The 70303-nt window shown below is 43.0% G+C and overlaps 6 protein-coding genes and 1 long non-coding RNA gene across 11 annotated transcripts in view; 3 read left to right on the forward strand and 4 right to left on the reverse strand.

The window, feature by feature from the left end:
• Positions 1 to 683: 683 nt before the first annotated feature.
• Positions 684 to 8059, forward strand: LOC106587414 (adhesion G protein-coupled receptor G3). 2 transcript variants are annotated; one of them, XM_082969515.1, is made up of 9 exons: positions 684 to 955; positions 1353 to 1508; positions 1746 to 2089; positions 4837 to 5559; positions 5850 to 5971; positions 6364 to 6644; positions 6757 to 6826; positions 6907 to 7187; positions 7495 to 8059. In XM_082969515.1, the coding sequence occupies exons 4-9, from the start codon at positions 5557 to 5559 to the stop codon at positions 7680 to 7682; spliced, it is 945 nt and encodes a 314-aa protein (XP_082825641.1). In that variant the 5' UTR covers positions 684 to 955; positions 1353 to 1508; positions 1746 to 2089; positions 4837 to 5556; the 3' UTR covers positions 7683 to 8059. The 2 variants fall into 2 exon arrangements, with proteins under 2 accessions (XP_082825641.1, XP_082825642.1); XM_082969516.1 differs by lacking the exons at positions 684 to 955; positions 1353 to 1508 and having other exon boundaries at positions 1712 to 2089.
• A 3170-nt stretch (positions 8060 to 11229) lies between these two features.
• On the reverse strand, positions 11230 to 20977 carry LOC106587410 (uncharacterized). The gene is made up of 3 exons (XM_014175769.3): positions 20632 to 20977; positions 12051 to 12515; positions 11230 to 11859 (listed from the first exon to the last, which is right to left on the reverse strand). The coding sequence occupies exons 1-3, from the start codon at positions 20873 to 20875 to the stop codon at positions 11426 to 11428; spliced, it is 1143 nt and encodes a 380-aa protein (XP_014031244.1). The 5' UTR covers positions 20876 to 20977; the 3' UTR covers positions 11230 to 11425.
• Positions 20978 to 20984: 7 nt separating this feature from the next.
• On the forward strand, positions 20985 to 31450 carry LOC145864232 (uncharacterized). Its single transcript, XR_014382828.1, has 3 exons — positions 20985 to 21391; positions 22924 to 28311; positions 29022 to 31450. It is a non-coding gene; the product is annotated as an uncharacterized LOC145864232 (long non-coding RNA).
• Positions 21862 to 25015, reverse strand: LOC106587411 (glucose-fructose oxidoreductase domain-containing protein 2). Its single transcript, XM_014175773.3, has 2 exons — positions 24733 to 25015; positions 21862 to 23811 (listed from the first exon to the last, which is right to left on the reverse strand). The coding sequence occupies exons 1-2, from the start codon at positions 24983 to 24985 to the stop codon at positions 22928 to 22930; spliced, it is 1137 nt and encodes a 378-aa protein (XP_014031248.1). The 5' UTR covers positions 24986 to 25015; the 3' UTR covers positions 21862 to 22927.
• Positions 31451 to 42325: 10875 nt separating the features above from the next.
• cenpt (centromere protein T) lies at positions 42326 to 51345 on the reverse strand. 4 transcript variants are annotated; one of them, XM_082969518.1, is made up of 14 exons: positions 51098 to 51345; positions 49598 to 49701; positions 49290 to 49419; positions 48575 to 48731; positions 48318 to 48411; positions 48062 to 48198; positions 47267 to 47333; positions 47018 to 47169; positions 45553 to 46791; positions 44988 to 45338; positions 44814 to 44913; positions 44534 to 44701; positions 42802 to 42906; positions 42326 to 42689 (listed from the first exon to the last, which is right to left on the reverse strand). In XM_082969518.1, the coding sequence occupies exons 2-14, from the start codon at positions 49684 to 49686 to the stop codon at positions 42557 to 42559; spliced, it is 2922 nt and encodes a 973-aa protein (XP_082825644.1). In that variant the 5' UTR covers positions 49687 to 49701; positions 51098 to 51345; the 3' UTR covers positions 42326 to 42556. The 4 variants fall into 4 exon arrangements, with proteins under 4 accessions (XP_082825644.1, XP_082825643.1, XP_045565077.2 ...); XM_082969517.1 differs by lacking the exon at positions 51098 to 51345 and adding an exon at positions 50130 to 50211; XM_045709121.2 differs by lacking the exon at positions 51098 to 51345 and adding an exon at positions 50130 to 50210 and having other exon boundaries at positions 45562 to 46791.
• Positions 50459 to 52190, forward strand: tha11 (THAP domain-containing protein 11). Its single transcript, NM_001140484.1, is given in 1 exon segment — positions 50459 to 52190. A coding segment is annotated over 1 exon segment (828 nt). The 5' UTR covers positions 50459 to 50566; the 3' UTR covers positions 51395 to 52190.
• A 13561-nt stretch (positions 52191 to 65751) lies between these two features.
• LOC106587361 (uncharacterized) overlaps positions 65752 to 70303 on the reverse strand; it is a 6360-nt gene continuing 1808 nt past the window's right edge. The window contains exons 7-10 of the mRNA XM_082969520.1: positions 70155 to 70303; positions 68531 to 70023; positions 68237 to 68302; positions 65752 to 68009 (exon numbers count right to left, since the gene is read on the reverse strand). The exon at positions 70155 to 70303 is cut by the window's right edge and continues 18 nt beyond it. Of these exons, the coding sequence (XP_082825646.1) occupies positions 67710 to 68009; positions 68237 to 68302; positions 68531 to 70023; positions 70155 to 70303 (2008 nt within the window). The 3' untranslated portion in view covers positions 65752 to 67709. The remainder of the gene's footprint in view (positions 68010 to 68236; positions 68303 to 68530; positions 70024 to 70154) is intronic.

Here is a 70303-nt window from a genome sequence, read left to right on the forward strand (position 1 = left end):
TTTCACAAGACACGGTCACTGGTCATATACTGTATAATGGCATAACACAACACATTAGATAAACTGGAATGACACTCAGTCATGTTTGCACAAAAAGAGCTGAGGAAACCACGCCCCAAAATATTCAAATGAGCCGAAGCCCCCCGACAATCTAATTATCACTAAAAGAGCAAAGAACCCTTTTGTGAACTGAAAGAACCATTGTAAAGCTAAAATGGTTCTTGGAGTTATGGTCCAACATAGAACCATCACCCTTCCCAAATAACCCTTGAGGAACCCTCTTTTCTTAGTGTGCAAGTGAATCTATAGTCCACAAGATGCTGCAGGCTACCTGGAGAAACACAACAATTATTGACAAATCTGTTGGCTATAGGCCGTGGCATGTCGGGTATAAAAAACAATCTGCTGTTTTGCCCTTGAGCACATGCTCACCATTCAGGGGCACTGCACAGTGGCTGACCTTGTGCCTCTCAACATGAGCCAAGCTTTTCCAGTGTTCAGGAGTGATTAAGTTCTACTTTATACACATGCAGACAGGCACAGACAAACACACACTAATTTGCATGCATTATTAGAAAACAGAAACCAACCCTCTGCTTCATGAATTTGCATTTGAATTTGCATTTGAAAACATAGATGACAGGTTGAAATAAAGTCCAATGGGTTAGATTTAGGCTACCTAGAAACCTGTGACACAACTGAACAGAAACATCCAGAAGCGAAACATAGCAGATACAAACACCAATGGAAAGACCTGAGGTCGAGGATTAATACCTCACCAGGACAGTTGCTTGAGAGACAATGTGGGTGCGTGTCGGACATGTTTTCCTCCTCACTTGGACTGTGCTGAATGTCAGAGTTCAAAGCTTAATCTGCACCATCAGAATTACAGCTATAAAAAATAATTACAACTGTACAGTCCACATCATAGCATCCACGGTAAACAGTCAAACAGGTGAGACCATCCAGCTCCAATTTAAAAATTATTTAATCATAAATGATTGCGTCCCTTTGAGCTGCGCAATCATTATCAATACTGTATTAATTGCTCTACTACAATACTGTGGAACTGTGCTTATACAGTGTAGTCCTGTTTACACCTGACTACTTTTTAGACAAATAAAATGCCTGTTCAGTGGTGTCGAAACCTTCTCTAAAGGTTTCAAGTCAGCACTTAAAAATATAAAAAAATCGTAGTTTATGCTTTCAGAGAGACAAATAAGCAATAGCTGACACATATACAAGATGGCATATTCCAATTGTCTGAAAAGGATATGATTGTATCAAAACAACATGTTTCTTTTGTTTACATGGTGATTTGTGATTTTTTTTTCTTTGTTTCTTTTTCCTAGTACAAAGGTGCTGTGAGTTCAGTAAAATATGCAACTATATGAAAGACAAAGATAAATGTGAAACGACATGTTCATGTTGCGGGCCATGTCTTTCATGCAACTGCACAATTATATATTTGCAAATACCCTTTTTCAAAGGTAACTACAAATGTACAGGTAGGTGGATCTAGCATTCAAACACTGGTTTGGTGCGTGGATTTAATGTATAAAATGAAGGACGATTACAGCCACGTTTAAAGTTTGGCTAACGTAAATGCAGTTGATACTGTTAAATGTTAAACTCTGACCCTATCAATTCCAACACACCAAGGGAACTTTATGAAGCAACCATGCTGTTTAGAAGGCTCAGTCCGCTACATAAGATAGCATCTTCACTCTTTTTCTATTTTTTAGATGACCGGTGTTCTTCCACTACCAAGACAACAGCCACTACTACTACTACCACCTCTATAAAAACTACCCCTAAAACTACTGCTGCTACTCTTTCTTCAACTATTGAAACAACTCCTGTACCCTTGACCACTCCTTCCTCTCCCCCCATTACCTCACCCCCCTCTACTACACCTTCTCCAATCCCATCCACCAACACCTTTACAACTCCTGTCCTTACCACTACCACAACTCTCACTACTTCAGCCCCTCCTTCAGCTACCTCTCCTGATCAGGGAGTCAGTCTTGCTGTGGAGATTAATCTGACAGCCTACACTGGGATGAAAGTCTATGTATCTGCAACCAAGGTGAGTATAATCAGGTCTGCCCTACACTCTTAGAAAGAAATGTGTGATCTACAACCTAAAGTGTTCTTTGGCTGTCCCCATAGGCAGGGCCGGATTAAGAAATCATAGGCCCCGGCGCTTTATTATTATTATTTTTTTAATAGGGCCCCCACACTTCCCGGCACACCGTCATTTTCTGTAAACAAATCCATGCACCAAGATGGATTTGTCACTGGTACAGTAAATGCACACACTGTACAAAAATATAAATGCAACATGTAGTGTTGGTCCCATGTTTCATGAGCTGAAATATAAGATCCCAGACATTTTCCATACGCACAACAAGCTTATTTCTCTAAAATGTTGTGCACATTTGTTTACATCCCTGTTAGTGTGCATTTCTCCTTTGCCAAGATAATCCATCCACCCGAGGTGTGGCATATGAAGAAGCTGAATAAACAGCATGTTCATTATACAGATGCACCTTGTGCTGGGGACAATATAAGACCACTCTAAGATGTCTCAAGTTGAGGGAGTGTGTAATTGGCATACTGACTGCAAGAATGTCCACCAGAGCTGTTGCCAGAGAATTGAATGTTCCTTTCTCTACTGCCTCAATGTCGTTTTAGAGAATTTGGCAGTAGGTCCAACCGGCCTCACAACTACTTTTTCTTGCCACTGTGTGTGTGTTTGTGTATGTGTGTATGTGTATATATATGTATATATATATATCTATACACATACAGTGAGGGAAAAAAGTATTTGATCCCCTGCTGATTTTGTACGTTTGCCCACTGACAAAGAAATTATCAGACTATAATTTTAATGGTAGGTTTATTTGAACAGTGAGAGACAGAATAACAACAAAAAAAATCCAGAAAAACGCATGTCAAAAATGTTATAAAGTGATTTGCATTTTAAATGAGGGAAATAAGTATTTGACCCCTCTGCAAAACATGACTTAGTACTTGGTGGCAAAACACTTGTTGGCAATCACAGAGGTCAGACCAGGTTTGCACACATCTCAGGAGGGATTTTGTCCCACTCCTCTTTGCAGATCTTCTCCAAGTCATTAAGGTTTCGAGGCTGACGTTTTGCAACTCGAACCTTCAGCTCCCTCCACAGATTTTCTATGGGATTAAGGTCTGGAGACTGGCTAGGCCACTCCAGGACCTTAATGTGCTTCTTCTTGAGCCACTCCTTTGTTGCCTTGGCCGTGTGTTTTGGGTCATTGTCATGCTGGAATACCCATCCACGACCCATTTTCAATGCCCTGGCTGAGGGAAGGAGGTACATGGCCCCGTCCATCGGGGCGGTACATGGCCCCGTCCATCGTCCTTTTGATGCGGTGAAGTTGTCCTGTCCCCTTAGCAGAAAAACATCCCCAAAGCATAATGTTTCCACCTCCATGTTTGACGGTGGGGATGGTGTTCTTGGGGTCATAGGCAGCATTCCTCCTCCTCCAAACACGGCGAGTTGAGTTGATGCCAAAGAGCTCCATTTTGGTCTCATCTGACCACAACACTTTCACCAGTTGTCCTCTGAGTCATTCAGATGTTCATTGGCAAACTTCAGACGGGCATGTATATGTGCTTTCTTGAGCAGGGGGACCTTGCGGGCGCTGCAGGATTTCAGTCCTTCACGGTGTAGTGTGTTACCAATTGTTTTCTTGGTGACTATGGTCCCAGCTGCCTTGAGATCATTGACAAGATCCTCCCGCGTAGTTCTGGGCTGATTCCTCACCGTTCTCATGATCATTGCAACTCCACGAGGTGAGATCTTGCATGGAGCCCCAGGCCGAGGGAGATTGACAGTTCTTTTGTGTTTCTTCCATTTGCGAATAATCGCACCAACTGTTGTCACCTTCTCACCAGCTGCTTGGCGATGGTCTTGTAGTCCATTCCAGCCTTGTGTAGGTCTACAATCTTGTCCCTGACATCCTTGGAGAGCTCTTTGGTCTTGGCCATGGTGGAGAGTTTGGAATCTGATTGATTGATTGCTTCTGTGGACAGGTGTCTTTTATACAGGTAACAAACTGAGATTAGGAACACTCCCTTTAAGAGTGTGCTCCTAATCTCTGCTCGTTACCTGTATAAAAGACACCTGGGAGCCAGAAATCTTTCTGATTGAGAGGGGGTCAAATACTTATTTCCCTCATTAAAATGCAAAACAATTTATAACATTTTTGACATGCGTTTTTCTGGATTTTTTGTTGTTGTTATTCTGTCTCTCACTGTTCAAATAAACCTACCATTAAAATTATAGACTGATCATTTCTTTGTCAGTGGGCAAACGTACAAAATAAGCAGGGGATCAAATACTCTTTTCCCCTCACTGTAAATGTTATTATTTTTGTTGCCTCCGGTCCCCCACGGGCCTGGGCCCTAGCGAAGAACCCTTTTGGAACCCTTTTGAGTGTACATACAGCATATCAGATATACGCAACCTCTACCTTCCAATACATATCAGCACCAAACGACTGTCAACACCAACAAAATCCAACGACCCACGGATATCAATACAAAAATCCTCTCAATTATATACTATAACAAGAACATCTCAACACAGCATTCATCTGTACATCTCAAACAAAGTACATAATACATTTACAACTACTCACTCTTCATGAAGAATTTCTCAATAAATGTGTGTGTAAGTAATATACAGACCTATGTATCTGAGTAGGAGATGGAGTTGTCACTGGTACAGTAAGTGCATTAGTGTACATGTAAGTATCAGTATGAGGGTGTTTATGCATCTCTCCCTAGATCTCATTCAACATTGCAGAGATTTTGAACCCTGAACTCAAGGTGAACCTGCCCCCTGACCTTCTCTCAGGGCTAAAGCGTAGACATGCCCCTGACATGGTTAAGTTCATCTTCTCTGTGTTTAAAACCTCACCACCAAATTGGGTGAGTTACCATGCACTCCCAAGTTGCACATCACATGGCTAAAACATCTCAAACTTTTGTCAGGAATAATATCTGTGTCTGTGTGTAGACTGTAGAGGGACAACTTGGTAAGATTCTCTTTGGTATTGAAGTTGAGAACATAACCATCTCTCACCTGTCAACACCATTCAACATGACCTTCAAACACAAATCTGAACTACAGGTAACTACCGTCAAAATCAACTTACCAGTGGTAAGATTTAAACAAGCTGCTTACACTGTCATTTTCTTTTCTTCAGGAAAAAGAGAATACAACGTGTGTCTACCACAACCAGAGTCGTAAATACGGACTGCATATCTCTGCATAACTAATGAGCAATTGTGTATCAAATCAATAAATATGGGCTAATGCGTCGATTTGATAGAGCATGATATAAAGCAGAATGACTTATTCAAGAATGGCTCGGTTGATCTGTTGTATACGAACGTCTGTTTCTTATTGTTGAAGGAGGTGAATGGGTCATTGATGGCTGCCACACCCTGAGGCTCACTAACCAGACCATCTGTAGCTGTGACCACTTCTCCTTTTTTGCCCTCATGGTGAGATGATCCTACTTTTCATATTACTTTCCAGATTATATCTTACTGTTTTCCATTTCCTTTCCTGACATCTATTCATGGGAAACATTTGCATATTTCCAGATTCAAAAAGTCAGCTCCAGTTACCATAGTGCCATGCTGCCCCTGAGAGGAATAGTCAATGCATTGAGATTGTGTTCCAATATCCATACTCGCTTCTTGTTTAGTACGCACGGCCAAAATAATAGTAGTCTTAGGGTACTCAAATCCTTATAAATGTTATGTGCAGCATGATGTTACTGCTCCCACAGATCCCTGATGTGAAACTGAGTGAGGTCCATGCCAGGACGCTGAGCGTGCTCACCTGTGTGGGCGGAGCCATCTCTGTGTTCTTCTGTACCATCACCTTACTGACACACTGCTTTCAGCATTCGTGAGTGACACCTGTCAAGCAAACACACACTTTTTAAATACTTTAATTGAACCCACAAATCACATTACAGTCGAGAAGGATTCAAACATTTAATAGGTCATGGATACAGTATATGGACACTTATGGGTACAGAAAGCACATTCTTCTCCATACAGCTACGCTGCCCATGACAGCTGACAGAGCAGTACCTCGCTAGCTGCTTTGCCTTTGTCCTACGCAGGTCTGCAATCTGAAGCCCACATACTATCAGCCTATGTACATGGCCGAGGCTCCCAAATATCTGTCTGTCTCACCTCACTAGCTATCAGGTCAATGAGGCGGTCATGTCTAGCTATGTATAAATCCTTGTATGAACGCTAACCAACCACACACACAATCTTTCTCTCTTTCAGACGGAAATCTACTGACCATGCCATGCTGGTTCATCTCCAGTTGGTGGCATCTCTGCTGTTACTCAACCTGCTGCTGTTGGCCAGTGTGGGCTTGGCCTTTGTGGGCCCTGCATATATGGCCCCTGGCCTGTGTCCTGCTGTGGCCGCCCTGCTGCACTACTCACTGCTCTGCTGCTTCACCTGGATGGGCCTGGAGGCTCTGCATCTGTACAGGCTGCTGGTCCTGGTCTACAACACCTACATGAGACACTATCTGCTGAAGCTGAGCCTGCTGGGCTGGGGTAAGAACAGCACTGTCAAAACAGATACCACAGTTAAACAGTAAACAACAGTTAACATGTACAGACCAGCAGTAAACTGAAAAATCAAAAGAATCAATCTGTCTCCTCTCAGGTGTTCCTGCTTTGGTTGTATCCATAGTCGCCGCTGTCAGTACAGATTTCTATGGGCTGAATAACAGAATGTGAGTTTATTAACAAAACACATCATATTGGTGCATTGCCTACCAGCCCTTAGAAGGGACTTTCTCCCTCTGATTCACAGGTGCTGGATCAAAGACTCTGGTGTGCAGTACGGCTCTGTTGTGGCTTACCTGATAGTGGTCCTGCTCTTCAATAGCACCATCTTCGTCATCGTCATCACAACGATGCTCAAGCTGCGCTCTGTCACATCGCCGCAGGGGAAGAGACAGAGCCGCAACATCACCTGCAGCGTTCTGGGGCTGACCTGCATCCTGGGCCTCACCTGGGGGATGGGCTTCTTCTCCATGGGCTACACCAACTACGTCATCCTCTACATCTTCACCATCCTCAACTCACTGCAGGGTAAATTCTCATCCTTATCGGAGGGAGCCAACGACATACTTTATTTTCTATCTTTCCATAAGAGAGAAACAAGCAAGTAACATAGGGGTGAAAGATATCCCGTACATACAATCTAAATAATGCTTATTCAGGAACATCACAATTTTACATTTCTAACACTGCAGATAGCAATAATGTACTGCTGAGCTCCACAGACAAGTATGGCTGTTCTACACAGTATATTTCTTTCTGAACATTCAGCAATGTTGCGCTCTCCGGATACACCTCTGCTCTGCTAGTTTATAACACTGCTTCCTGTTTTCCACAGGGTTCTTCCTGTTCCTATGGCTCTGTGTTAAGAGACTGCGGGGGGCAGAGCAGAGTTCCATGACAACTGGACAGAGCTTAAGCACCCACATTCTCTCCGTTGGAAGCGAGGTCTGGCCCTCTTCTGGAAGAACGAGGCAGTCAGTGCCTCAAGAGGGAGCAATTGCTGACAATACATCTAAGTTCTGACCAAAAGCTCACTTTAGTTTGTGATGCTTTAGCTCACTGAGCTGAAAGTAAATCTACAAATGGAAATGAAGAACCGTGAAGGAATTGTTTTGCTTCGGTCCCATACAGTACATCACATAGTTAAATAAATAAATGTTATAGCAGATAATCCCTAAGAAAGAACGTGTTGTACTCCTATCGTTTAATTTCTTTCTGTTAAAATGAGATTTGCTCTTTTATATGCCATGATGTATGCACCTTTCACCTAAAGCCTTCTATTATTATTATTCTGGGATGGAAAGGGGGGATGGAACTGTTCTCAGAGATGAAACGAAAGTATGAATTGTAATGATTGTACACTTTAATTCTGTAATAAATATACATATACAGAACCAGTCATAAGTTGACACACCTACTTTATTTTTTACTATTTTCTACATTGTAGAATAATAGTGAAGACATCAAAACTATGAAATAACTCATGGAATAATTTAGTAACCCAGAAAGTTAACCTCACTAGGGGAGGTGGGACAAAATCGTCCCACACTATTCAACAGCCAGTGAAAAATCAGAGCGCCAAATTTAAAACCACAAAATGTCATAATTCAAAGTTCTCAAACATAGGACTATTTTACACCATTTTATAGATACACTTCTCCTGAATCGAACCACGTTGTCCGATTTCCAAAAGGCTTTACAGCGAAAGCAAAACATTAGATTATGTTAGGAGAGTACATAGACACAAATAATCACACAGCCATTTTCCAAGCAAGCATATATGTCACATAAACCCAAACCACAGCTAAATGCAGCACTAACCTTTGATGATCTTCATCAGATGACACTCCTAGGACATTGTTATACAATACATGCATGTTTTGTTCAATCAAGTTCATATTTATATCAAAAAACAGCTTTTTACATTAGCATGTGATGTTCAGAACTAGCATACCCACCGAAAACTTCCGGTGAATTTACTCATGATAAACATTGACAAAATACATAACAATTATTTTAAGAATTATAGATACAGAACTCCTTTATGCAATCGCTATGTCCGATTTTAAAATAGCTTTTCGGCGAAAGCACATTTTGCAATATTCTGAGTACATAGCTCGGCCATCACGGCTAGCTATTTTGACATCCGCCAACTTCGGGGTCACCTAAACTCAGAATTACTATTACAAAAATTGGATTACCTTTGCTGTTCTTCGTCAGAATGCACTCCCAGGACTTCAACAACAAATGTTTTGGTTCCAAATAATCCATAGTTATATCCAAATACCCCCGTTTTGTTCATGCGTTCAGGTCACTATCCGAAGGGTAACGCGCGAGCGCATTTCGTGACAAAATTTTTCTAAATATTCCATTACTGTTCTTAGAAGCATGTCAAACGCTGTTTAAAATAAATTTTTATGCTATTTTTCTCGTAAAATAGCGATTATATTCCAACCGGGCAACATTGTATTCATTCAAAGGCTGAAAGAAAAAAAATGGAGAAGTCTCGTGAATGCGCATCTCAGTCTCACTGTCCCCAGGCTGACCACTTACAAACTCTGCTGTTGTACTTTGCCCAGAGACAGCAGACACCCCATTCCACTTTCTGGCGGCTTTAGAGAGCCAATGGAAGCCTTAGAAAGTGTCACGTTACAGCACAGATGCTGTAATGTCGATAGAGATGCAACAGAAGGACAACAAATTGTCAGACAGGGCACTTCCTGCATGGAATCTTCTCAGGTTTTGGCCTGCCATATGAGTTCTGTTATACTCACAGACACCATTCAAACAGTTTTAGAAACGTTACAGTGTTTTCTATCCAAATCTACTAATTATATGCATATTCTAGTTTCTGGGCAGGAGTAGTAACCAGATTAAATCGGGTACGTTTTTTATCTGGCCGTGAAAATACTGCCCCCTATCCCAAAGAAGTTACACAAATCAAAATATATTTTACATTTGAGATTCTTCAAAGTAGCCACCGTTTGCCTTGATGACAGCTTTGCACACTATTGGCATTCTCTCAACCAGCTTCATGAGGTAGTCACCTGGAATGCATTTCAATTAACAGGTGTGCCTTGTTAAGTTAAGAAATTACAGAAGTTAACTTAAAAATACATTTGAGCCAATCAGTTATGTTGTGACAAGGTCGGGGTGGTATAAGGAAGATAGCCCTATTTGGTAAAAGACCAAGCCCATATTATGGCAAGATCAACTCAAATAAGCAAAGAGAAACAACAGTCCATCATTACTTTAAGACATGGTCAGTCAATCCAGAAAATGTTATGAACTTTGAAAGTTTCTTCAAGTGCAGTCGCAAAAACTATGATGAAACTGGCTCTCATGAGGACCACCACAGGAAAGGAAGACCCAGAGTAACCTCTGCTGCATAGGATAAGTTCACTAGAGTTACCAGCCTCAGACTGGTAACTCTTGTGTTGTTTTTGTTGCACTGCTTTGCTTTCTCTTAGCCAGGTCACTGTTGTAAATGAGAACTTGTTCTCAACTGGCCTACCTGGTTAAATAAAGGTTAAATATTTTTTTATTTTTTAAGACATTGCAACCCAAACAAATGCTTCACAGAGTTCAAGTAAAAAAGACACATCTCACCATCAACTGTGTGAATCAGGCCTTCATGGTCAAATTGCTGCAAAGAAAACACTACTAAAAGACACCAATAAGAAGAGAATTGCTTGGGCCAAGACATAGGAGCAATGGACATTAGACCGGTTGAAATCTGTCCTTTGGTCTGAGTCCAAATGAGATTTTTGGTTCCAACTGCCGTGTCTTTGTGAGCTGCAGAGCAGATGATCTCTGCATGTGTAGTCCCCACAGTGAAGCATGGAGGAGGTGGTGTGATGGTGCTTTGCTGTTGACACTGTCAGTGATTTATTTAGAATTCAAGGCACACAACCAGCATGGCTACCACAGCATTCTGCAGCGATACGCTATCCCATCTGGTTTGCGCTTAGTGGGACTATCATTTGTTTTTCAACAGGACAACGTAACAACACACCTCCAGGCTGTGTTAGGGCTATTTGACCAAGAAGGAGAGTGATGGAGTGCTACATCAGATCACCTGACCTCAACCCAATTGAGATGGTTTGGGATGAGTTGGACCGCAGAGTGAAGGAAAAGCAGCCAACAAGTGCACAGCATATGTGGGAACTCTTTCAAGACTGTGGGAAAAGCATTCCAGGTGAAGCTGGTTGTGAGAATGCCAAGAGTGTGCAAAGCTGTCAAAGGCAAAGGGTGGCTACTTCAAAGAATCTCAAATATATTTTAATTTGTTTGACACTTTTTTGGTTACTACATGATTCCATATGTGTTATTTCATAGTTTTCAGGTCTTCACTATTATTCTACAATGTTGAAAATAGTAAGAATAAAGGAAATCACTTGAATGAGTAGGTGTAGCCAAAATTTTGACTGGTACAGTGTAATAATAAACAAACTATGTTATACTCCTAACTCAAATGTGTCACTTTGTTCTAGAGTACAATGATTTAATGGTAGGTGGTCTTCCACATGAGGACTTACTATACTCCTGAACTAAAAACTCCACAACTTAATGACATGGTATAGGTTTATTTTCATTAAGAAAAGTTACAAAAGTATTTACATCACTAAACCCCCTTGTGAGTGCATTCACCCACCATCTCCCTTCTTTTAGAGAGAGGTGTTTGAGTTAGTCAATGCATGGTGATTGGATAGGTGGTCAACTTCTGAACATTACAGTATCGTCCTGTTGGCTTACTGAAACATCCCCTAACCAAGAACCTCTTCCCTCATAGTCACCTCCTGTACCACATCCCCCTGGAACAACCCAGTGGTTCGGTCCACTGTCTGCACCGGACTCCTCTCTTGCCCAGAGTCCCTTCTTAAGCACTCCAGCTCCTCCCTCTCCCTTTGCATCCTTTCCTTCTCCATCTGCAACTCCATTCGCTCTCTCTGCAGGTCTTCCCTCTCCCTCTGCAGGGAGCGGGCCTCCTGCTCCTGGCTTCTCCTCAAGGTCTCCAGGGCCACCTTCTCTGCAGATGCCTCTCTGGTGTTGGCCCGACGTAGTGTCTCCAGGAGCTCCCTCTGCTGCTCCAGCGCCCGTGCCTCCTGCTGCTGAGCCCTCATCAAGGCCTCCGTCAGCTCACGCTCCCGCTCCAACACACGCACCTCCCCCTCACACGCTCCCATCACATCAAATGCATCTACAGAGAGAGAAAGAGAGCGGAGACAGGAAAGACAGCATGAAATCAAGAGCTCAGGTTCTCTAAATTACGTATTTTCATAAATGAACACACGTATGAGCATCAGTTCTTCGAATACAGAATAATACAGTATTTTGGGATCAATTTGAGCAACACCGATACGCACACATATATACAGTCATCAGACCTACCTGGAAATTTCCCTGGGCTTTGTTTCAGTGCAACCCCTCCAATTCTCCTTGACAGGTTGGTGTGTTTGGGGCCTGGGTCGCCGTCTCTACGCAATGTTTTCTGGACGACGCTGGTCTTCTGTTTCTTGATGTGGCCCTCCAGGCGAGCAAAGGCCTCTGGATGTCTCTTGGAGAGGTGGCGCAGCAGGTTGCTGGTGCTGCTCTGGTGCTGGATCTTCTCATTGCAGATCAGACAAAGCGCGCGGTTCTGCTCCTCCAACCGCTCATAGTGCGTCCACACGGAGCTCCACTTCCGGCCAGATGGTGTGGCCCCTGCACTGACCTGGCCCACAATCACAGCCCCGGTGTCTCTGACCACAGCGTGATCCTCTGCTGCCTTCAGGATGCCGTTGATGGCGCTTGCGATGTCTGCGTCACTCACCGAGGCTGCCTGCTCTGGGGGCTGCTCCTCTAGTGCTACCTCCACTGAGACACAAGTGTAAAAAAAAAAAAATCATTAAAAAAAATAAAGTTACTCCACTGAGGACTGTGACTTAACCATTCACCTAAAATGTGTTGCTAGCCAACTTATCTTACAGCTACACTACATGGCCAAAAGTATGTGGATTCATGGCCTTCAAATTAGTGGATTCAGCTATTTGCTGATGGGTATATAAAATCAAGCACACCGCCATGCAATCTCCATAGACAAACACTGGCAGTAGAATGGCTTACTGAAGAGCTCAGTGACTTTCTACGGGGCACCGTCATAAGATGCCACCTTTCCAACAAGTCACCTCGTCAAATTTCTGCCCTGCTAGAGCTGTAAGTGCTGTTATTGTGAAGTGGAAACATTTAGGTGAAACATCAGCTCAGCCACGAAGTGGTAAGCCACACAAGCTCACAGAACGGGACCGCCAACTGCTGAAGCACGTAGTTCGTAAAAATCGTCTGTCCTAGGTTGCAACACTCACTACGAGTTCCAAACTGCCTCTGGAAGCAACGTCAGCACAAGAACTGTTCGTCTGGAGCTTTATGAAATGGGTTTCCATGGCTTAAGATCACCATGTGCAATGCCAAGCGTCAGCTGGAGTGGTGTAAAAGCTCACCGCCATCGAACTCTGGAGCAGTGGAAACGCGTTCTCTAGAGTGATGAACCATACTTAACCTTCTGGCAGTCCGATGGACTAATATAGGTTTGGCGGATGCCAGGAGAACGCTACCTGCCACAACGCATAGTGCCAACTGTACCATTTGGTGGAGAAGGAATAATGGTCTGGGGCTGATTTTTATGGGTCGGGCTAGGCCCCTTAGTTCCATTGAAGGGAAATCTTTACGCAACAGCATACAATGACATTCTAGACGATTCTGTGCTTCCAACTTTGTGGCAACAGTTTGGGTAAGGCCCTTTCCTGTTTCAGCATGACAATGTCCCTGTGCACAAAACGAGGTCCATACAGAAATGGTTTGTTGAGATCAGTGTGGAAGAACTTGACTGGCCTGCACAGAGCCTTGACCTCAATCCCATTGAATTGAAACGCCAACTGCGAGCAAAGCCTAGTGGTCAGTGCCCGACCTCACTAATGCTTGTGGCTGAATGGAAGCAAGTCCCCGCAGCAATGTTCCAACATCTAGTGGAAAGCCTTCCCAGAAGAGTGGAGGCTGTTATAGCAGCAAAGGGGGGGGGGGGGGGGGGAGACCAACTACATATTAATGCCCATGATTTCGGAAGATATGTTCGACAAGTAGGTGTCCATATACTTTTGGTCATGTAGTGTATTTTACATATGGTGCCTTCAGAAAGTTCACACCCATTGACTTTTTCAAAATGTTGTTGAGTTAGTAAATTATAGTAAATGTAGATGTTTTGGTCACTGGCCTACACACAATACCCCATAATGTCAAAGTGGAATTACGTTTTTAAAATGTAAAAAAAAAAAAAAAAATTCATAGCTTGAAATGTATTGAGTGAATAAGTATTCAACCCCTCTGTTATGCCAAGCCTAAATAAGTTGGTGAATGAAAATGTGCTTAACAAGTCACATAATAAAGTTGAAATAATAGTGTTAAACATTATTTTTGAATGACTATCTCACATATACAGACTATTGTAAGGTCCATCAGTCGAGCAGTGAATTTCAAACAGATTCAACCACAAAAGACCAGAGAGGTTGTCCAATGCCTTATAAAGAAGGGCACCTATTGGTAGATGGGTAAACAACGTAAAAGCAGACATTGAACAGCCCTTTGAGCATGATGAAGTTATTAATTTCACTTTGGATGGTGTACCAATACACCCAGTCACTACAATGATACAGGCGTCCTTCCTAACTCATTTGCCGGGGAGGAAGGTAACTATTCTGGGATTTCACCATGAGGCCAAAGGTGACCTTAAAACACTTACAGAGTTTAATGGCTGTGATAGGAGGAAACTGAGGATGGATCAACAACATTGTAGTTTCTCCACAATACTAACCTAATTGACAGAGGGGAAAAGGAAGCCTGTACAGAATAAAACTATTCCAAAACATGCATCCTGTTTGCAACAACGCAGTAAAGTAATACTGCAAAAAATGTGGCATAGCTTTGAACTTTTGTCCTGAATACAAAGTGTTATGTTTGGGGCAAATGCAATACATTACTGAGTACCACTCAATATTTTCAAGCATAGTGGTGGCTGCATCATGTTTTGGGTATGCTTGTAATTGTTAAGGACTGGGGAGTTTAAATAAATAAATATGTAAAAAAACAGAATGGCGCTAAGTATAGGCAAAATGCGAGAGGAAATCCTGGTTCAGTCTGCTTTCAACAAGACACAGAGATGAATTCACATTTCAACAGGACAATAACCTAAAACCCAAGGCCAAATCTAAACTGGAGTTGCTTACCAAGAAGCCAGTGAATGTTCCAGAGTGGCTGAGTTACAGTTGACTTAAATCTACCTGAAACTGTATGGCCTGGTTGTCTAGCAATGATCAACAACCAATTTGACAGACCTTGAAGACATTTGAAAATAATAAAATGGGCAAATATAGCACAACTGAGATATGGAAAGCTCTTAGAGATTTACCCAGAAAAACTCACAGCTGTCATTTCTGCCAAAGGTGCTTCTGCAAAGTCGTGAATCAGGGGTGTGAATACTTATGTAAATTAGATATTGCATTATTATTTAGGTCTGAGTCTCAAGTAGAATGGGTCGAGTCAAGTCCAAATCGTGCATTCTATGAGCAAGTCGATCACGTTTAAAAATATATACCCTACATGCAATGACTTGTTCAACTACACACTTAGAGAGAAGAAGAAAAAAACAGTTATTCGACTGTCCCCATAAGAGAACCCAATTGGGTTCCACGTAGAACCTAACTGTTGAAACAGTTTTACATGGAGGGTTCTACCTGGAACCAAAAATGGTTCTTTAGGGTTCTCCTATGGGGAGAGCAGAATAACCCTTTAAGGTATGAGATAGCATCTTTTTTTCTAAAGAGTGTACAAATATTTATTGAGGCACCAGACAGCCCTTTCTGTTGTTTTGTCTAGAACACATTTTGATGATGTAATAATTCATGTAAAAAAATTCCATAAGTAATCATCAATTTCAAGCAATTTTGACATACCAAAAGACCAGTAGGTAGTAATTGTTCCTTGACGCCCATTGCTAGTTAGCAGGTAACATTCTTGATCACCAAACTATTTTTGGTGCTGCATATTTATTTATGGCACTCCCCTCCCTACAATTTTAAGTTTGCGCTGCACCTGATCCTTTACTTGTAGACCTACAGCAAATCAGCACTCTTCGCTAGCTAAGTGGTTCTCAAAACTTTTGATCCGTGACCCCCAAAATGGAGTTGTTCAACGCTTGCGACCCTCGCTCACGCACTGCATTAGTCATAAACACTGATGCATTCTCAATGCGCAAGATCCAGAAATAAACTGCGTTTTTCACACCTGCATTTTGAGCTGAAAGTCATTTATGTTAGCAGTCAATATCAACTTACGATATCATGTCACATTGTTACTTATCTGGAGTCCTGAGCAAGCAGGATCATTTGGCCTACCTGCATGCCAAATACTAGGCCCATTTGACAATGACTATTGAAATCACCAGGTTACCTATTATTCTGGCAAAGATGCGTCCTTAGCAGATTGCTCAACTGTATTTTATATGGATAATATGAATGTAGGTAGGCTACTCTTGACTTTGCTAGGCAAAACCGGGAAAAATTAAACAAGCGCTTTCTGGACATTTATGTGTGCCCGCCATTGCGCGACAATGATGACAGGTCATTGATCAACACTTGGTTCTGAAGCACTGATTAGATGTTTTTGAAACAAGAACTTGGGGTAATGCCGTAGGCCTATGTTAGTGGACAGATATATTATCTTTGCTTAATCTAAAATACAAATGGTGGGTTATATGTAGCCTAATAAAATATGTATGAAACACCCCCCATTCTGTTTCACACTCACCGCGCCAGCGCTCACAGACCTGTGTTGATTGGCTAGTGAAACTGAGTGCGAGGAGACTGAGCAGCAATCGTGCACTTCGTGACAACTTTTTACCAGTTGTAAGTAGCCTATTTAGATTGTCATTATGGAGACTAGAGGTCGACCGATTATGATTTTTCAACGCCGATACCGATTATTGGAGGCCCCAAAAAACCCGATACCGATTAATCGGCTGGTTTTATTTGTATATATATATATATTTATAATAATGACAATTACAACAATACTGAATGAACACTTATTTTAACTTAATATAATACATCAATAAAATCAATTTAGCCTCAAATTATTAATGAAACATGTTCAATTTGGTTTAAATAATGCAAAAACAAAGTGTTGGAGAAGAAAGTAAAAGTGCAATTTGTGCCATGTAAAAAAGCTAACGTTTAAGTTCCTTGCTCAGAACATCAGAACATATGAAAACTGGTGGTTCCTTTTAACATGAGTCTTCAATATTCCCAGGTAAGATGTTTTAGGTTGTAGTTATTATAGGAATTATAGGACTATTTCTCGCTATACGATTTGTATTTCATATACCTTTGACTATTGGATGTTCTTATAGGCACTTTAGTATTGCCAGTGTAACAGTATAGCTTCCGTCCCTCTCCTCACTCCTACCTGGGCTCAAACCAGGAACACATCGACAACAGCCACCCTCGAAGCAGCGTTACCCATGCAGAGCAAGGGGAAACAACAAATCCAAGTCTCAGAGCGAGTGACGTTTTAAACGCTATTAGCGTGCACCCGGCTAACTAGCTAGCCATTTCACATCAGTTACACCAGCCTAATCTTGGGAGTTGACAGGCTTGAAGTCATAAACAGCGCAATGCATTGCGAAGGGCTGCTGGCAAAACGCACGAAAGTTCTATTTTGAATGAATGCTTACGAGCCTGCTGCTGCCTACCATCGCTCAGTCAGACTGCTCTATCAAATCATAGACTTAATTATAACATAATAACACACAGAAACACGAGCCTTAGGTCATTAATATGGTCGAATCCGGAAACTATCACGTTTATTCTTTCAGTGAAATACAGAACCGTTTCGTATTTTATCTAACGGGTGGCATCCATAAGTCTAAATATTCCTGTTACATCGCACAACCTTCAATGTTATGTCATAATTACGTAAAATTCTGGCAAATTAGTTCGCAATGAGCCAGGCGGGCCAAACTGTTGCATATACCCTGACTCTGCGTACAATTTCACCTGGTTAATATTGCCTGCTAACCTGGATTTCTTTTAGCTAAATATGCAGGTTTAAAAATATATACTTCTGTGTATTGATTTTAAGAAAGGCATTGATGTTTATGGTTAGGTACAGTTGTCCAACGATTGTGCTTTTTTCACAAATGCGCTTTTGATTAAATCATCCCCCGTTTGGCGAAGTTGGCTGTCTTTGTTAGGAAGAAATAGTATTCACACAGTTTGCAACGAGCCAGGCAGCCCGAACTGCTGCATATACCCTGACTCTGTTTGCAAGAGAAGCGACACATTTTCCCTAGTTAAAAGAAATTCATGTTAGCAGGCAATATTAACTAAATATGCTGGTTTAAAAATATATACTTGTGTATTGATTTTAAGAAAGGCATTGATGTTTATGGTTGGAGCAACGTGTACCTAAGCGATTATATGCAACGCAGGACAGGCTAGATAAACTAGTAATATCATCAACCATGTGTAGTTAACTAGTGATTATGATTGATTGATTGTTTTTTATAAGATAAGTTTAATGCTAGCTAACAACTTACCTTGGCTTCTTACTGCATTCGTGTGGAGTGCAATGTAAAGCAGGTGGTTAGAGCGTTGGACTAGTTAACCGTAAGGTTGCAAGATTGAATCCCTGAGCTGACAAGGTAAAAATCTGTCGTTCTGCCCCTGAACAAGGCAGTTAACCCACCGTTCCTAGGCCATCATTGAAAATAAGAATGTGTTCTTAACTGACCTGCCTAGTTAAATAAAGGTCTTATTTGGGGGCCAAATCGGCATCCAAAAATACCGATTTCCGATTGTTATGAAAACTTGAAATCGGCCATTCCGATTAATCGGTCGACCTCTAATGGAGACACCCATTTCCAACCCTTGTTCCATAAAACATTAACGCTCTAGAACTGATGCGCATCAATAAATAATGGTAACAAAGCACAGGAAAACAACTTTAGGCGCTATAAGAGCGCATTAGATAAACTGCATTCTAATGTCGACTTTGCTTATGGATAACCATATCAAGCGAAGGGTTTTATGCATGCTCAGTTCTTGGGTCTCGAGCACTGTGCGAGTGGACATTCGAAATGGAAATTATGGAACTCCCTCGCGTGCTATGGGGGAAAGTTCACAATGATTTAATAAATAGCATATTGCTCCGTTTGTTGTTGTAGCCTTGTGTTATGCAATTCTTAATGGCCATGTAAATTTAAAAAGGAAGTTATCAGTTGTGATCATGGTCACAGATCTATCACGAATGTATCATCCTCCACATTTCATTGTGGACTTTCCCCTGAAATTAGATGTTGGCCTTTCAGGGGCTATAGGCTACCTGCAACTAGCTCAGCAAACCATGGAAAAGTTGAATTGCAATCATAAACGCAGATTTTTCAGTAGCCTATGCCGATTGAAAAAAGTAAATCTCGCAAATAGGCAACTTATAACGGTTTGTAGCCTTAACATCTGGCACATAATGAAGTCACAATTGCCAGAAAAGACTAACATTCATTTTTTGAAGTTCTTCCAAGTGTTTCTTGCACAGAGATTCAGATCCTCTGTCCAACTTTCATCACTCAAATTCTCCTGTCAGATGTATCTATAGTTATGCACATGCATAACTATAGTGTTTGAACCCTAAATGCTGATTGGTTGAAAGCCATGGAATATCAGACTGTGTACCATAGGAATGACCCCAATTTTTTTGTTTGTTTACATAGCAATCAGGCTCCTCAGGGGTTTGTGGTATATGGCCAATATACCACGGCTAAGGGCTATGGCCAAAGAACAGCACTTAGCCGTGGTATACTGGCCATATACCACACCTCCTAGGGCCTTATTGTTTAATCATAGCAGTCAAAACTATTTAAAATCGATATCCATTGATGGAAAATAATCAATAAAGGCGATTTATGCATGTTCTCTTGCAACATTCTTATACTTGGACGAATTATTATTTTAATGGAAAACCGAGTTTTGGTTCTTAACTCACTTCGTAAAAAAATACGTAGATATTCCTTAATTCGCTCGATAAAGTTATGGAAAAAGGCTTTCATGGTTTAATGTGGCAACTCCTCTGAGGCTGCAAACAACATTTTGGGGCTAGTTTTCAGACCTAGTGGGCATGTTTTCAGAGGTCATTGCGTTAGACATTTTTACTAGACCTGGCAACACTGCTTGGCTTGTTTAATTACCCTAAAGTTGTAGACATCCTGCCCCAAAAGAAAGAATGTTATCACAAGTCAGTTCGTAAATCAGCATGTTTCTCCACGATCATTATATTGTAACGTTGGGTCAGCTGATTCGGGACACAGACAGCATAGCTGCTAACGTTACAAGCTAGCTAGCTTTTGGTATAAGCATTCAGCATTGTGTGTGCAGTATAATATAGCTAGTTGGTAAGTAGCATTCCATTCATTTTATATGAAGTGTGACTGGCTCAGCTATCATACTAGATCTTACCATAGACGCCTAGTAATTGAGCTGACGACTATCCATTTAAAAGGGCGGCTCGGCAGAAATATTTATATAAAATAATTACATGTTTTGCAGCGGTGGCAACAATTACCGACCGCTGCTAAATTAAATAGCCTAAAGGCAGTATTTACCCTATGATCAAAAACATCTAAGCATCTGGGGTCAAAAATACACACATTAGGCAGTCAACCAAACTTTGCAAAGGACGTTACCATAGCTAGCCCGGCCTAGTATGGGTACAAATGTGTGTTAGCTAGTTGAGTTAGCGTCTGGGCTAACACAATGGAAACATTTGACGGAATAGCTAAACACCGTCTGTGCATCAAGCGTGGGTTGACGAATGAAAGTTTGATACACTTTACATTCGCATTACCTGATACTCGAGTATGATAACGTCTCCACATAATATCAAATCATACCGTCACAATAGTCTTCACTGTTAATCATCATTGGTTGACTGTTGTCGTCCGCCACCACAGACCGCCTATCTTTTGATGCTGCCGCGCTACTATACTCGTTCAGGTGTTTGCTACGCAAATGCCTTAGCATGTTCGTGGTGTGGCCGCAATGAAGGACGGTCTCCAAACACAGCAGACAAGTCACTTTCTTCTCATCTACGGCTCTGAAAAAAGACCAAACGACACTTCGCTTTCTAGGCGCCATCTTCCCATAAACCTCTCGTCAGTCGTCACTAGTTACCACAGCCTCAATGTCATAAAGCTAGCCTATTTCTAGAATCTGTCTTATTAAAAATATGGTTTTAAACCTAACCTTAAATGAAGACCACATATTTATTTTCATGAATTTTTACGATAGCCCTTTTGACTTTGTGGTAACTAATAGAGGTCTCATCAGCAACACTAAAAGGGTACTTCCGGGTCACGGAATTTCTGAAACGTTCTAAATTAAGTCACCGCGAGTCTACCGTTAGACCCGATTATGTATTTGTGCACATGCACTTAGCTAGCCAACGTCGCCTACGTGTGATCAGGGATTTCTATTGGAAAAGCAGTTTTAGTTTTATCTTCATACTTTGTCTTTGGTGTCACTTGTTGAAAATTGGCAGCAATCGCGTCATAGCACTGCTTATGCAACAAAATGCACAACCGAAATTGCTGACATGTCAGAACATTTTCGGGACATCTGACAGGGGTCTGGCGAACAGAACAACCATCATCGGTGAGTCCTTGACCCGCTCAAACTACACGAGTCCCGGATGTTCTGATCCTAGCCCAAGTTCATATGATCCTATGCCAAATTCAGAGGATTTTACCCCGATCACGAAAATTTGTCTGGAACGGCAGAACATGGCAAAATCGTGTAGCGTATGCATGGCACCTAAAGTGGTTGCTAGTTGCTTGAATGCTGGAAAATGACACACGAACATGCGTTTTGCTGCCACCTAGCGTATTTGTAGTCTTCATTGAAACCCCTATCCCGTCTAAATTAGCAACATTGTGATGCAGTGCACTTTTGGTCGGTCTAATTGTACATCCAACATTTGAATGAGACCCCAATTCCTAGGGGAAGATTGGAGCCATCATTCAATTAACATTGTGTTATATGGATTACTTTACACATTTACATTTTATCAGTAATTTTTCAAAATCCTCACTTCTGAGTAAATTAAACACGCACGGAGGCAGCAATAAGACTGATATATTTATTAACTTGGGAAGTAACAAGAGGGCACAGTGTTTTCACAGCCTCTGTCCCCTCCACTGAAAACAAAATCACAGGTATTGTGTGTAACAGTGATAACACCAAGGAAAACTGAAATGATAACTTAACACAAAATATAAATATCCATTAACAAACTTCTTATAGCTTATTAGACACATTTCCACTTCCTGAACACCTACTTAAATAAAAAAAACTGCCTTTTCTTAGTAAAACGCAAAAGTAAAAATGAAATAAATACAGTAGTCTTTCCACCATATAGTCAGACATTCTATTCACAGGCTTGTACACAGCACAGAGGTTGTAGTAGCATTTTAGCAGTGCAGGAGATGCTGATATGGAACATGGGATCAACAATCAATATAATAAAATATACAAAAACATACATCAAATAATAACTGAAAGTCAAGGGCGGTTGCATATGAGTAACTCTGCTGTGATGGCAGTCTGATGATACGCATCTTCTTGTAAACTCTACGAGAAGTTGTAAAGTTAGATTTTTTATGAAATTCATGAGTTAGTAAATTACTCTTTAAAATTAACAGTTTGTGTGTAATACACATGTATAAGAGATAATCCTTCATTTCATCTGTGACATATGTAAACAACTCCAAACATTTCTTACATCAGCAGAAGTAGTGAGGCACAGTGAGAAACTGTAGTGTGAATACTTAACACTTCCTCCTTCAAGGTGTTCACTGATTTGACAGGAATGTGTGTGGTTAGGGTGAACTAGGGTCGGATTGGCTGGAAAATTTAAAAAAACGCACAGGCATGCACACACAAAAACTGCTGAGAAGAAGAGTTCACATCAAGTAGAAGGTGTGCCCACCAGTCTGCCTGGCTGTGGGTTCTTGCAGGGCAGGATGCTGTGGCTTTGAGTGTGGCCTTGATGCACGGAAGAGGTCGCCAGACACAGGGTCGTGGTTGATAGGGGACAGTCTCCTCAGGACAGGCCATAGAGGCTGTCTGAAGGTCATTTATATTAGTGTGTGTATATAAACGAGTACTCAGTTCTTGTTTCTCTGCAGCGCCTCACAGGTTTTGGTTGGGATCTGGTTCCTGTGTCATGACCTCCACACTTTCCCACTCTCCGCTGTGGCTTGACCGTTTCACCGCCTCCACCACCGTCTGCACGTACAGCCCATCCTCAAACGTCGACGCCATGGCAACTGGTCCCCGCGCCCACGACCGACGCTCTTCCTGTGCCTGGAAAGCATCTTTCAGAGCCTTAACCATGGAGCCTAGCCCCCGCAGGTGTGGCAGGGGGACATCCTTGACCTCTTGTCCTGTCCCTCCGCTGTCCCCTAGCAGCAGCTCCTCCCCGTTCCCTCCATTGCGCTGCCCATACAGCTCTGTCCCCCTGGCAACCAGCCTCCCTGCTGACCCAACAACCATCACCTCGTGGACAAAGGCCCCCGGCATGTTGAAGTTCAGAGTCACAGTGCAGCACACTCCTGACCCAGTCCCTCGTCCAGAACCAGACCCTCCCATCAGCATCTGGAAGAAACAGAAGTCATCACTGGTGACGCGGCGGATCCCACGGATTGCTCCATTCTGCCGCACAAACGTCCGGAGAAGGCCATGCACCCGTATCGCCCGTGCTCCCGTCAGGTGACTCAGCAGGTCCACGAGGGTAGAGCCAACTGTGTGGAGCCCGCCACCCCCCATCAGCTCCTCGCAGGTCCAGCCGTATGATTGATCGAGCAGACTGGGGCCATAGACACGGGCGTCACACACCTGCAGCTCACCCACGTATCCCTCTGCCAGCAGCTGCCGCATTGCTACAAATGCTGGGAGGAAGCGCAGAGCATTACCCACAATGCTCAGCAACTGGGGGTAGTACCGCGCCGCAGTCACCATCTTGAATGCGTCCACAGCGGTAGCAGCCTTCTCACATACCACATTCTTACCTATCCCTGAGAGAGAAAGAGAGAGAGATGTTCCTGAAAACACCTATGCTTCAACAACCACCATGTGTATATGTAGGTTGTGGCACTATTTACTAACTGTGTGTGTGTCTATATGCAAATATAACCTCAGCCCTGACCTTAAAGCCCCACCCAACTAAGGGGTTCCACCAATCGACCGACACAGAAGGAGGAAGAATATACTGTCCAGACCCCTCTGCCGCGCACACGCACACACACACACACACACACACACACACACACACACACACACACAAAGAGCATGTCCCTCCCCCAGAGCAGGGAGGGACCTGCCGGTTGGTGGAGACACTCTCAGGAAGCAGGAACTTAAGCAGGAAGCTAAGGTCAACGCTCAGGAATTCACCCAGATAAGACAGTCAATTCACCTCCTCTGACATCATAACCTACTAGTACCTCAAAACTCACGATTCAGTTAAAGCTTATTGGCAACTATTGTAAATCAATCAGAATACAGTGAAAGAGAGTGAGAAAGAGGAAGAGAGAGCCTCAGCCATGGAGAGGGAGAGAGATGGGGGGGAAGGAGGTATGCGAGGAATGAGTCCAGATAGATTAGAAGAGGAATGCAGCCAGTATCAGTGTTCAGAGACTGTACTGTTTATGTAAGTTTGTGGAAGCATTGCTTCCCTACGGCCTCGTCAATTACTTGTGTGCTATGAAAGCACAGTAAGAGTATTTTGTGTGTTTGCTGAGTGTTGTGTAGGCATTGTGCCAATGTTTGTGGTGTAAACACTAGGATTGTTACTGTGATTACCCACACTCTCCCACGGGGCAGGGGCAGGAAAGAGCCCCAGTCTGCCACACTTCCTGGGTGGGGCTGGACACCATAGAACCCAACTGTGTGTGTGTACAAGCGTGCATGCATGCATGCATGTATTTGTGTTGTCTTACCCAGGGCTTTGACGGCAATCTGCCGTGTGAGTGGGGGTGAGATGTAGATGCAGACCAGGTCAACATCAGGGTGCAATAAGACATCATCTGATTGGCTGGTGTGAAACGGAATGCCCAGCTCCTGCGCCAGGGATCTTGCCTCCTCCTCGCTCCTGCCCCAGAGCGCACGTACCTCAAACCCTTCCCCCCGCAGCAATGGAACTAGCACCCGTGCCGTACTCCCTGTGCCAAACACACCAACACCAGGCAACATTGCTGCCACTCCTCTTCACTGTATGTCTGGTCTGCACCACACAGACACGCAAGCATCCCAACGTCGTCCTACTCTTCTCTCACAGTGGTAGTGTCTGCTATTGCCTGGCAACACAGAAAATGTTTTAGAATTATTACGTACGATGGAGACTAAACGTTGTTTTACTTCTACATGTATTGCACGATTTTGAACGTCCACGACTACCTGCTCCTCTGTCCAACTAGCTACAGATTGGTTAAATCACATCTGGTCTTAAAGATTTTTGGTATCCATTACTGCGAGTTACAGGTTTGCCTATAAAAAAACGTTGCCAGAGGTTTTTCAACTAACCTGGTATTGATTGAGATAGATGGGTCCACCCCAAAGTGTTGCATGTCACAATGACACTCATGTCTCAATCAGTGAGAGAAGATTTGAAATAGACAAGATGGCGCCGTACACATTGTTGGATTACTTCATGGATAAAAACATTTATTCATTTTAACAATGGAGAATTTTCAAAATTCTAAACGCACCACCTGCAACTGGACATTTTAGAAGATGCATGTTTGGACGAATCGAGAATGAGGATAGTGTCGCCAATGCCAGGTTAGTTGAAACTTATTCTCTAAAACAATTTGATATTCATACCTATGGTTCTATGGCTGATAACAGAACAGCAAAGACTGCTACTTATGCATGTGTGACATAAGCAGAACAATAGCTCTCAAACTCCCTACAGTTCTCAGCCATCAGCTTTCCCCGTCTGCCTTATTTGAACTACAACCCCGATGCTGTGTTTTAACGTTTGGAAACGTCAAATCATCGCTTGTGATATGGCCCTTATCTCTCATCAGCGAGAAACAATCCTTCAGATAAAGAACATACACTTACTGTAGAAGTTTTGCACAGTTCCATACAGCTATGGGTGCTTCCATTCTACCAAACTACATGTCAAGTTATGTTTACACACAGGTGTTCGGAGCATGCTAGATTGCTAATAAGCACAGGTGGTCGCCTTTTGTCTTCAGTCTGTTTTCGGTAAACAAGTGCTGTAACATTGAGATATTGCAGTGTGGGAGCACTGCTACTTATGCACACCTCCCCAGCCAATCCCCAGCCTATCAAGGTGTGTATAAATGTAACCTTTTGTTTTCTGAAAATTATTTCTCGCTGATATGAAAGATGAGCTCCATATGCTTCCAAAACCTTACTGAATGCGATGCTTGTCAATGTTCACACCGAGTGACGGGGGTCTTATCAAAACTCCCCCCTACAGAAGACGCCTTCGTACAATGTGTAACGGAACTAAGAGTCATGACCTAGGGCTAGGCAGAACCACACCTAGACTGAACAAATATATAAACGCAACCTGTAAGTGTTGGTCCCATGTTTCATGAGCTGAAATAAAAATCCCAGAAATCTTAAATCCACACAAAAAGCTTACTTCTCTCAAATGTTGTGCACAAATTTGTTTAATCCCTGTTAGTGAGGATTTCTCCTTTTCCAAGATAATCCATCCACCTGACAGGTGTGGCATATCAAGAAGCTGATTAGACATCATTATTACACAGGTGCACCTTGTGCTGGGGGAAATAAAAGGCCACTAAAATGTGCAGTTGTCACAACAATGCCACAAGTTGAGGGAACATGCAACTGGCATGCTGACTGCAGGAATGTCCACCAGAGCTGTTGCCAGAGAATTGAAAGCTCATTTCTCTACCATACGCTGACTCAAATGTCATTTTAGAGAATTTGGCAGTACGTCCAACCAGCCTCACAACTGCAGAAGATGTGTAAGACGTGTGGGCAAGCTGTTTGCTGATGTCAACGTTGTAAACAGAGTGCCCCGTGGTGGGGTTATGGTATGGGCAGGTATAGGCTACGGACAACAAACGATAGCATTTTATCGTTAGCAATTTCAATGCACAGATACTGTGACAGGATCCTTAGGCTCATTGTCCTGCTATTCATCTGCCGACATCACCTCATGTTTTAGCATGATAATGGCATGGATCTATACACAATTCCTGGAAGCTGAAAATGTCCCAATTATTCCATGGCCCAAATACTCACCAGACATGTCAGTCATTGAGCACATTTGGGATTCTCTGGATCGATGTGTACGACAGTTACCGTCAACATCAGCAACTTCGCACAGCAATTGAAGAGAAGTGGGACAACATTCCACAGGCCACAATCCCCAGCCTCATCAACCCTATGTGAAGGTGATGTATCTTGCTGCATGAGGGAAATGGTGGTCACACCAAATACTGACTGGTTTTCTGATCCACGCCCCTACCTTTTTCTTTAAGTTCTGTGACCAACGGATGCATATCTGTATCCCCAGTCAAGTGAAATTCATAGATTAAGTCCTAATTTATTTCAATTGATTGATTTCCTTATATGAACTGTAACTCAGTAAAATCGTTAATTGTTGCGTTTATTTTTGTTCAGTATAGATAGGTTAGCTTGTTAGCTAACATTAACTAACCAGTGGCTGGGGAGGCTGAAGCCCAGGGGTCCTGGATAAGGATTTTGAAAATCGATTAGATCTTTATAACCACTATTGTGACCAGGATATATTTTGGTGGTCAGCTGGGGTACCTTCGTTTAGCTCGATGACTTTTACTCCGCCGATTGTTAGGAGGCTATGCCTTGTACCTGCTGATGCGATGACGTCCCCCACCTCGGTCAGACTCCCGGTGGCCGTTTAATCTGTGGCAGCGAGACTCACCATTCAGGTCAAAAGTTCATGGTATCAGAGCAAGACTCTCAATTTACTCACACTTCTGTATTCTGTCCACAGTTGACTTTTCGAGGTTCACTTTGGGCATCCGCGTTCGCCCAGCATCCGTCTTTCTTCACGAAGTTGTCCTGATGCGTCTGCGCAGTGTTGTCCGAGAGACACAATTCCAGTCACGCCCATCTGAGCAACGCCCGGACTGGTTTCGAGGAGGGGGGGAAGCGCCCAAGCCATCAAGCCCACGCCATTGGCCGTTCGATAGCCAATGGGCTCTCAGCAACGCTTTCACCTCCGCGTTCGATGAGAAGCAGTCTGCCTGCAGCAGTGCCGCGTCCAACCAGCTAGTTTGATTGACTGACAGCGAGTTAAATGCTACGCTACATGTAAATGAAGCAAGCTAGCTAACGAATTAGATATGGTTTACGAGTATAATTGCTTGTTTTCAGATACAAAAATAGTGTAAGTTGCATCATTGACATTGTCAAAGACATACACACATTGGTATGCCACGTTGCACTTCATGAAATCAAGAAAAAAACTGGCGACTTTGACAGACTGAGCAGTAACTTACACTGGAAGAAAGTGAAGACACATCAGTAAGGTAGCTAGTAACTACAATGTATCTCTGTCGATGATGTGTTACTCTGAAAGTACAACATGTCTGTACACTTTTATTCCAATGACGTGTGCATGTCGTTACATATAAAACAGCACGCACCAGTATCATGAAAGGTAATAGGTAATCGACCTAATGGTAAATGTTAATTCAGAAAAATTGTAACGTATGGCATGCAAACAAAAGTATTAGTTATTATATTAATGCCATTTTTACATTTGTTTCCATCAATGACGGGTAGGCCGTCAAGTGACTTGCCTAGTTAAAGGTTAAAATATATATATATATTTTTAAATAATTCCAAGACCTGTCTTAACGTCAATCAGCAGTAGAAACAATAACATAGTGTCTGCCTCGCCCCTGGTAGGGTGAAAAGCTGAGGGATGGGCCTGGAGAAATATAACTGATCTCAGATTCATAGATAGCGCTATGGATGCAAGGTCTGACCATCCATGATATCAAAAGTATAGTTTTAACCATGTTTTGAGGCTATATAGTGTTTGTTTACATTTACTTTGTTTACAAACGTTGGAGTAAAACAAGCTTGTACTTTGTGTTCTGATGGGGTGTGACAGTTGAACTAAGCTCATGAGTCATTTATAAGTTATATTCTTCAATAATCAATGGATACGTTTTTGGACTTATAAGTTAATTATATGTATGTACTGTAGCAACTTCTGATTGCCCCTTTATAGTCTGCACATTGGACTATCAATGCCAATTGGAGACTACCCCACTGGAAGAAGAGTTCAACCACCTCCGGTGTCAACTGCCTGTCTCTGCCACCTCAGATCCAGGTGGGAAACAGCTGGCATACCATGGCAGGGCTGCCCAAAACAGAACAAAGTAGTTTTAGGCCTATCTTATCTTAAAATACTTGTCTCTCATCGCCTTCCCTATTAAAAAAAGGGGCTTATTATATAATAAAATGTAGCCTAAGCTATGATGTTAGAGTATTATTACAATCAAACCTATTCACACTATGAAAATAGATATTTGATACAAATACGCTATGTGTGTTTTAAATTGAAGTGTCCTTGATGTATCTGACACCACAAATTAAGTTCCCTCTGTGAAAATAAAGTTAGTCATACATGCTATGTTTTGTTATGTGTTTCCAATAGCCGTAACTTGAATATTGAATCCATTTGTCACGTGAGTGCTGCAACAGGATTGCTGTTTACCTCTGCCACAGGCTATTTACTTATGGATAAGACACATTTCTAATTGCTCTTACATGCTGGCAACATTTCTGTCCTTTGTTTTCCCATATGTCGAGGGTCCAAGTGGGAGTGAGGTCAGTGAAGGAGGGGCAGGAGGAGTTAGCAGAGTAGGCCTATATAAAACCTGAGCTGGATGTGGTAAAATGGAGAGTTAGATGTATGATATGGGATATTTATGCAGATAAATGGTCAAGTCATGATCTACCATGATCTATTTCCGAATTGGTTAAAATAAGGTTAGGTTAAGGGGGTTGGTTAAAGGTCCAATGCAGCTGTTTTTATCTACTAATCAAATCAGTTCTGGCCTGGGGTAAAATATGAAGTACCTTACTGTGATTGTGTTCAATTAAAATGGTAAAAAAAGAAACAAAACAATTCTTAGCAAAGAGCGATTTATCAAGCAAGAATTTAGCAAGGACTGTCGGAGTGGTCTGATTGGGGAGGGGAAAACTGAAAATGTGTTTTTGTCTGAGAGGTTTGGAACTCTATTTCTTATTGGTCTGTTAACTAATTTACCGCCTGGTGATGTCACTAGGCCGAAACGCCATCCCACCAAAGCAGGATGAAATTCCATGCAGTCTGGTCAAACGGCTCTTACACTAAAAGGGCATTATAATAATTTTCACTATATTATTCCAACCTCAGTGTCGAAATATACAATATATATGGCCTCAGAACAACCTCAATTCATCGGGGCATGGACTTTACAAGGTTTCGAAAGCTGGCCCATGTTGACTTCGATTTTATTTAATGAGGCAAGTCAGTTAAGAACAAATTCTTATTTACAATGACGGCTACCCCAGCCAAACCCTAACCCACACGACGCTGGGCCAATTGTGTGCCACCCTATGGGACTCCCAATCACGGCCGGTTGTGATACAGCCTGGAATCAAACCAGGTTCTGTAGTGACGCCTCTAGCACTGAGATGCAGTGCCTTAGATCGCTGCGCCACTCAGGAATCCTCAATGCTTCCCACAGTTGTCGTCTGAGATCCCCAAAGATTGAAAAGCTGCTGCGGTCATCCCCCTCTTCAAAGGGGGAGACACTCTAGACCCAATGGTCTGTAACAGACCTATATCCATCCTGCCCTGCCTTTCTAAAATCTTCGAAAGCCAAGTTAATATACAGATCACCGACCATTTCGAATCCCACCGTACCTTCTCCACTATGCAATCTGGTTTCCGAGCTGGCCATGGGTGCGCCACGCTCAAGGTCATAAAGGACATCATAACCGCCATCAATAAAAGATAATACTGTGCAGCCGTCTAAATCGACGTGGCCAAGGCTTTCGACTCTGTCAATCACCGCATTCTTATCGGCAGACTCAATAGCCTTGGCTTCTCAAATGACTGCCTAGCCTGGCTCACCAACTACTTCTCAGAGTTCAGTGTGTCAAATCGGAGGGCCTGTTGTCCGGACCTCTGGCAGTCTCTATGGGGGTGCCACAGGGTCCAATTCTCGGGCCGACTCTTTTCTCTGTATATATCAACGATGTCGCTCTTGCTGCTGGTGATTCTCTGATCCACCTCTACGCAGACGACACCATTCTGTATACATCTGGCCCTTCTTTAGAGACTGTGCTAACAAACCTCCAAACGAGCTTCAATGCCATACAACACTCCTTCTGAGGCCTCCAACTGCTTCTAAATGCTAGTAAAACTAAGTGCATGCTCTTCAACCGATTGCTGCCTGCACCCTCCCGCCCGTCTAGCATCACTACTCTGGACGATTCTGACCTAGAATATGTGGACAACTACAAATACCTAGGTGTCTGGTTAGACTGTAAACTCTTATTCCAGACTCACATTAAGTATCTCCAATCCAAAATTAAATCTAGAATCGGCTTCCTATTTCGCAACAAAGACTCCTTCACTCATGCTGCCAAACATACCCTCGTAAAACTGACTTTCCTACCGATCCTTGGCTTCGGCGATGTCATTTACAAAATAGCCCCCAACACTCTACTCAGCAAATTGGATGTAGTCTATTACAGTGCCATCCGTTTTATCACCAAAGTCCCAAATACTACCCACCACTGCGACCTGTATGCTCTCGTTGGCTGGCCCTCACTACATATCCGTCGCCAAACATCAGCTGTCAGAGCAGCTTACCGATCACTGTACCTGTACACAGCCAATCTGTAAATAGCACACCCGACTACCTCATCCCCATATTATTACTTATCCTCTTGCTCTTTTGCCCCCCAGTATCTCTACTTGCACATCATCTGCACATCTATCACTCCAGTATTAATGCTAAATTGTAATTATTTTCACCTCTAGGGCCTATTTATTGCCTATTTATTTGCACACACTGTACATTTTTGTATTGACTGTACGTTTGTTTATGTGTTGTTTTTGTCGCTTTATCTTGGCCAGGTCACAGTTGTAAATGAGAACATGTTCTCAACTGGCCTATCTGGTGAAATAAAAATAAATAGTTGGCTGGATGTCCTTTGGATGGTGGACCATTCTTGATACACAAGGGAAACTGTTGCGTGTGAAAATCCAAGCAGCGTTACAGTACTTGACACACTCAAACCGGTGCTCCTGGCTCCTACTACCATACCCGTTCAAAGGCACTTGAATCTTTAGTCTTGCCCAGTCACCCTCTGAATGGTACACATTAGAGGTCGGCCGATTAATTAGGGCCGATTTCAAGTTTTCATAACAATCGGTAATCGGTATTTTTGGCCACCGATTTGCCTATTTATTTATTTTTTTAATTGTCATTTTTATATTTTTTTAGAATGTGTGTTTTTTTTTTTTTTAACCTTTATTTAACTAGGCAAGTCAGTTAAAGAACACATTCTTATTTTCAATGACGGCCTAGGAACGGTGGGTTAACTGCCTTGTTGAGGGGCAGAACGACAGATTTTTACCTTGTCAGCTTGGGGATGCAACCTTACGTTAACTAGCCCAACGCTCTAACCACCTGCTTTACGTTGCCAAGGTAAGTTGCTAGCTAGCATTAAACTTATCTTATAAAAAACAATCAATCAATCATAAACACTAGTTAACTACACATGGTTGATGATATTACTAGTTTATCTAGCCTGTCCTGCTTTGCATATAATCGATGTGGTGCGCATTCGCGAAAAAGGACTGTCTTTGCTCCGACGTGTACCTAACCATAAACATCAGTCTTTCTTAAAATCAATACACAAGTATATATTTTTAAACCTGCATATTTAGTTAATATTGCCTGCTAACATGAATTTCTTTTAACTAGGGAAAATGTGTCACTTCTCTTGCAAACAGAGTCAGAGTATATGCAGCAGTTTGGGCCGCCTGGCTTGTTGCGAACTGTGAAGACTATTTCTTCCTAACAAGACTATTTCTTCCTAACAAAGACAGCAGACTTCGCCAAATGATTTAACAAAAGCGCATTTGCGGGGGAAAAAAAGCACAATCGTTGCACGACTGTACCTAACCATAAACATGAATGCCTTTCTTAAAATCAATACACAGAAGTATATATTTTTAAACCTGCATATTTAGCTAAAATCCAGGTTAGCAGGCAATATTAACCAGGTGAAATTGTGTCAGTTCTCTTGCGTTCGTTGCACGCAGAATCAGGGTATACAGAATCTGGCTCGTTGTGAACTAATTTGCCAGAATTTTACGGAACTATGAAATAACATTGTAAGTTGTGCGATGTAACAGGAATATTTAGACTTATGGATGCCACCCGTTAGATAAAATACGGAACGGTTCCGTATGTCACTGAAAGAATAATGTTTTCGAGATGATAGTTTCCGGATTTGACCATATTAATGACCTAAGGTTTATTATATTATAGTTAAGTCTATGATTTGATATTTGATAGAGCAGTCTGACTGAGCGGTGGTAGGCAGCAGCAGGCTCGTAGTAGTCAAAGGTATATGGTTTAGAGAGAAATAGTCGACGCGCCATAATTCCTATAATAACTTGCTGCTGAACTTGAAAGGGGTTCCTTCGTTATTTTACCGTTCATGTCTTCCATAGAGAATGTCTTGATCTACTTCAATTAAGGTCTGTGTTTTGTGCTTAAACCGCCTTGGCGTTTTGATACCCGTGTAAATCTCACTAGGTGACATTTGTCAATTTATTTTCATAAATCCACTCTACAAAAAAAATGATCTTCGCTTATATTGATCAGAGTTATATCCTATGGATATCTACACAGTTATAAAATTGGCAAGGTGGTGTAAGCCTAAACCAAACACAGACCTTATTTGAAGTTCATCTAAAAATATCCTATGGAATAAATGAAGGAACCGCTTTTCAGATTTTGCTAGAAGGTGTCATGGGAATTATGACTCGCACTTTGGTAGTCAATTCTTACCATGCCCATTATTAAAATAGGATTTCCTGCATATAGAAATTACAGTTTTTGTTTTCAGCATTCATCACAGGTAACTTAAACTCTATTTTTATTATTCAAACAGTTGAGAGTATTTGTCTCCTAAGCAGACTCTTCAGTATCGTTGTCACTTCAGAGCTGTGTATATATATATAAAAATCATAATAATAATCGTCCGATTAATCGGTACCAGCATTTTTGGTCTTCCAATAATCGGTATCGGTGTTGAAAAAGCATAATCGGTCGACCTCTAGTACACATACACAATCCATCTCTGAAGGCTTAAAAATCCTTCTTTAACCTGTCTCCTCCCCTTCTTCTGCACTGATTGAAGTGGATTTAACAGGTTACATCAATAAGGGATCATAGCATTCACCTGGTCAGTCTGTCATAGAAAGAGCAGGTGTTCCTAATGTTTTGTACACTAGGTGTATATGAAACACAGAAAAACACAAAACATTTTTTTTTTTACTGCCCTGTCCCTTTAACCATCTCTTTTTCAGATAAGCATCAGATTAGCACATCAATTGGAATGTAAAAACCAAACAAAGGACAGGCAAGGCATTGCCATGTAACTGTGACAGGGAACGGCACCCCAGTTTATATATGTTACCTCTTGACCTCTTTATAATAAAGCACAGCATTAATTTTCACTGCTACGCAGACAATACAAGTTGACATTTTCTGTGTCACTAGAGGATTTTAGCTCCACGGATAAACTATTAGACTATATTAGTGATTTAAATACTTGGATGGCTCACAACTTCCTCCAGCTAAAGCAAGACAAGATCAGGTACTTATTGTTGGAGCTTAAGCACAGAGAGAGAATCTGTCCGCACATTTTAATTTACGGGCAATAAAGATAAAACACCAGGCAAAAAACCTTGGTGTTATTTTAGATTCTGAACTGAATTTCAAAACACACATTAGGAATGTGATCAAATGGCGTTTTACCACCTGAGGAGCATTGCCAAGGTGCGTCTGTTTCTTTCTCCAGCTGATACAGAAAGACTCATCCATGCTTTTATTACTAGCAGGCTTGACTACTGTAATGCTATCCTCTCTGGTCTACCCAAGAAAGCCATTGGTCAACTGCAAAACTTACAGAATGCTGCAGCATGGGTACTAATAAAGACCAGACGAAGAGCACACATTACATTGGTTTTAAGGTCTGAGTTTTAGAATTAATTTTAAGATTATTCTATTGGTTTGTAAGTCAATCCACGATTGTTCACCCCAGTACATGTCAGACATGCTTTTAAGTTATGTACCCAGTAGATCCCTCTGGTCCTCTTGCACTTTAGTTACTATGCCCCCGGCCTCTGGAATAGCCTGGCAGAGAACCTGAAGGGGGCCGAAACTGGACATATTTTTAAAAAATAAATAAAAAAAGAGTTTAAAACTTTTTAAGCTTTTTAGTCGTTTAGTTTTTTTTAAATCCTCCTTATGTTTCAGTTTTTATTTTCATAATTATTTTCCTGTAAAGGACATTGCATAGCATTCCATGTTTGGAATATGCTCTCCTTTTCAGGAGAGAGCTTTACCCCCATGAGGGTTGTATGTAGTGTGTTCTGTTTCGTTGCTACACAAATCTACTTTTATGAGGTAATAATCTCCTGTGATAACATTATTTTGCCTTTAATGTCATTTATCAAATTGCCTAATCTGACTAAATGAAGCCCGAAATACCTTCATGTGTTTTTTTATAAACACTCATCAACTCACTGATTGTGGGTTTTTCACTTGGATCATGAAGTCAATCACTTTTCTCCTGTCTTTGATGTTAACCTGTCCTGTTATTCCTGAGTCTTTGGAGGTAATCCAACCGTTTACAGCCTTCAAAATATATAGTCCTCTGAAGAAATGTCTATCTTATTACCAGAAAAACTTCATAAATGTTATACACATCTATTAGGTCAAACATAATTTCAATCATATTTTACCTGCAGGATGTGGAACCAGCACAGAAGAACATGAGCATTTGGAAAGACTTCCTTTATGGCCCCCACCTCCTCCATATCTTTGTAAATCATGAAGGCCCTAAATGTACTGTAACAATAAGAAAGAAAAGAGGTATAACATGTTAAATTTAGATTCATAAACTATAGAAAATGACTTGGTTATGGAAAGTCATAGTTATTCACTAGAAACAGTTGTCAAGGAGGAGCTGTACAAATACCTTGTCTCAAAGTCATGAGCAATGTTTTGCTAGGTCTATTCACTGATGATGAACGTAGCTACTTGGAAGCCATGCCCACTTTCATCCCTGACAACTAGTGCGTAGACTGCATAAACATAAGTTGTGAGGCCTGAAATATCATTGTAATATTATTGATATACAGTTGAAGTCGGAAGTTTACATACACTTAGGTTGGAGTCATTAAAACTCGTTTTTTAACCACTCCACAGATGTCTTGTTAAAAAACTATAGTTTTGGCAAGTCGGTTAGGACATCTACTTTGTGCATAACACAAGTCATTTTTCCAACAATTGTTTACAGACAGATTATTTCACTTATAACTCACTGTATCACAATTCCAGTGGGTCAGAAGTTTACATACACTAAGTTGACTGTGCCTTTAAACAGCTTGAAAAATTCCAGAAAATTATGCCATGGCTTTAGAAGCTTCTGATAGGCAAATTGACATCATTTGAGTCAATTGGAGGTGTACCTGTGGATGTATTTCAAGGCCTACCTTCAAACTGTGCCAAGACCTTAGAAGAAAATGGTAGACCTCCACAAATCTGGTTCATCCTTGGGAGCAATTTCCAAAAGCCTGAAGGTACCACGTTCATCTGTACAAACAATAGTATGCAAGTATAAACACCACGCAGCCGTCATATCGCTCAGGAAGGAGACGCGTTCTGTCTCCTAGAGATGAACGTACTTTGGTGCGAAAAGTGCAAAACAATCCCAGATTAACAGCAAAGGACCTTGTGAAGATGCTGGTGGAAACGGGTTCAAAAGTATTTATATCCACAGTAAAACAAGTCCTATATCAACATAACCTGAAAGGCCGCTCAGCATGGAAGAAGCCACTGCTCCAAAACCGCCATAAAAAAGCCAGACTACGGTTTGCAACTGCACATTGGGACAAAGATTGTACTTTTTGGAGAAATGTCCTCTGGTTTGATGAAACAAAAATAGAACTGTTTGGCCATAATGACCATCGTTATGTTTGGAGGAGAAAGGGGGAGGCTTGCATGCCGAAGAACACCATCCCAACCGTGAAGCACGGGGGTGGCAGCATCATGATGTGGGGGTGCTTTGCTGCAGGAGGGACTGGTGCACTTCACAAAATAGATGGCATCATGAAGAAGCAAAATTATGTGATTATATTGAAGCAACATCTCAAGACATCAGTCAGGAAGTTAAAGCTTGGTTGCAAATGGGTCTTCCAAATAGACAATGACCCCGAGCATACTTCCAAAGTTGTGGCAAAATGGCTTAAGGACAACAGAGTCATGGTATTGGAGTGGCCATCACAAAGCACTGACCTCAATCCTATAGAAAATGTGTGGGCAGAATTGAAAAAGCGTGTGTGAACAAGGAGGCCTACAAACCTGACTCAGTTACACCAGATCTATCAGGAGGAATGGGCCAAAATTCACCCAACTTATTGTGGGAAGCTTGTGGAAGGCTACCCGAAACGTTTGCCCCAAGTTAAACAATTTAAAGGCAATGCTACCAAATACAAATTGAGTGTATGTAAACTTCTGACCCACTGGGAATGTGATGAAAGAAATGAAAGCTGAAATGAATCATTCTCTACTATTATTCTGACAATTCACATTCTTAAAATAAAGTGGTGATCCTAACTGACCTAAGACGGAATTTTTACTTGGATTAAATGTCAGGAATTGTGAAAAGCTGAGTTTAAATGTATTTGGTAAGGTGTATGTAAACTTTTGACTTCAACTGTATATATCTTTAAGTTTAGGTTTCACATTATTGCCATACTCACCAGAATATGAAGCGTTCATAAAAAGTAGATTCTTGCCACACTGCAATATTTTCTGCCTTTTGAAGTATGAGTATCAGTGGTTGAGCTGTTGCTCTGCAGAGGCTGATAGTATAATGTCTCACTCTTAAGGTCTGGTTTCACAAGCGAGTCAACACTCCAGGAGTCGTTTTCATGATGCCTGTCCAGGGGCTTCATTCGATTCTTTAGGTACAGAATTTCCCCGAGAGATGGGAAGAATCTCCTGTCCCCCATGTCAGTGTACCCCCTGCTCTTCGCCCAGTTCATGGTGCTGTTGGCAATTTTGTGGCATGCCTTGCATTGAAGAGACAAGATCTCAATATATGTGACTAAGTCTGGGTGGATGCAGTTTGTCACATTCTCAGAGTGGGAATTCTCATGGCCCTTGTGCTCCAGCATCTTTCTGATGATACACACTTTTGAGGTGGGCCCATGGTTGATGTCAGTGGACACATAGACCTTACAGCTGTTTGCCGTGGTGTCCTGTGGCTGCCATGTCGATTAACTTGAGGCAAATGTATAGCTGTTTCTGTTTTAGAAAATATCCTAAAACAGTTTGCTGTCTAAATATTTGCCTGTCATATTCATCTTTTGATCTAAAATACAAATTCCATGAGTAAACAGCAAGAATTACCAACTTTACCACACTGTGCCAATATTTATGCCACTAACTACACAAGTAGTATTTAGTTATCATAAATCTCACATTTTATGGTGTTATTATGTAATGCTTGTATGTGTGGTTTTTCTCTTCCCTTCCAGAGATAGTCAATTTAGCCGACCAGCTCACAGGAAGGACAGGAAGAGGAGACTTGTCTGGTTGTTGTTTTGACCACCTCCTCCAATGGGTTTTGAGCGGGAGGTGAGGAGAGAGGACACGAGGAATCAAGGAAATGCAACTGAGATACTCCAACTGTCCTCAATTGAGATTTTCCAACTGTCCTTATTCCGATAACTATCTCCTTGTTAGTAGGCTTTTTTAGAATAAAATTCATGGAATTCATAAAGTAAATCGTTTCTCAATACTTAGGATAGCGTTCATTATTAGTTGTACATAGATTGCATGAAAACTGACACACCGGAGAATTTCGATTCTCTTGTTCTTTTACAAGACTTAAGGTGAAATGTGTGTTTACCTGTATTGTGGCTACACATTCACTTTTAGTTTTTTCAGACACACACCTCTCCTCCCCTCTTTTCTGTCCCTCAGATCTCCAGTGCCCTGCCCTTTCTCTCTTTTTGGCCATGTCTGAAGTTCCCCTACTACCTCTAGGCTTTATGAGTAGTCCCTGTATCTGTCTGCAGTTGTGCCAAAAATACATCCTCTCTTTGTTCTCTTACAGATTACAGGCTACACATTAATTGTTGTATTTTTACATGCACACACCTCTTTCAATAGTTTTTATAACATTTTAACACATACCTGTCATGTTCTTTCCTGTACTTGAATACTTATTAAATTCTGTTTTCATAGTCAGGTGTTTCATTTGTTTATTAATATCTCATTTAGACTTAATCTTCTTATTTCTTCCCTGCACCTTTGCAGATCTAAGACGAGATGAAAGTAAAAACACATTCTCTTCCTAATTTGTTTTTGTCCACCTGCATTTTGTCAGAGCAGTGAAGATGGTGGTAAACTGTACCATTTGTATGGACCCTCGGTTAACTTTTCCCATTATCATACTAACTGTATGTCGTATAACCTTAGAGGTCCTGCTGATCTGATGTACCATGCAAGACAACGGTGGATGGTTCTTAAAATAACCTTGGTGTTATGGGACTTCACCTGCTGGTGATGAGAAGTAGGTGGTCAGCTTCTCCCTCACCTGGAGTGCCTGTCTGGGGGCGTTGTTGGCACGTGCCCTGGTGACATCAGGTAGGTGACTATTTAGCGAGCCCGTCTCCACCCGTACCGGCTCCTGGAATGACCTCCGCAGGTCGTTGTGGAGAACACGTGGCCTTCACGCAGGCATCAACATTTGAGGGGCTGAGACCAAGCACTCTCCAATAAATTCTCCGCCAGGCTGCCAGAATCCCAAAGGCGCATTCAACAACTAACCTTTACCTGGATAGTCGTTTGTTAAAGATCCTTACAGACTATGGCAATGGCAGCTGGCGTCCAGCGTAGGGCCTCATGAGGCTAGGTCTCAAGGGAAGGCCTCGTCACCGACGAAGCCATGGGGAACGGGTCCCAGGTCTTCAGCCCCAGGGAGTGATGCAGGTGGTGGAATCTCCAGGGTGCCATCCTGAAGTGCCTGGCCGAAGGCAGAGTCCAGGAGGGTCCCACCATCACTTCCCTTAAGCACCAACATCGATTACATGGAAACAGTAGATGGCATCTACAACAGCCAAGAGTACAACTGAATATGTATCCTTGTAGAATTGCGAACCCGAGCTTAGTGGAGCCTGGATGACTACATGTTTCCCAGCAATGGAGCCAAGACAGCTGGGGAAATTCCACCTCTCCAGAAACTCGGTAGCAATGGCCCTCCAGTCTTCCTCCTTGGGGACAGGCATGTATTCACCAACCAGACAGTCCCAAATGGCTTGTGCCACAGAGGGGACAATGCCTGCCACCGTGGACCGTCCAACTCCGAAGCTGAATCCGATGGTCCTGTAGGAGTCCCCTGTCGCCAAGAATCTGAAATATAATTCTCAATATAATGTGTAACTTAAAATTCCACCCACATTCTACCTACTCATATTCCTACCTCATTACAGTTTATTATGCTCTACTAATTATATTGTAATAGTCATCAACCATCATTAACAATGCCTTGAAGCGGTACAATTCAGTCTATGACTGTATCAATTAACTGTAGCCCAGGCCAACTCTACTCTTAGAAAAAAGGTGCTATCTAGAACCTAAAAGAGTTCTCCAGTTGTCCCCATAGGAGAACCCTTTGAAGTAACATTTTTGGTTCCATGTATAACCTTTTCCCCAAAGGGTTCTATCTGGAACCAAAAAGGGTTATCCTATGGGGAAAGCAGAAGGACACTTTTGGAACCCTTTTTTCTAAGAGTGTAAGTAATTCCAATAAGAATTTAATGAATGACTAACTGTCTTGAACAACAAGGGGTCCTGGAGAAGACTATCCCACCTTCATCAGGGCAGAAGGCACCCCAACTTTATTTTCATTTGGTAACATTGCATCATTAAAAAATTATTTGAAACCAACTTTGGGAAAAGTTATAGTCCTAATGAACATTCTGTAAAAGTAAATCTGATGTCACATAGGGGCTATTAACTAGAGAGCCCTTTAGCTAGCTAGGTTGCACATAAAATATATCTAATATAAATCAATTACGGTATCAAAGGCTTTAAAAATTGACTAGAATTTAGCTGACCGGAGACAATATCGCCAGGCGTTTAACTGGGCTGATGGACTCCCGGTAGTTGGTATCCATCCGGGCGATCCTGGCTCCAACCATCTGGAGCAGGTGATCGAACTGGCTTCCGTCCAGACGAAAGTAACTTAGAAATTCTTCTCCAAACAGTTGAAGCTCTTGAATGAGACGGTGGAACTCCCCTCCATGCTTTCGGGACTTCAACCATCTCTGGACCCACACAGACATGCGCTTTCGGCAGGGCTGGTCCCTTACACCCGCCCAACAGCGCGATCAAGACCACCTTCCTCACCGTTTGGTCTCAATGTTGAAAGAGCCTACTCTCTGCTATCTTGACTATTTATTAACTATGCATTTTGGAGGGAAATTATATTATAGGCTCGCACAATACATTTTTAGATGTCATCGAATAAATATGTATGCTACTTGGCAAATGAATAAAATATGTAAAATTATGCAATCAAACTTTTTTATGGAATCCCACCTTTTTACTGGATATGTGTGCAACAAAAATTCAACATTCTACTTTCTGTCAAGTCTACGCATACAATTTGATTTACCACACAACGCACTACAACTGCCTCTGCAACGCAATGCTGCAAGGCACACGCAGCGATCCATTGAAAATGAATGTACTTCTGGTGTACCAAAACGCAAATCACAATCAGTGTGTTCGAAGCATATTGCTTGAAAGCTGACCGTTAGCAAAGAACCAAACGGAAGCAATCAAGGCGAACGAAAATGGGCCTAACTGAATTTGAAACGGTCGTTTGCTTTCTGTTTGGTGTAAACGGTTTGTTGCAAAATGTTTTGAAACAGAATCTGCCTAATGATCACACCCCAAAGTAACGAATGCGAAAGTTTGAATGATTGCTTTATTTTATTCTGACTGTACTGTGATTAGCTGGGTCGATTGTGAAAACTGGGGGCAGCATGAGGACAGAGGGCATTAGATTAGTGTCTACAAACTATAGTGCTTGTATTGGTTGTGTCTTTCAGGATTCTCTGATGGAAGCAAAGGCACTCCTAACCTCAGGGCTTTAACTCCAGTCTCCTTTCTCATCCAAAGGCCCTTACAAATGCCAGTCCAGACTGCTGAATAAATCAAATCAATTTTATTGCAGTAATATTTGACAAATATAAACAAACAAAACAAAAGACGAAGCCATATTCCAACAAAAACAACACATTTACACCAGGTTACATGGTCTTGTCCTGGCTGTGTTTGAATGAGTGTACAAATAATAAATGAACAGCTATTAATAGATATTCAATCAAATATACAACATGAGCACACATGATTTGGGCTAATCATTCTGAGTATAGGCTGATCATTTTCTCCTCGGTTTGGGAATGACGTAGTTACCACTATTTGCCACAGGAATGAGGAGCTTCTGAGATTCCATTGGGAGATATTTCTCAATCAAAACATTCACTGGCATGCTGTCAGTCACAAACCCCTGCCTGGAGAGAAAAACAGAGTTAAAGAAAGAAGAATGCAGGCACACACATGACAAGGAGATTATAGTACCTACTGTACACTTAAACACCTGACGAACCAGAGCTATAAACAAACCTCCGCATCAGCAGCTCTACGTCCTCCACCTCAATGGTCTTCCTCTTGGCGTGAGCAGCAAACATCTCCAAGTCATCAGCTAGTCGGTCAAAGTAGAGCTCCATTCTGGCAAGTAAATGTTACACATGCATTCATCCATCAATACATTATCATTAAGTAAGTCCTCTATTCTGTCACTAATACATATAATTTAACGTCAATGATAAAAGAGCAGTTGCATTCTGATGCTTTCCTGTCTTTAACCTGTCTGGGCTAGGGGGAAAAACGTACCCAATTTAAACAGGTTACTACTTACTACTGCCCAGAACCTAGAATATGCATATTATTAGTAGATTTGGATAGAAAACACTGAAGTTTCTAAAACTGTTTGAATGGTGTCTGAGTATAACAGAACTCAAATGGCAGGCAAAAACCTGAGAAAATTCCAAGCAGGAAGTGGAAAGTCAGAATCAAAAGAAGAACTACAATTCTCAATCGAAACTACAGTGTCTTTGGGGGACGCTGCACTTCCTAAGGCTTCCATTGGCTGTCTAAAGCCTTCAGAAAGTGGTTTGAGCATTGTCCTGTCACTGGGCAGATAATAGGAGCATTCACTGAGTGGTCTGCCTGGCAACAAAGGGATTGGATATGCTTGGTCCCACGAGCACGCCCCTCCTTTTTCTTCTTGAATGAATATGCTATTGTCCGGTTGGAATATTATCGCAATTTTACGTTAAATACCATAAAGATTGATTTTAAACAGCGTTTGACATGCTTCTAAGTACGGTAATGGAACATTTTGACTTTGTCTCAAGTTCCGCACTCGCGCGTTATGCCTTTGGATGAGTGATCTGTACGCACGAACAAAACGGAGGTATTTGTACATAAATATGGATTATTTCGAACAAAAACAACATTTCTTGTGGAAGTAGCAGTCCTGGGAGTGCATTCTGACGAAGATCAGCAAAGGTAAGAGAATATTTCTAATACTAATTCTGAGTTTAGGTTGCCCCGAACTTGGCGGGTGTCTGAATAGCTCACCGGGATGGCTGAGCTATGTACTCAGAATATTGAAAAATGTGTTTTCTCCGTAAAGCTATTTTAAAATCTGGCACAGCGGTTGCATCCAGGGGTAGTCTATCTATAATTCTTAAAATAATTATTATATATTTTGTCAACGTTTATGATGAGTATTTTTGTAAATTGATGTGCACATTCACCGGACGTTTTTGTGGGAATACATTTTCTGAACATCACGCGCCAATGTAAAATGCTGTTTTTGGATATAAATATGAACTTTATCGAACAAAACATACATGTATTGTGTAACATAATGTCCTAGGAGTGTCATCTGATGAAGATCGTCAAAGGTTAGTGCTTCATTTAGCTGTGTTTTGGGTTTTATTGACACATGTCCTTGCTTGGAAAATGGCTGTGTGATTATTTTTGTCTATGTACTCTCCTAACATAATGTAATGTTTTGCTTTCGCTGTAAAGCCTTTTTGAAATCGGACAATGTGGTTAGATTAACGAGAAGTTTATCTTTAAAATGGTGTAAAATAGTTGTATGTTTGAGAAAGTTGAATTATGACATTTTGTTGTTTTTGAATTTTCCACCCTGATATTTCACTGGCTGTGTCCCGCAGGTGGGACTAGCCCATAGAAGTTAAACAGATCGGTACATCACTAAATCACTTAATGTGCAGGTTAATGAACATAAGCACTTTTCCCTAAGATGGATGTAGATTCTTACATCTCCTTTAGGACAGGGTAGACATCTGTAGACACCTTGGTCTTAGCAAAGTGTTTGAACACGCTCATGATGTAGCTCTTAGAGAGACCAGGATCCTTCTTGGCTGATCCAGCCCGCTTTCCCCTCACCGCTTTGGGCTTCACCGCCGCTGCAGCACCAGCCGAAAAACTGAGGCCCCAAAAGACAACAGATTAGGTCACAAGCTTGCACACAAACTAGCACACTTATAAACACACAGTACTACTACTAAAATTATTGCATGTGTTTGTGTGTGACTTGCCTTGGTTGAAGGTCTTTGAGAATAGTGGGTGTGGCCAGGGGGTCAATAGGCAGAGCATTCCTCTTCTCTCTGACAAACGCAGGAGTCTTCATGGACAGCTCTGTAGGAAAGGGGTTAGTCATCACAACATATACGCACTCGCACACACCTGAATACAGATTTTGTGGATCTAACCTTCACTCTGGATACCATCCCCCTCTTCCACATCATCCCAGTCCTCCTCATGGTCAGCTGGGCTCTGGGCAGTGATGGGGTGCAGGGATGAGATGGTGCTGTGAGGGGCGTTGTTCTCAGGTTCAAAGGTAATCTCTAAAGGAGGCATGGAGTTCTCCATCTCCTCATTTCCAAGGCTGGTGCCTGTTCTACTCAAACCTTCCAGCTCCTGCTCATCTTCCTGGGGCAACGGGGAGGGAGGGGCGCTGCCAAGGGTTACTGTGCGAGTGTGGGCGCTCTCACTAGCTCCCACCACCGGCCCACTGTGCCACTCACCAGCAGTGTCCCCCTCTGACCTTCTGCCTGCCCACCCTACAAAACACACACAAAGACATCAATAAAACAGTCTCACAAATACTACATTAAATAATAGAATAGAAAATAGAATAGACCCACTAAGATTATTTTTCAAACTTAAAAAAGACTGAACAGTCTTGTTGACAAGCAGTATTTGAGCCAAGTGGAATACTGTCCACATCGGCCAATGTCACATCTTTCATTATCACATCAGGCTTTCATTACCAACCTGACTCACCAGTCTCTGTAGGATGGAGCTCTGCTCCCATGCTCTTGTAGCCCCTCCCTCCTTCCATCACTCCAGCAACCTTGACACCGCCCTCTGAGCAATAAGCTCTCCGACTGATGTGCATCGCATTGTGTGCTAAACTCTGTGATGTCAAGCCTTTTTCCTGCCCTTCTTCCACTACCTGTCCCCCTTCATCTGCTACATCTTCTGTCTGAGATTCAGTCATCTCCTCCTCCTCTCCTTCTGCCTGAGACCCGGACACCTCTCCTTCTGCCTGAGACCCGGACACCTCTCCTTCTGCCTGAGACCCGGACACCTCTCCTTCTGCCTGAGACCCGGACACCTCTCCTTCTGCCTGAGACCCGGACACCTCTCCTTCTGTCTGAGATTCAGTCATCTCCTCCTCCTCTCCTTCTGCCTGAGACCCGGACACCTCTCCTTCTGCCTGAGACCCGGACACCTCTCCTTCTGCCTGAGACCCGGACACCTCTCCTTCTGCCTGAGACTCGGACACCTCTCCTTCTGCCTGAGACTCGGACACCTCTCCTTCTGCCTGAGACCCGGACACCTCTCCTTCTGCCTGAGACTCGGACACCTCTCCTTCTGCCTGAGACCCAGACACCTCTCCTTCTGCCTGAGACTCGGACACCTCTCCTTCTGCCTGAGACTCGGACACCTCTCCTTCTGCCTGAGACTCGGACACCTCTCCTTCTGCCTGAGACTCGGACACCTCTCCTTCTGCCTGAGACTCGGACACCTCTCCTTCTGCCTGAGACTCGGACACCTCTCCTTCTGCCTGAGACTCGGACACCTCTCCTTCTGATTTAGCCAGCTCCTCATCTTCTCCTGTCTGGGAGTCAGCTACCTCTTCGGTCTGTGATTTGGACTCCCCCTGTCTCACCGAGGCCTCTCTCTGCCCAGCATCTCCAGCCAAATCCTCTCCATCTTTGTTGCCTATTTCCATCTTGTCCTCCTTTTGTTCCCCTACCTCCTCCATATCTTTCTCATTCTTCATTACTCCCATTTCTCGCTGGATCTGTGTTCCTGTGATGGTGTCTTTGTCCTGGGTGGCAATAATGTAGGTTGTTGCTGTGTCATCAGGCGGGGCGTAGAGCGCTGTGTTGCTGGTGATGATGTCATGGGTGATGTCAGGAGCGGTGAGGTCACTCAGTCCCAAGGTGAACCCCTCAGAACGAACGGTCTCACTGAGACCCTGCTGATCCTCCCTAACACTCAGCTCTAAAAAAAACAGGGAAAGGGAGGTGGGCGTAGGAAGAGAAAAAGAGGTGGAAGTACTAGGTTTAAGTTCTACTCTTCACACAAAATGTAGTCTTACATAAGAGAGTCTCTCTCATATCGTTCCAGATAATTTAAGTACATATCAAACAATAGAATACACCGAACAAAAGACAAGCAGAGATATAAGGGGCAAGAAATGAGAAAGGATGCAGAGGAAAGGGCTTACCAGGGTCTCCACCCATCGCCGCCTGTCGATTCCGTAGGGCCTCGTCAAACTCCTCAAGGCAAATTTTTTTACGATTTGCTACCTTCCTTTGAAATCCCCTTTTCTCAGTCCGAACGTCCACAAAGGGTGTTTTCAGAGAGAAGGTGATAGAGCTAGAAAATATGAAAAAACAGCCTCATTTACATTTCTGACATTCACTACTGAAATTCAATGCGAGAGCAGAAGTTTTTCTAATTTGCAGCTCTTTACCTTGGAGAGGCAGAAGACAGGGATGAGAGGTCTTTTTCTGTTGCACTGCCACCTTCACCCTCTCCATCTGCAAACAAGGAATCCACACACATAAAATTCTATCAGAAAATGAATACATCCATCAGACTCCTAACCAACAGGCTCCGAGACAGCTTCTACCCCCAAGACATAATACTGCTAAATGGCCATAAGGCTACTAAATAGTTAATTAATGGTTACACAGACTATCTGCATTGATCCTTTCTTGCACTGACTCTATGCACTCACAATACTATATACACAGACTCTCACATAAAACCCACACACATTCACTACATACGCGCGCGCACACACATCATATGTTACTCTTATTATCTATTATGATGCCTAGTCACTTACCCTGCCTACATGTACATACAGTATCTACTTCAAATACCTCATACCCCAGCACATTGATCTGGTACTGGTACTCCCTGTTAATAGTTCCATTCTTGTGTATTTTATTCCTCGTGTTACTATTTGTATTATTTTTTTAAAACTCTGCATCGTTGGGAAGGGCTCGTAATCAAACATTTAATGGTAAAGTCTACTACACCCGTTGTATTTGCCGAAAATACAATTTCATTTAAACTTGAACCCATGAAAAGTGGGATTGTCACTTGGTCAAAATGAGTGGAACAGAAAATGTCTTCATTTAGAGCAGTTAACCAGTATGTTTAATCACACCCTGTAGCACATTCAGAACATGCTCCAGTTACAGATGTCACACAAACTCAACCATGCGCACACACTGTACAGTGCCGACCATGACCTTACCTTCATGTTCAAGCTGCCTGTTGAATGCTGTTATGTTGAGACTCCGACGTGGTCGCTTCCTGCTTAGTCCCTTCACCGTATTTGACAGGTTTACTGTGGTGGTCATGTCAGGGAGATCCAACTCAGATAGCCCTGTACTAGGAGGCACAAACAAAAACAAGGTGTGAACGCACAAACTAATCACCACACCAATAATGCAGAGGGCTGTGTGTCCTGAGTGCACCTCTGAGGATATCGTCCTTGTCTGTCAGCATACCTTGGGCGGTTGCTGTGAAAACTGGAGTTTGTGGAGGGCAGCTCTGGCTCCTTCCTGACTGGCCGGTCCTGAACCAGAAGGGATGTCTCCGGCTCTGACCAATCAGAGAGGAGACAGAAGAGCAACAAAAACAAAGATCACTGAACAACGGGCCATAATGTGCCCATGATGAGCATATAATAACACATCCATCTTACCGCTAGTCAATAATAAAAACGCTGACCCACACACTCTCACTGTGATATGACAACACTCACCTGTCTGCAGGATCCCCCTGAGTAGGTATCTAGGTGTGATGTCATCATCATAGAGAAGTGAGGCTGTGGCTGGTGCAGGCGTGTTTATCTTCCTGACTCCCTCTGATACAGCCCTCCTCTTACTGGGTGGCTCTGGCAGGGAAGACCTGGAAGTGCTCTGTAAAAGAAAAGACAAAGATGCTGATGAACTCAACACAAGCCTTGTTTAAAACAGTTCCTCTGCCCAACACAGACAAACAGACAGAAAGACAGATCTTCAAAGTAATCCCGGGCGGACACTACACAACTTTAAAATCCTAACATCCCTGAGCCTCTCACATTAAATGTCCGTCTTTCCTGTAGTTGTCTTGCCAACATAGTGGTGCGCAAACTAAACGATGTGGCACAAACGAGGGGAGGTCACGCACACACACTATTGCTGATCACCGTTCTCAAATCTTGTCATTACATATGTCACACTACAAGAGCATTGCAGATTTTGTGCAGATAAAATCAAAATAATAAAAAAATATTGGGATGTCTGGGACTGCTCAAAGACAGGATCGGTAGCCCTCTGATTTCATCTCTGACCCGCTCACATTAATCAAGCGTAGCTGATGGCCGCTCACCCAGAGTAGGCAAGGACATGGGGATTTTGTCTCCGATCTCAAAAACTTACCTGCGACAGCTAAAATTGGGGCCTAAATCACATAGTGTACATCCGGCTTAACCTGACCTCACGAAGCTTCTTTTTCATGCTCTGTTTGAGGGCGTCCTGTGGGGTAAGGGCCCCAACATCACTCCTCCTTAGTCTGATACTATGTCTGACTCTGGACCCAGGGGACTGGAACTGAGCCTGGGAGGCACTAGAGAGGACATAACACACATGGCTTATTCCATTAAAATTACAAATTTTATCTGGAGATATCCCAGTTGACAAGAGAGAGCCTGTCAACCTAACAGTGGACAACCGCTAGCCAAAGCAAGTTTAGTTGATCGATAGTAGTAGGTACTGTGGGTCACTTTCCGACAGTGTTGATTTACCTGCGGGTAATTGGGGACCTGGAATACTCCGTTTGAATTACATCTTGCAGGAGAATTCGAGCAGACACGTCCTCGTCTACAGAATCCATGGCATAACGTTCAGTCTGTCGAAACAGAAGAAGTCAACGTCTTATCGATATTCTGGAAATAATTGACATGCTGTCAGTTTTAATTACCTAGCTAGCTCACTACCGGCTTAGTACTTGCTAGCTAACGTTAATGCAAATAAACACATAACTTACTACTTCTGAAAGTAAGTAAGTGGGGCGACTAACGCGTAAACGTTAACCTGGTACGTTAGCGTAGTTAACCTAGCTAGCTATCCAAGCTAAGCTAAAGTTAGATATATCATATACTGACTGACACAATCAAGGAATTCTACCGAGTCGTGTTCACGATACGTTAGATTCGTGTCGCCTCTTTATGTGGAAAAACAACGTTTTGATGTGCTACTTTATGATAGTATCCTAAGCTTGCTAGGATACTATGAAAAACTATATATACAATAAAAAGCTTGCTAGCTAGTGTTTACCTTTTAGCGGATGGCTCCCGCGTTTAAAATTTAAGTGAAAACTCGCGAGATGAGAATTTGGGGAAGCCAAAGCGCTATTCGGGTATGCATTATGGGACTTGTAGTTTATTTAAGGTCTTAGGTCTGATACACGCTTGCTTGGAAAGCAGTAATAATGGATACAATAGTAAAACATCTGTCAACATAATAAACTTCTGAGATATTATACACAAATACGTCTAAAACTATATTAATTGTGCGCAACACTAAACAAAATGTCATCTTTTTGGGACCTGCCTGCTTAGGACACAAAACAGGAAGTTGGAAGCATTGTGGGACGTGTAGTTCCGCTTCGAGGCCGATGGGCTTGATATCAACGCGAGGAAGAACGAAACAAAAATAAATTACATAAAACTTCAATAGAATAACAAGTTTATCATATTTTCGTTGGAATAAATATGCCTGGATTCACCTGCTGTGTCCCTGGCTGCTACAACAACTCTCATCGGGACAGAGAGCTACGGTTCTACACATTTCCAAAGGATACCACGCAAAGGGAAATTTGGCTCAAGAACATCTCCCGGGCCGGGGTGAGCGGCTGTTTTAGTACCTTCCAACCCACTACTGGACACCGCGTCTGTAGCGTACACTTTCCCGGTGGCAGAAAGACCTATACCGTTCGAGTACCGACGCTCTTCCCGCTGAGAGGAGTGAATGAACGCAAGAACCGAAGGGGCAGGAACAGGAAAGCGTCTGCCTCTGCTCCTGTTACAGCCCCCAGTCCAGGTAGTATTGTCATCACAAACGTTGTTTCGACAGCCCCAGGTGCCGCTGAGACCGCTCAGAGCGATGCAGTCACCTACACAGCTGCTACTGATGGCCCTATCGTGGTGCAGATCGGCCCGGACGGCGAATACATCGGACCTGTAAATCCAGGCGCGCAGGGTGACGGGTCCTGTTTTACTGCAATCGTCTCCAGCTCCACTGACCTGGCTGGGGGCGACGATCCCTCTACAGACGCCGCTGCCCAGCAGCAGACGGTGCAGTATTACAGCGTTGTCAGCAACCCGCTGGACCACGCGTACTCGCTGACCACCGGGACCACCTCGGCCGAACTACTTCGGAAGCTGAACGAGCAGCGGGACATCATCGCACTCATGGAAGTGAAGATGAAGGAGATGAAGGCAACCATCCGCCAGCTGCGCGTGACCGAGGCCAAGCTACAGGAGGAGGTGCGAGAGCGGGACCGTTTGCTGTCGGCAGGAGCAGCGGTAAAGAAAATGTGACCATCATTCCCACCCAAAGGATGGATAGCTAAAGACCGTCGCGACCTAAGACTTTAACGTGAGATGAAGGGGGTCCGTGGAGAACAGAGCAAACCCTCTTTTTTTTACGAAAGCGATGACAATTTATTTTCAATAGAAGAGATAGCAACTTGTTGGTCTACTCATGCTATTTTTGCCTAGCTAGTTGATAGTAATAATCCCATAGTTGCCTATAAAACATTGCCCAATTTAGTCCACCCGTGTGTTTGCTAAGTGCAAGCAGCCTTTTAGGGGAGTGTAAAAACATTGACGAATGCGTTCTTGTGGATTGCCTGGCTGCAACTCTGTAGCCTACTTTCGACAGAACAGGGAGATGGGGAAATTATTAGGCCATTTTTGTTGTTGTTGTTGAGCTGTTTGTATGTCAGTGTCTGCAGTTGAATTCTCATTGCAGTATATATTAAACACCAGCTTTTCAGCTCAGAGGCCATCCTCCAAAACAAGGTTGCTTTGTGACTCTAACTGTGGGAAGATGTGTTGGGCATCATAAAAGTATGTGTGCTTATGAGGTGCCTATTTCCACAAGAGACCTGTCTTGATCAATGGCTCTATCTGGTTGCAAGGCTTTTACACCACCTAAAGGTTCACTGTGACTGTGTCTCAACCTTCTCCCAAATGGTTTGATACAGTATCTGCAGTTGCCACTCACATATGGATATTATGTTAACCTCTGACTGTTGAACTTTGACCTGACAGCAGTGACTGTTCTGAAACTTAAACCATATCCATTTGAAGTAAATTTCATTTTGAAATAATATATCCTGAGTTGTTTCTTTATCTGTTTAAATTGATGCATGAGTGTTATTCTTGGATATAGCTCAGTAGGCTGGATAGTGACATTGGTGCAGTGATCATATCATGCAGTTGATGTCTCATTTCTATTCCCCTTTTCAATTGAAGCATACTTTCTCTTAGAGAAATCCACTTATAGTGAACATCAAAGGGATCTAGAATCATGACTTAATCTTATCTTGATTATTGGCCTGAGGTATGGTCAAGTTCTGCAAAGAAATACCTAGTTAAGCTGCATCTGGCCCAGAACAGAGCTGCACGTCTTGCTCTTCATTGTAATCAGACGGCTAATATTAATACTATGAATGTCAGTCTCTCTTGGCTAAGAGTTGAGGAAAGACTGACTGGGTCACTTCTTGTTTTTATAAGAAATGTGTTGGACATTTCTAATTGTTTGCATAGTCAATTTACACACAGCACTAACACACACACTTACCCCACCAGACATGCCACTAGGAGTCACAGTCCCCAGGTCCAGAACAAATTCAAGTAAATGTACAGCATTATACAGAGCCATGAGTGCATGGAACTCCCTTCCATCTTATATAGCGCAAGTGAACAGCAAACCTGGTTTCAAGAGACAAATAAAGCAACACCTGATGGCACAATGCCTGTCCCCCATGTGACCTACTTGTGTGTGTTTGTACTGACATTCATGTGTAACTGATAGATACACACACTACATGATAATGTTTTTAAATGTAAATTGTAAAGTCTTTTGTCTGTAATGTATTTTTCGTTAAGCGTCGGTAAGCGTCGGACACCAGTAAGACTAGCTGTCGCTAATGGGGATCCTAATAAATCAAATTAAATGACTAGCTCACATTAAGGAATATCTGGTATGGGGAGTTCATTTTCAAAATCAAGTTTGAATCCTCTCACCAGACCTGCTGCACTCTACAGAGACTATAGATGGCACTACACAACAGCTTGGACATCAATGTCACTGGACTTTCCCCTCCACATTCTGTCTGTCTAGTGAGCATCCCTATAGGTCACCTTTTCTCTATCTTTCTGCATCTCCCTTGGCGGATCATGGTCCACTATCTTACCTTCCTCTGTTATATGGGACCTTATGCATTCTTACCCCTGTCCTTAGCATCAGTAAACTGTACATTTATAAGAATCTTTGTTACTTTCTATTGTATTATTTTGTTGTAGATTCTATCTATTAGTGAGTGACTTATCTTTAGCAAAGACTAATTCAAATCCATTTACCATAGTTAAATAAAGGTTAAATTAAAAAAATAAAAATTAAAGAGAGAGAGAGATGTGATTAGCGTTGCAACGTAGGGGGCGTGGCGACAGATTTTCATGCGAATATTCTAAAATCGCATAAAAACAATACGCACATTTTCCCAACAGAGATGTTTCCATCAAATTAACTTGTCACTGATAAAAGGTTGTGTGTGATGACGTAATACACGTAAAAATACCCTTTGTGGTTAAATGACCATGCACCAAATAAAAAGGAGAAGTTAAATAGGTTTCCACCGCATTTTCAACTCAACTGATGGTTTTATCACAAACTATGTTGCGTTATATAGCGAGTGTGCGCACTCTTGGGACGTGCGCTTTAGCGGTGTTGGCTAGAGCTCACATATAGCCTACATAGCGAGATTATTATTATGGACGAAAGAGCGAGATTATTTTTATTTGTCAAATGGCAGCCAAACATCGATTATCATGTCACCATAACAAGACCCTCGATATTTATTGGAAAGGAGCATCAAGCTAATCACCTTGCACTTTCACCACCCTGTGAAATTCAGCATAATTTATTTAATCTGTAGTCTAATAAACTGCATGGTTTCCCAAATCGTAGTTGGAGGACTGCACATGTCATCGCGTGACTCCAAGTTTACTTTGATATGATGGTTATTGTATAAATATTCGCGCATAAAAGCGTTTCCATCGACATATCTCGCATAATTCATTTTACCGACACAAAACGATACCATTATGTCTCGCGAATTGAGTTTTGTCAACCTTTGGAATGTTTTCATCTGGCTCTTCATGAAATGTTTTATCCTACATGTACTTTACTAGCATAAAAAGGTTTAATGGAAACCTCCTTAATTTGTATGGATTAAAAAGCACTGGACAGTCAAAACCACTATGAGGGATGTCAAATTATAACAGTGTAGATTAAGGAAAGGAGACGAGGAGGCCAAGTAAGAGTATTGATATGCACCCTCAGTCATCTGACCATACCACTCTGAGGCTCCACTGCTGGTTAGCAAAGGGTTTGTCTGAGGGCTGACCCCTCACATGAAAGCTCAGAGCTGTTTCCCAGGGTAGGTAACCTGTATGTGTGTATGTTTGTTAGAGAGTGTGTAAATTGTGTGTGTGTGAATATTCTGTGTACATTGCATTGCTAGTTATTTTGGAGTTTTAAGATCAATGATGTGTGTAAACTGGATGACTCACTATGTAGTTTGTGTATATATGTATATTTGTCATACGTTTGCCACCAAAATAATGTACCTTTTCAGCTGACATGGGTACAGGAATTATATGTGTGACAGAGAGAGTGAGAGAGAGAGAGAGAGAGATGAATGGAGAGAGGGAGGTTCCAGATCCTAATCTGGATTTATTCTCTACCCCAGGTCCCAGTAGAGTTATGTAATGACTTAATCTAGGCCTGTCAATCAAACTTACACAACTCTCTCTCTCTCCCTTTCCCTATCCCCTCTTTCTCTCTCTCCCCCCTCTCTTGCTTTCACCACACACAGTATCTGCGTAGCGTAGCCACTCATGTCTAATCATTTCACTGTCTATTCCTTAGTGCCTCTTGATTATATAATATGAATCAAATTCCCTAAAACAATGTGCATGACTCCGCTGCCTCTCTGTCACGAGAATTTTCATCCCAATGTTATTAACTCAAAACTCACTATATGCTTTGACCAATTCCCCGGGGGTTGTAAGGCCCCGGTTAATAGAAGAATTCGACAAAGTCCCAGAAGTCTGCAAAAGGTTAGTTCTTTATTCAGAGAGCTCTGAATATCATACAATGTACACAGCCTTTTATACCTAACATTTGGTCATACCATATGTCATACTCACAAATGCCCCTCCTCTTCTTTAACACTGTCAATGCTTACTTACAAGTCTTCTCCATCACATACATTGCTTATCATATCCTGTCCCATGTTACATAATCTACTGCAAGCCCAATGGTTTCTCCCCTCCCTGGGTGGGGAGACCTCTTTCCTGTTATTAGTTTCACAGTGGTCACAAGTTGTCTGCTGTCTGTTAACAGTTCCCCTTTTCCTTGAATGTCTAACATTGCTAAATCATTAAGCTTAAACTTTTCCTACACACACACACTTTAGTACATTCATCTTATAATCACTCGGTTATACATTTTCAGGGTGAAATCATTTAGTCAAACCTTTAATCATATAATTTCCATTACACTCTCCTATCATGGTACTTTCAAGAGGAAACCCTATGTCATTAAAGAGTATTACAAGATTAAAGTATAACACTGTGTTTTGATGTGAATGTCTGTGAATTATATATTTTTTACAAAACAAACAATTCATGAAATCCTCTATCAAACAATCCCGACCCTCAAATCTATATGAAGATGCCATCCATTGAACTGTGGGAGATTAAACAGCAGTGTGACGATTATGGCTCTCAGCTTCCTGCCATGCTGAGACCCTTATTCTGCAATCAGATAGTCAGGGATATTGTGTATAGGACCTAATCTCAATCCCTGCTTCCAGTTGTCATTCTGATTGTCTTTCTGATGGTAACGCACGCACGCACGCACGCACACACACACACACACACACACACACACACACACACACACACACACACACACACACACACACACACACACACACACACACACACACACACACACACACAGAGGGGCATAGCAGGTATCTCCAGAGGCAGACAAGCAGTCAGATTATTCAGAAGTTAATGGTTGTATTAAACCGCAGATTACTGTTGAGATATCGTTCCTCCCATGTGTGACTGTCTACAGATGTGAAACAGGACTTATCTACTAATGCACCCAGCGCCAGCCATCAGGAGGGCATGGAGGGTGGAGCAGGGGGCATACAGTGGGAAGTGGGTTGTTATAACTGTCTGTAACTGTCTATAATACAAAGGCTCAACAAGGAAGGGCTGTCATTAGACAGGGGGCAGAGGGAAACTCCATATATGATCTGTGTGTGGGTAACTAATGTTGACTGAACCCTGTCCCCCCCTCCCTGTCCTCTGGGGGCTGAGTTTCCCAGAGGATCCTGTGATTCCGAGCTCATCTCTCCCAGGTGGGCCGGATTCTCTAATCCTCACTGGGATCTCATCCATCTGCCCGCTTCTTCCCAAAAATCTGATTATTTAACCCAGCACAGCCCACCTCACCGCCCTAGAAAACAAGACATAGCCCCACACAGGCAGAAACTGTCAAAATATACAGTATATGTGTGTGGGGGTGGATAGGACAGATTTACTGAATAAATTCTGTTCATTGAGAAATAGTAAGTCCAAAAATCTGGAATTTATGGGTCTGTGTTAGGGAGTATTTCCCCTCTTTTGTAAGAAACTGTTCTGCAAACTAAACTCAGCAAAAAAAGAAACGTCCCTTTTTCAGGACCTTGTCTTTCAAAGATAATTCATAAAAATCCAAATAACTTCACAGATCTTCATTGTAAAGGGTTTAAACACTGTTTCCCATGCATGTTCAATGAACCATAAACAATTAATGAACATGCACCTGTGGAACGGTCGTTAAGACACTAACAGCTTACAGACGGTAGGCAATTAAGGTCACAGTTATGAAAACTTAGGACAGTAAAGAGGCCTTTCTACTGACTCTGAAAAACACCAAAAGAAAGATGCCCAGGGTCCCTGCTCATCTGCGTGAACGTGCCTTAGGCATGCTGCAAGGAGGCATGAGGACTGCAGATGTGGCCAGGGCAATAAATTGCAATGTCCGTACTGTGAAACGCTTAAAACATGCTGACCTGACCGGACCAGTCGTGTGCGCGAGTGTCGCAAAATAAATTTTGAAATCCATGTTATTCAATTATTGCACCCACACTGCTTGCGTGCGCCAATGAGCGTCTGCGATGCCAAGGGCAAAATTAGAACTCCTTTCTATTTCTGATGCAGATCGTGCTGAAAGTCCTGCCTCTCCCATCTCGTCATTTTATTTATTTATTTTTATTCCACCTTTATTTAACCAGGTAGGCAAGTTGAGAACAAGTTCTCATTTACAATTGCGACCTGGCCAAGATAAAGCAAGCAGTTTAACACATACAACAACACAGAGTTACACATGGAGTAAAACGAACATACAGTCAATAATATAGTAGAAAAATAAGTCTATATACAAAGTGAGCAAATGAGGTGAGATAAGGGAGGTAAAGGCAAAAAAGGCCATGGTGGCGAAGTAAATACGATATAGCAAGTAAAACACTGGAATGGTAGATTTGTAGTGGAAGAAAGTGCAAAGTAGAAATAGAAATTATGGGGTGCAAAGGAGCAAAATAAATAAATAAATACAGTAGGGGAAGAGGTAGTTGTTTGGGCTAAATTATAGATGGGCTATGTACAGGTGCAGTAATCTGTGAGCTGCTCTGACAGCTGGTGCTTAAAGCGAGTGAGGGAGATAAGTGTTTCCAGTTTTAGAGATTTTTGTAGTTCGTTCCAGTCATTGGCAGCAGAGAACTGGAAGGAGAGGCGGCCGAAGGAGGAATTGGCTTTGGGGGTGACCACAGAGATATACCTGCTGGAGCGCGTGCTACAGATGGGTGCTGCTATGGTGACCAGCGAGCTGAGATAAGGGGGAACTTTACATAGCAGGGTCTTGTAGATGACCTGGAGCCAGTGGGATTGGCGATGAGTATGAAGCGAGGGCCAGCCAACGAGAGCATACAGGTCGCAGTGGTGGGTAGTATATGGGGCTTTGGTGACAAAACGGATGGCACTGTGATAGACTGCATCCAATTTATTGAGTAGGGTATTGGAGGCTATTTTGTAAATTACATTGCTGAAGTCGAGGATCGATAGGATGGTCAGTTTTATGAGGGTATGTTTGGCAGCATGAGTGAAAGATGCTTTGTTACGAAATAGGAAGCCAATTCTAGATTTAACTTTGGATTGGAGATGCTTAATGTGAGTCAGGAAGGAGAGTTTACAGTCTAACCAGACACCTAGGTATTTGTAGTTGTCCACATATTCTAAGTCAGATCCGTCCAGAGTAGTGATGCTGGACGGGCGGGCAGGTGCAGGCAGCAATCGGTTGAAGAGCATGCATTTAGTTTTACTTGTATTTAAGAGCAGTTGGAGGCCACGGAAGAAGAGTTGATGGCATTCAAGCTCGTCTGGAGGGTGGTTAACACAGTGTCCAATGAAGGGCCAGAGGTATACAGAATGGTGTTGTCTGCGTAGAGGTGGATCAGAGACTCACCAGAAGCAAGAGCGACATCATTGATGTATACAGAGAAAAGTGTCGGCCCGAGAATTGAACCCTGTGGCACCCCGATAGAGACTGCCAGAGGCCCGGACAACAGGCCCTCCGATTTGACACACTGAACTCTATCAGAGAAGTAGTTGGTGAACCAGGCAAGGCAATCATTTGAGAGACCAAGGCTGTTGAGTCTGCCGATAAGAATGTGGTGATTGACAGAGTCGAAAGCCTTGTCCAGGTCAATGAATATGGCTGCACAGTATTGTTTCTTATCGATGGCGGTTAATATCGTTTAGGACCTTGAGCGTGGCTGAGGTGCAGCTCTGAAACCAGATTGCATAGCGGAGAAGGTGCGGTGGGATTCGAAATGGTCGGTAATCTGTTTGTTGATTTGGCTTTCGAAAACTTTAGAGAGGCAGGGTAGGATAGATATAGGTCTGTAGCAGTTTGGGTCAAGAGTATACCCCCCTTTGAAGAGGCGGATGACCGCAGCTACTTTCCAATCTTTGGGAATCTCAGACGACACGAAAGAGAGGTTGAACAGGCTAGTAATAGGGGCTGCAACAATTTCGGCAGATAATTTTAGAAAGAAAGGGTCCAGATTGTCTAGCCCGGCTGATTTGTAGGGGTCCAGATTTTGCAGCTCTTTCAGAACATCAGCTGACTGGATTTGAGAGAAGGAGAAATGGGGAAGGCTTGGGCGAGTTGCTGTGGGGGGTGCAGTCATTGGTTTATAGAAGCAGGTACCCACGTGCCATCTCCTTATTGGTTATACTCACGTGGGTGAGTGAAAGACAAACTGTTTTGCCAGTGGTCGTGGTAATGCTATGAAAGTTTAGATGCCGATCACCATATAAGTTCAAAGATGAAAAAACCTGGAAGGAGGAGATATGACTAGAAACGATTCGGATGGCCGTTTTATGTGTGGATTAATTGTCGGAGTAGAGGACCTTGTGCATTTCAGGTAAAATAACAACTCAATGTTTATATCCCAGGACAAATTAGCTAGCAAGTGCAAGCTAACTAGCTAAATTGCCATACATGTTTAATGCTTTTCGACCTGTCCCCAAATTAATGACATTGGTTCAGAGTGTGTTTCGATATTTTAACAGGACGGACAGCTGATCGTCCTCGCAGTGGCAGACCACGTGTAACAACACCTGCACAGGATCGGTACATCTGAACATCACACCGGGGGGACAGGTACAGGATGGCAACAACAACTGCCCGAGTTACACCAGGAACGCACAATCCCTCCATCAGTGCTCAGACTGTTCGCAATAGGCTGAGAGAGGTTGGACTGAGGGCTTGTAGGCTTGTTGTAAGGCAGGTCCTTACCAGACATCACCGGCAACAATGTAACCTATGGGCACAAACCCACCGTCGCTGGACCAGACAGGACTGGCAAAAAGCGCTCTTCACTGACAAGTCGCGGTTTTGTCTCACCAGGGATGATGGTTGCATTCGCGTTTATCGTGGAAGGAATGAGCCTTACACCGAGGCCTGTACTCTGGCACAGGATCGATTTGGAGGTGGAGGGTCCGTCATGGTCTGGGGCGGTGTGCCACAGCATCATCGGACTGAGCTTGTTGTCATTGCAGGCAATCTCAATGCTGTGCGTTACAGGGAAGACATCCTCCTCCCTCATGTGATACCCTTCCTGCAGGCTCATCGTGACATGACCCTCCAGCATGACAATGCCACCAGCCATACTGCTCGTTCTGTGCGTGATTTCCTGCAAGACAGGAATGTCAGTGTTCTGCCATGGCCAGCGAAGAGCCCGGATCTCAATCGAATTGAGCATGTCTGGGACCTGTTGGATCGGAGGGTGAGGGCTAGGGCCATTCCCCCCAAAAATGTCCAGGAACATGCAGGTGCCTTGGTGAAAGAGTGGGGTAACATCTCACAGCAAGAACTGGCAAATCTGGTGCAGTCCATGAGGAGGAGATGCACTGCAGTACTTAATGCAGCTGGTGGCCACACCAGATACGGACTGTTACTTTTGATTTTGACCCCCACTTTGTTCAGGGACACATTATTTAATTTCTGTTAGTCATATGTCTGTGGAACTTGTTCAGTTTATGTCTCAGTTGTTGAATCTTGTTATGTTCATACAAATATTTGCACATGTTAAGTTTGCTGAAGATAAATGCAGTTGACATTGAGAGGACGTTTCTTTTTTTGCTGAGTTTATATAAAGCCCATATTTCTCAGGAGCTCCGCTTTCTCTTCTATCGCTCTACCAACAAACACACTGCATTGTGAGTTTGTGCCATGTGCTATTTTACCTCCACTAAATGCCCTTAATACTGAGATCGGAAATGAGAATGCTCTAATCCAGTGTGCTATGATGTGACGTCCCTGGTCCGTTGCCCCCAAGCTTTTCACAGCTTCCCCTCCCCTCCACCCCTCCCCTACACACACATCCCCTGGATGCAGCACGTCGGCCCTTTGCTCTGTTAATCCAGTGAACACTCACTATGATCTGCCTGTATTCTCTGCTCTGCTCTTGAGCTCTGATGATCCAACAAATGAATGACAGGACACCTCACTCTGAGAAGACACCAAAATTCTGTCCAGGATTATAACACTGCTGTGAACGTCATCAGATCAGAGCCCATTAATTGTATGCTGGGGCTCCACTGGACTCAGTTGGGCCAGTTGAGTATGAGGTCCCATGCCTGCACCGTGACTTTCCTCCTGCCTGTTGCTCTTTACCTCTGTAAGGATGCCTTTCCCTTATCTATTTATGTATTGTATGTCTGTGTGTCTGTCTGTGTGTGTTGTAGTGATGTTACTTTAGTGTGGTGAGCGCAGTTTGATGCTTCAAAGGCAGCCTTTATCTCACTCTGCTCTTACTAGTTTCCTGTATTTTTTCTGTTCAACTGTTTTTGTTTGTTAGAATATTTGAAACTGAAGGGATGGCATAAATAGCAGAGCAGGAGTTGGTCAGGAGAGGAGAGCAATGGTATGGGTGAAAAGGTATTTCTTTCTGAATCCATTCGGATATGAAGGAGAGAGGTTTTACGAAGCACTTATCCTAATGAAATTCATGCTGTTCTATCTTGTTCCGAACAGCGCAGTGTGTGTGTGTGTGTGTGTGTGTGTGTGTGTGTGTTTATGTGTGTGTGTGCCTCCCACTGTCGTCTCTCAGGGAGTTGTGGGACAGCTGGAGAATACTATCCCACTGAGGTTAGTGCTGAGGATAGGGGCGGTACCTCCTGTAGTTTACGGAGTTACTAAAGGCTATAAGAATGTTACGTTGAGAGAGAGACATCATGTATGTTGTGCTAGGACACCAGAGCAAGCGATTCATTTGTTGAGTTTGTTGCATTCACCCCAACCTTCCCCCTGTGGTGATGCTCATCTTCATGTTCCTTCTCCACCCTCTCTCAGCGCTAATGTGTGTGTGTGTTTGTGTGTGATTATGTGGTTGTTTGTTTGTATGTTTGCCAATGTGTGTGTACATGTAGTTTACACACACACACACACACACACACACACACACACACACACACACACACACACACACACACACACACACACACACACACACACACACACACCACACACACACACACACACACCACACACACACACACACATACACACACACACACGCACACACACACGCACACACGCACACACATGATGTAACTGTAACATACAGTGTAACTAATGCAGGCTGATGAATTACCTTACTCCGATGCTAAAACCCCAGACGTAAATAAACAAATGAAAAGTAATCTATTAATAGCAGCGGACAACAGAGCTTATGTATCTACTGTAATTCACATTCATACTCTTCACTCCCTCCCCTCCCTCAGATCTGGCCCCTGTGTGTTGGGCTGCTGCACTCCCTAGCTCCTGTGGTGTCATCTACAAGAGCTTTGCTCAGTGTCTCCTCACTCTGGGGGACAGTCTGGGTGACACACAGAAAGAGCAGAGCACACAGGACATTGACACAGTCTGCAGGTGAGTCTCTCTCTCTCAGTCCAACTTGACACCTACTCTGAATCACTCCAGCTCTTTTTCTCTTTTTCTCCTTGCATATTCTCCCATCTCCTCACACACATAAGTGTTGTAAATGTTCATTTTCAGACCAAGTCACTCCTACAGAATCAGACTGTAACCCAATACAGTGAGGGAAAAAAGTATTTGATCCCCTGCTGATTTTGTACGTTTGCCCACTGACAAAGAAATGATCAGTCTATAATGTGAATGGTAGGTTTATTTGAACAGTGAGAGACAGAATAACAACAACAAAAAATCCAGAATAACGCATGTCAAAAATGTTATAAATTGATTTGCATTTTATTGAGGGAAATAAGTATTTGACCCCTCTGCAAAACATGACTTAGTACTTGGTGGTAAAACCCTTGTTGGCAATCACAGAGGTCAGACGTTTCTTGTAGTTGGCCACCAGGTTTGCACACATCTCAGGAGGGATTTTGTCCCACTCCTCTTTGCAGATCTTCTCCAAGTCATTAAGGTTTCGAGGCTGACGTTTGGCAACTCGAACCTTCAGCTCCCTCCACAGATTTACTATGGGATTAAGGTCTGGAGACTGGCTAGGCCACTCCAGGACCTTAATGTGCTTCTTCTTGAGCCACTCCTTTGTTGCCTTGGCCGTGTGTTTTGGGTCATTGTCATGCTGGAATACCCATCCACGACCCATTTTCAATGCCCTGGCTGAGGGAAGGAGGTACATGGCCCCGTCCATCGGGGCGGTACATGGCCCCGTCCATCTTCCCTTTGATGCGGTGAAGTTGTCCTGTCCCCTTAGCAGAAAAACATCCCCAAAGCATAATGTTTCCACCTCCATGTTTGACGGTGGAGATGGTGTTCTTGGGGTCATAGGCAGCATTCCTCCTCCTCCAAACACGGCGAGTTGAGTTGATGCCAAAGAGCTCCATTTTGGTCTCATCTGACCACAACACTTTCACCCAGTTGTCCTCTGAATCATTCAGATGTTCATTGGCAAAATTCAGACGGGCATGTATATGTGCTTTCTTGAGCAGGGGGACCTTGCAGGCGCTGCAGGATTTCAGTCCTTCACAGCGTAGTGTGTTACCAATTGTTTTCTTGGTGACTATGGTCCCAGCTGCCTTGAGATCATTGACAAGATCCTCCCGTGTAGTTCTGGGCTGATTCCTCACCGTTCTCATGATCATTGCAACTCCACGAGGTGAGATCTTGGAGCCCCAGGCCAAGGGAGATTGACAGTTCTTTTGTGTTTCTTCCATTTGCAAATAATCACTGTTGTCACCTTCTCACCAAGTTGCTTGGCAATGGTCTTGTAGCCCATTCCAGCCTTGTGTAGGTCTACAATCTTGTCCCTGACATCCTTGGAGAGCTCTTTGGTCTTGGCCATGGTGGAGAGTTTGGAATCTGATTGATTGCTTCTGTGGACAGGTGTCTTTTTATAAAGGTAACATTAACATTTTAGTCATTTAGCAGACACGCTTATCCAGAGCAACTTTCAGTAGTGAATGCATACATTTCATTTAATTTCATGCATTTATTTGTACTGGCCCCCCGTGGGAATCGAACCCACAACCCTGGCGTTGCACACACCATGCTGGCGTTGCAAACACCATGCTCTAACAACTGAGCCACAGGGAAGACTGAGACAACCTGAGATTAGGAGCACTCCCTTTAAGAGTGTGCTCCTAATCTCAGCTCGTTACCTGTATAAAGACACCTGGGAGCCAGAAATCTTTCTGATTGAGAGGGGGTCAAATACTTATTTCCCTCATTAAAATGCAAATCAATTTATAACATTTTTGACATGCGTTTTTCTGGATTTTTGTTGTTGTTATTCTGTCTCTCACTGTTCAAATAAACCTACCATTCAAATGATAAACTAATAATTTCTTTGTCATTGGGCAAACGTACAAAATCAGCAGGGGATCAAATACTTTTTTCCCTCACTGTATGTGCTCCAACAATTGTAAACACACACACATCCCACGTCCCTCATTCACAACCTTCAGACTTTCTTGGAGTATTCCTTTCACATACTTTCAAAAAACACACTCTCTCATGTTGTCATATTTGCCCCCTTACAGATCATGGGATGCATTCCATGTGTGTGCGAATGCGGCACTTGCCGGTTGTCCTGGAGACGCAGCGGCTGTGTGGGAGTCTCTGAGGCAAGAGTCCAGGAAGACACAGTTTTCTGGAAACCTTTATGACATGTGTGCCAGCCGCACCACACTGGCACCCAATACAGTGCCCGTGCCACCCTCCCAGAGCCCACCAGCATCAGACCAGACCAATCAAGAAACTCTAAAAGGGTACACACTTCACCTTGGACCTGCCTACACCACGCTTTTGCTCTCAGCATGCATCTCTCTACTGTTCCTGCTCAGGATGTAGCCTTGGCCTCCCTCAGACTGCTATAGGTTCTCTGTGAGCCTTGTGTTTTACTGGACTGAGCATAAAATGAACCAACACACACCGGTAAAAAAAAACTCACTCCAACACATACGCAAGCACACATCCCCTCACTCCAAAAAGCATACCTCCTCCAACACACATACACACACAGGCATGTACATGTACACACACAAACACACACACAGAAACGCAAGAAAGCACTCCCAAGCGTTATGGACGTCATTTTTATGCATATTATGTAAAATAACGTTTCCATGTCAACCTCTCTGTGCAATTTTCTGTATACCACCGATCAGTGATAAGAGGGAAGTACTGACATTACTGATAGAGGTGCTCTATAATCTACACATTATGTGAACTCTGTTTTTATATGTGACATGTGGGGCAACTATTTTTCTGTCTTATTGGATCATGTTGTCAGGCATGGTTTGTCTGATAGAAATAACATCTATGTAAAATATTCTGTAACAAGTGTTGTTTTTGTGCTCAATGGTGGATCTATTCATAATTATTTAAGAGATAAATACCTCACATGCAACTTGTAAATAAGACTAAGCAATTAGCCCATTAAATGAATTATCTGACTTCATAAGATAAATAACAATATGCAAGAGACTACAGTTATACTATGTGCAATCAAGTATTATGCTGACTAATATCAAGGAATTGTCACGAGAAGCAAATATCAAAGCAAGTATTACTGAATAACTTTATAAAATGAATGGATTCACATACAAGACATAAAGCTTAAGCTAAAGCATTAACAAGCATTATTCTAGGCATGGTCAGAGAGAGAGACAAAGACACCATAGCTTGAGCCATGGCACATAGCTCATGGGAGAAAGTAAGAAAGAAAGACAGAGTATCTCACCACAGCAGTTCAGGAACAAAAAATAGAAAAAAAGAATCTAAGACCTTTTATAACGTCTGAGTTGTTTGGATTCAGAATCTGAGTTGTTGACCAATAGTATTACTGTAAAATTAGATATCAGATATCAGACCTACGGAACCTCTGCTACCCAGAGGTGTGACAACGGGGGTTGGTGAGATCAACAGAGAATACTAAATTCCTAAGACAACACAGAGGAATCCTTGCACAGTTGATAAGTCACTTTGGGGGCGGGCCCGCCCTACACCTGTATACACTTTCGTGTTTTTATATGAGCTATAAAAGAGTTCACCTGTAAAATGTATTTTACTCAGCCACCACCTGACTAAATCCCTATATTCCCCAATCATTGATTCGTGCATTGCCTGTGTGGGCACTGGGCATGGAATAGCCACCACACACAGTGTGCCTGTGGACTTAATATGTAATGATTCATCATAATGTAAAAATGATATCAGAAGCTGCACTTCACTTAGATACATGTTTGTTTTCATAGTTTCATGTGAGATTGCTCAGAGCAGTTGCTTTAAGGGGTGCATGCTTTGTTTCATTCAATTGTAAAATGTGAAATCAGACACACAGCTGATTAATCCAGACAGTTAGATTTGTAATAAAATATATTAACAAGGATATGTATGGTGTAGCATGTAACGTGCAATGTGTGTGTATCCTGTATGTGTGTGTGTGTGTTTGTAATCTTTGCTCTTAAATCCTTTCATAACAGAAGGTCATGAGCAGATCAATCTAATCTGTCTTTGTTCCTGCCCTGCATCCCTCGATGCACCCTGACAGACCAGGATACACTGCACATCCTAGCCATGTGTCAGAGTAGGGGAGGGAGGAGGGGAAGAGGGAGGAGAAAACATGAAGAGATGGTGAATTACAATGTGAACATGGTCATGAACAGAAACAAAGATTTAGAGAACAGTAGACAATACCATTTGTGCATGTGTGTGGCTATGACAAGACAGATGAGTAGACAGGTGGATATATTTTTTGTTAATCCTCTTTTTGGTACCTTTATTTAAAGACCCAATCTATTAAAATCTATTCTCTAGTCTCCCTGTGACCAGTATTTGACCTGGGCACCGGGCCATGTTATCTTTCAGGGAGTCCTGAAATCACACCCTCAGTCCAGGGTAGATTAAATGATACAGAAGAGATTCCACGTGTTTTTGCATTAGCAGGTCTGTAATAAGACTACTGCTAAAACACGCAAAGACTTTGACAAAATAACTGCTCTTTAGGTTCACATTTATGCATGATCATCATCATCATTACTCTATTTTCTAAACTTGTTTTTTATGTTTTATTTTCTGTAATAATGAGCCAGAGTATTGCACATCTGAGGTGCATATTTGGTACTTAAGTGCCACCTAGTGGTATATTTTAAGTATTTGTGTAACAACAAGCACTGAGACAAATTCCCCATACTGTATTATAACGTTTTATTTTATGAGCCCTGGCAATAATCTGACCGGGATTATCTTGGAATGGACTTGAATGCAGTTCATGAACACTTAATTCAGAACACTGAGCCTGAGAATACAGAATATAAAGTATAACCAGTAACAAAACAGCTACGAAAAACGAACAAAAAAAACAACATTGTTTTGAGCGGAAAATGTGTTGGGTGTAAACCCGTGGCTGCGAAATAGCTCCATAGCAGCTCTCTGTGCTTACATTGTACCTGTCTTTCCCAGATTGAACACCTAAACCTATGGTTGTTAATGCTATCACAGCCTTCTGCAGGGTTAGTCCAGCTCCTCAATGAGACAACCTGGTTTGCTGGCTTCAGGGCTCTGTCTGGGTTCTCCCTGAGGAGGTTCTGATATCACCAGCTCTGGGGCATCCCCCGCCTCTGGGTCCAATGCTACTAGGTGATTGGTGGGCGATTTGTTTGACGTTTTGTCACAGACCCTGAACAGTGAAGATGAGCATGGACCTGAGGTAGGTGTGGTCTCTGTGGTCCACACTGTCCCACTCTGATGTATGATTGGATCTACATCGTTGTTGTCTCCTGAAACGACCTCTATCATTGGCCGGAATACTCGCTGGAAACACAGGTGGTCGATTCAGACATAACACAGCTGACAAATACACTCTGTACTGACTTAAATGCTGTGTTGACCTAATAAAATATTAGCATGTGAGTCATTTAGAGACTAATTGTGTGTATTTGGAATATGCCTGCTGACTATTGTACAATAAATGCTAAAGGTATTCTATTCTTAATTTTGGGTAATAAAAGTTACAGCCTAGTGTATGGTATGTAATGTACCTGAGAGGTGAAGATGCAGGGGCTGTCTAGATCTTCAACATCCACATCCTCCAGGTCAGGGAGATCCTGTGGAGTCAGGTGACCATTAGTCAGGGGACAAGGCTTTAGTGCTCTAAATGAAGGTTAGAGTCAAGAGCTAAATGATAAAGAGTCTGAGGCAGTCTGTGCTTTTGGATAAGACGCTGATGGAAAGGGACTAGATAACAACAATAAAACATTATTACAGTGTGATAATCACTCTATTATAGTGATAGTGACTGGTAATGTTTGGCTGTGGTGCTCAGTCTGACTCACGTCAATACGAAGTGGTGGGTGTGGCCCCAGGTGGATGGTCTCCAGGTCCTCTGTCTCCTCTACCTCAGTCACCATTGGTCCAGGACCGTGCTCTACAATCACCCCAGCTGTCTGAGACTCTGGCTGGCCACATACTGACTGCTCTCCCTCTAACATCTCTCTCTTCGGCTGCCTTCTTTGTAGTTGTTCTCTACTTGACTGGTTTAACTCTAACAGTTCTTCCTTTAAGCTTTCTTCTGTTGCTTGCTCTCCATCTGGCTGATCTCCCTCTTGGTGCTCTCCATCTGGCTGATCTCCCTCTTGGTGCTCTCTCTCTAGCTGATCTCCCTCTTGGTGCTCTCTCTCTAGCTGATCTCCCTCTTGGTGCTCTCTCTCTAGCTGATCTCCCTCTTGGTGCTCTCCATCTGGCTGATCTCCCTCTTGGTGCTCTCTCTCTAGCTGATCTCCCTCTTGGTGCTCTCCATCTGGCTGATCTCCCTCTTGGTGCTCTCTCTCTAGCTGATCTCCCTCTTGGTGATCTCTCTCTAGCTGATCTCCCTCTTGGTGCTCTCTCTCTAGCTGATCTCCCTCTTGGTGCTCTCTCTCTAGCTGATCTCCCTCTTGGTGCTCTCTCTCTAGCTGATCTCCCTCTTGGTGCTCTCTCTCTAGCTGATCTCCCTCTTGGTGCTCTCTCTCTAGCTGATCTCCCTCTTGGTGCTCTCTCTCTAGCTGATCTCCCTCTTGGTGATCTCTCTCTAGCTGATCTCCCTCTTGGTGCTCTCTCTCTAGCTGATCTCCCTCTTGGTGCTCTCTCTCTAGCTGATCTCCCTCTTGGTGCTCTCTCTCTAGCTGATCTCCCTCTTGGTGCTCTCTCTCTAGCTGATCTCCCTCTTGGTGCTCTCTCTCTAGCTGATCTCCCTCTTGGTGATCTCTCTCTAGCTGATCTCCCTCTTGGTGCTCTCTCTCTAGCTGATCTCCCTCTTGGTGCTCTCTCTCTAGCTGATCTCCCTCTTGGTGCTCTCTCTCTAGCTGACCTCCCTCTTGGTGCTTTCTCTCTAGCTGATCTCCCTCTTGGTGCTCTCTCTCTAGCTGATCTCCCTCTTGGTGCTCTCTCTCTAGCTGACCTCCCTCTTGGTGCTCTCTCTCTAGCTGATCTCCCTCTTGGTGCTCTCTCTCTAGCTGATCTCCCTCTTGGTGATCTCTCTCTAGCTGATCTCCCTCTTGGTGCTCTCTCTCTAGCTGATCTCCCTCTTGGTGCTCTCTCTCTAGCCGATCTCTCTCCGGATCCTCTCTTCCTAGTTGTTCTCTGTCTAGCTGCTTCTTCAGTGGCTGTTCATTCCCTAGCTCTTCCTTTTCTGTCTGTTCTCTCTGTGTCTGTAGGAACTCTTCATGCGCCTCCAGACTGTCCTCCACAAACGCCTGGATCCTCTCCTCCCTGCCCGGGCTCTGATTCTGCCTCTGGTTCTTTTCACTGGGGCTCTCAAGTTCTGGAGTTGTAATGGTCTCATACTCCCCTAGAAAAGGTCAACACACCCTTATCAAACTCCCTACGTTGTGTGTGTGTAAGGAGTTTCCAAGTGTGTGTGTGTGTGTGTGTGTGTGTGTGTGTGTGTGTGTGTGTGTATATGAGTGCGTGTGTGCGTACCTCTCTCTTGCAGCTCTCTGAGTCGCAGTCTCTCCCTGGCTTGGTCTCTGATGGTTGCCATGGCGTCCAGACTGTCCTGGATCTTCCTTCTCTCTCGTGTTTGCCATGATTCCCTCTCCCTGCGCTCCCCCTCCGGACCCGCTGTCCCC

This window comes from Salmo salar, chromosome 26 (assembly GCF_965601325.2).
Source record: "Salmo salar chromosome 26, fSalSal1, whole genome shotgun sequence".
Classification (NCBI taxonomy): domain Eukaryota; kingdom Metazoa; phylum Chordata; class Actinopteri; order Salmoniformes; family Salmonidae; genus Salmo; species Salmo salar.

What these genes read in the sequence shown, in the direction of transcription:
- LOC106587410 (XM_014175769.3), bottom strand. Translation starts at nt 20,875, where the DNA reads ATGGCGCCTAGAAAGCGAAGTGTCGTTTGGTCTTTTTTCAGAGCCGTA. An exon ending in CAGTGAAGACTATTGTGACG is followed by an intron (nt 12,516 to 20,631) that starts GTATGATTTGAT and finishes CTTGTGTCTCAG; the next exon opens with TGGAGGTAGCACTAGAGGAG. An exon ending in AAGCCCAGGGAAATTTCCAG is followed by an intron (nt 11,860 to 12,050) that starts GTAGGTCTGATG and finishes CTCTCTCTGTAG; the next exon opens with ATGCATTTGATGTGATGGGA.
- LOC106587414 (XM_082969515.1), top strand. An exon ending in GCTGAGCCTGCTGGGCTGGG is followed by an intron (nt 6,645 to 6,756) that starts GTAAGAACAGCA and finishes GTCTCCTCTCAG; the next exon opens with GTGTTCCTGCTTTGGTTGTA. An exon ending in CATCCTCAACTCACTGCAGG is followed by an intron (nt 7,188 to 7,494) that starts GTAAATTCTCAT and finishes TGTTTTCCACAG; the next exon opens with GGTTCTTCCTGTTCCTATGG.
- cenpt (XM_082969518.1), bottom strand. Translation starts at nt 49,686, where the DNA reads ATGGATTCTGTAGACGAGGACGTGTCTGCTCGAATTCTCCTGCAAGAT. An exon ending in TTTCACAGCAACCGCCCAAG is followed by an intron (nt 48,199 to 48,317) that starts GTATGCTGACAG and finishes TGTGCCTCCTAG; the next exon opens with TACAGGGCTATCTGAGTTGG. An exon ending in CTGTCTTCTGCCTCTCCAAG is followed by an intron (nt 47,170 to 47,266) that starts GTAAAGAGCTGC and finishes CATATTTTCTAG; the next exon opens with CTCTATCACCTTCTCTCTGA.
- LOC106587411 (XM_014175773.3), bottom strand. Translation starts at nt 24,985, where the DNA reads ATGTTGCCTGGTGTTGGTGTGTTTGGCACAGGGAGTACGGCACGGGTG. An exon ending in GATTGCCGTCAAAGCCCTGG is followed by an intron (nt 23,812 to 24,732) that starts GTAAGACAACAC and finishes TTTCTCTCTCAG; the next exon opens with GGATAGGTAAGAATGTGGTA.